This window comes from Staurois parvus, unplaced genomic scaffold, assembly GCF_062004578.1.
Source record: "Staurois parvus isolate SC_StPar_1 unplaced genomic scaffold, SC_StPar_1.0 ptg000154l, whole genome shotgun sequence".
NCBI classification, from domain to species: Eukaryota; Metazoa; Chordata; class Amphibia; order Anura; family Ranidae; genus Staurois; species Staurois parvus.
In genome coordinates, this window is record NW_028317950.1 from 5001972 (window position 1) to 5074060 (window position 72089).

Consider the following 72089-nt stretch of genomic DNA (forward strand, 5'->3'; position numbering starts at 1 on the left):
GACCTGAGCAGCATTCACCTCTTACAGTGTAGGGGGAACCTACTACAAAAAGGTAGTTTTTTTTTTTTTGGTGCCCAGAGTTGGGTTCTCCATTCTCCCCCCAAAAAATTAAAAGTCAGCAATATGGCTACTGTATCTACTGACTTTTAATATAAGGACACTTGCCTTTCCAGAGATCCAGCAAGGTCCACACCCAAGCTGATTCTTCATCCGACTTTGGGTCCTTAGCGCTGGCATCTAAAGTAAAATAAACTGGCCTTCACATCCGGTTTCCCAGTGCGCATGCACAAGTCACGCTGCTGTTTGTGAATGGTTTCACAGTCATCTCGGACCTGTGATGTGTCCTAGAAGGCTGCAAGAGAAGAGGGGGGGTTACATTTGCTCAGGTCGCCTCGGCAGCAGGCATCTATCAAAACCAAGTACCCGCTCCCCTCCACCCCCCAAAAAGTGACTATCATTTAAGGGGAGATGGGTGAAATTCAGCTTTAAAAATGCAATGTAAAAGACTGAGTTGGGTTGATTACTAAAACATGGGGAAAAGAAAAACAACTTGTCACCCAAAGTGACCAGTTGGGTTTGTTACAAAGAAATTAAATAGAACTCTGAGTGGTCACTATGGGCAGCTGCTCCAATGCTGTGCTGATTGACTTTTCTCGTGAATCAGTCCCGCTGTGTTGAAGGAAAGGAAGGCGTGTGAGCAGGAGGGGTTAGAATAGAATTAGGTTCCCAGACGTTGCTCAGTTTGTTCTCAGAGCAGTTGAGTCCAGGGAAGAAGAAAGAATCACACAGGTAATCATGTGGATACCAAGGCTCCTAGCGTTCTGGACAGCGTCCTTTGTTTGTAGCGCCGATGATACCTGTCCAGGTAAGTCCTCTATATGATGCCGCTTCTTATTACTAATTACATACTGTCTATAGGGTATTGCTGAAACTGGTGAGAGTGGTACATAGACCTCCATTGGGGACCTGCATAGGAAGCACACAGGCATATATCCCCTACTGAGTGCCCTATGTCTCCTTTGAGATATGGAGATGATAATTTCAATGCATTATACAGTTTTGAAATGTATCATTTAAGTACTTTTCTGATCCATCTATTATTTTTTCATCATAATATAACATTACAGTTTTTAGCTCAATTGTGGTCATCATGGTATCCTACCAGGCCCTTGACATTTTACTCTATGTGCTCCTGAACTATTAAAATGACCTAGAAATGCTCCTGCTTGGGGACTCTTTAGATAAGATCTTTGAGTCCCCGGGTTTGCAAACTATCGGTTACTCATTATTAAGGGTTCTCTTATTACATGCTAGATTTTTTTTAAACAAAAAATAATTTTTAATAAGTATTCAAATGGTAACACCAACAATTCTGACAAAGACATGCACCTATATTCTATGTATTGGAATTCATTTACTTAAGGCAAATAGAGTGCATTTTGTAAGTGCAGTGGCTCTATAGCAGGGGCGGACTGACAACTCATGGGGCCCCGGGCAATAGGGGATCATGGGGCCCCTGTGTCCTTGCCCAAACTCAAAAAAGCCTATGAAAAGGGTACCAGGGGCATCTCATGGGGCCCCCTACTGACTCCGAGCCCTTGGGCAGTGCCCGAGTTTCCAAATGGTCAGTCCGCCCCTGCTCTATAGCTTAGTAAATGAGCAAAGCTCTGCTGATTTCCATCATCCAGTCATGTGTTTCAGGGATCTTGTTGCCGTGCAGCGGTGCGATGGCGACGGATCCCCTCGAGTCAAAGCGGTGCGAGTGCGCAGGGGTGGGAGCGTGCGGCCGTGCATGCGCAGTAGCGTGGGAAAACTCGCGCATGCGCAGTAGCGCACACGTCACGTCAGATGGGCTATTTAAACCTGCTTAGTAGTAAAATCATTGCCTTCTGGTCTACAACGTTCCTGCATATATTCCTGATCCTGATACCGGTATTCTGCATTACCTGACTAAGATAGAAATCCGCCTGCACTGGCCCTGGCTATCCCTGACCATCTGCTTGCCTGCTCCTTCTGTACTTTATCTGCCCGCTTGATACTGACCCGGCTTGTCTGACTCTGCTACATTATTCTGCCTGCACCTGCACCTGGCTTGCATCTTGTCGTCTACCATACTCACCTGCCGCTGCACCCACGGTTCTGCATCTGGCCTACATCCGGGTCACCGCCATATCTGTCTGCTACTGCATCCACACACCGGTGCCCGGTCCTAATCCGCATCCTGACTGCCGCCACACCTGCTTGCTGCTGCACCTACGCTCCTGCACCCGCACCTGGCTTGCGTCCGGATCTCCTGGGTCCCCAGCTACCTGCCATCAGCTTCAGATCTACAGGGCACTCCTGCCACTCCTGGCTCTGCGCCCTCTGTTCCCACTATCAGGGGCTCCGAGCGGGAGTTGTAAGAGGATGCTCTCTCTCCACGTCAGACTCCCCAACCAGGTACGTGACAATGTGCAAGCAAAAATGGTGTTTTTTTTTTAAATTCTCCTTGCATGTGATTGAGTATTCTTCGTAAAGTGAAGCCTTCACCTCATCTACTAAGCCCCGAAGCAAGGGCACTTGCAAAGTGCTCAGCCTATTTACCTTTAAAAATCAACCCCATTAAGTCAGAGGAATACATAAGACAAAGTACGTAGAGACTTGGCAAGTTCTGAAATGGCTAAAGACAAAAGAAATGAGAAATCTCACACTGCCTATCTCTGACACCAACACCAAGGGGTATAGGTAAAAAAACATTCACTGTACAGGTGTCTTAACCAGTAGCACGGGCACCACAAATATTTGCTGTATTGTTTGTAATGTAATTATCTCCTTTGATCATTAGCTCCATCTAGTAGCCATAATGCAGTATTTTCTTTTTTTTTTGGTTGAGATATTTCAGTGAAATTTCATACATAGACCCAACATTTGGTGTAGGCAGCTTAAAAAAAACATTACTGAGCGTCTGACCCTTCCCACTCTATCCAAATTAAAAAAAAAGAAAACATTTTTTTTTCCTGAACTTGGCTTTAAAGGAAACCTGTATCTAGAGAAAATGTTTGCTATTGCTGTCCTATTTCTGAAAATGCTGGTAACCTGGATTTTTTTGGCTACCCTTAAGCCCGACCTCAACCCAGTGATGAGATGTCCCCTCCTACCTAACCTCTGCCCCTGCCTACTCACAGGGCCTCCTTACCACCTTATGCTCCTCTCTGCCCAGTCACAGTTCCTAACTGCCCAGGTCATAGCACCTTCTTCCCACCTACTGAGCCTCCTCCCACCTCAACTCCCAGGTCATGGCACTTCCTTCCCACCCATTTCATCTCCTTTCCAGTGCCTAGGTCATAGCACCTTCCTCCTACAAAATCTACTTCCCACCTCACCACCTAGGCCATAGCACCTCCCACCATCTCATTCACCTTCTCCAGCCCAGGTCATAGCACCTTCCACCAACTCTCTGAACCTCCCTCTAACCTCAGCATCCAGATCATAACACCTCCCTCCTATTCATTTTATTCCACCTTTCCCCCACCCAAGTCATGTTAAATCACAACACCTTTCATTGACCTTTCTTTGAGGCCAATGTTCACATGCATGAGTTCAGCTGGCAAGATTTCAGGCAAAGGATGAGCAGCGGCCAGGTAAAGATCTTGGGACAGCAGTTACATAGCTGGCCAAGTATAGCAAGTCCATCTAGTTCAACCAGCAGGCTAGAAAAGCTCCATATACAGAACCCTCTTTCCACAGTTGATCCAGAAGAAGTCAAAAGACCAATGTAGGCAAGTATAATATATGCTGGATGTGTTGGGGAGGTGGAGGGAAGTTAGAAAGGAACAGCGGCATCAATCTATAAAAGTAAAGTCAATCATAACCCTTTTCAGACATCAGCCTTAGCTAAAGAGACCTGCACCACTTACCGTCATATGTATTTTTATTTTCTTGCATGCACACCTATCCTTTTAAACTGCATTTCTATCTTTTACAATATGGGTACATGCAAAGATACAGAAACAGGAGACCAAAAGAACTTCACTAGACACAGGCTAAGGGTTTTGATGGTGTCAAATGTAAAGTGGCTGAACAATACATACACTCAAGGCCTTGGGCTGGGCCTGCATTTAGAAATATAAAATTGACTGCAATGACTTGGCACCAACCCTTATTAGCCAGGCTTCTTGTCGCCCCCAGGCCCTTCATTTGACTATATCTCCTCTTCACACCTGGAATACAAAGATAAAACCTTTCTCTCACTGTCCCCCAGGAGCACACAACACAGGCCTACTTAACAGGATTCTTCTCCCTTTCCACCCAGAGTGGCTCACATGCCTGCTCCTGGTTGGCGAATTTACCCTTCTCTGCCCTTTCCCTCCCAATACCCCCAATGACCTGTCCACAGCTCCTGCCCTGGAGCTTTTTGCCAGCAATCACAGTAGGGATAGACTGCAGAAGCCCCCTCATCCCCGTCCATGACATGTCCACAAATAAAGACCTCTTGTCATTCTTTGTGCAAATTTTGGCACACCATAGAATGGTATCAGAATACCAAAAATATTTAAACCATGGAAAAAAAACTTAAAACATAGGCAAAGTAACTTGTTATATGCAGTGCAGAGGGGTGAGGAATGCAAAGGCCTGTACATTGGAGAAATAAAACAACCTCCCAACAAACCAATGGCCTAATGTAGAAGGACAAATTCTACCGGTCAAAAATGTCAATAGCAGAATCTGCTTCTCCTAGACACTTAACAATCAGCTATTCCATTACACCCACTCCAAAGCTGCCAGGGCACTCTTAGCTACTCTGGGGAAGAAAATATCTGTGCAGCCCAATTGTCCAGCAGCCTTTGGAAGGATCTAAGAATAACTGATTTGTAAGGGGCCAGGGACACTTGTCCTGCTTGCATTTCTTCTCCACTGAATGTTGAATTTTCACTTTACTGCCAAAAGAGGAATCCCTTTTAATATTCTGTCCTGTTCCTCCCACTTGCAGATGTAAAAGTCATAGGACTTGGAGATTCTGATAAACTGACCATTCTCAGAGGATGTCCTGGTATTCCAGGATCCCTCGGACAGAAAGGAGAAGCTGGAGGCGTTGGTATGAAAGGCAAGTAAAATTCATATAAAGAATAAGGTTTATCTAGGCAGTTCTCAACCTTGTTATCATGAAGGAACCTTTGAAATAATGTTCAGGTCTCAGGGATCACTGTGCATTAGCTAAACCATGTTGTTGGTCAAAGGGCACACTTACACTGGTGGTCATTAGAAAGAATGCCCATTACAGTCATGGTCAGAGTAGTGTCTCAGTGTAATGGTGGATAGTAGGAAGAATTCTTTCTTTACAGACAACATGATCACTGGTGTATAAGATGCAAGAAGAAAATCTCCACTAGTCCAATGCCAATGGTTCAGTCAAGATTTTATATACAGTGGGGCAAAAAATTATTTAGTCAGCCACCAACTGTGCAAGTTCTCCCACTTGTAATTGGCATCATAGGTAGACGTCAACTATGAGAGACAAAATTAGAAAACAAAACCAGACAATCACATTGGCTGATTTGGAAAGAATTTATTTGCAAATTATGGTGGAAAATAAGTATTTGGTCACCTACAAACAAGCAAGATTTCTGGCTCTCACAGATCTGTATCTTCTTCTTTAAGAGGCTCCTCTGTCCTGCACTCATTACCTGTATCAATGGCACCTGTTTGAACTTGTTATCAGTATAAAAGACACCTGTCCACAACCTCAAACAGTCACACTCCAAACTCCACTATGGTGAAGACCAAAGAGCTGTCGAAGGACACCAGAAACAAAATTGTAGACCTGCACCAGGCTGGGAAGACTGAATCTGCAATAGGCAAGCAGCTTGGTGTGAACAAATCAAGTGTGGGAGCAATACTTAGAAAATGGAAGACATACAAGACCACTGATAATCTCCCTCGATCTGGGGCTCCAAGCAAGATCTCACCCCGTGGGGTCAAAATGATCACAAGAACGGTGAGCAAAAATCCCAGGACCACACGGGGGGACCTAGTGAATGACCTGCAGAGAGCTGGGACCAACGTAACAAAGGCTACCATCAGTAACACACTACGCCACCGGGGGCTCAGATCCTGCAGTGCCAGATGTGTCCCCCTGCTTAAGCCAGTACATGTCCGGGCCTGTCTGAAGTTTGCTAGAGAGCATTTGGATGATCCAGAAGAGGACTGGGAGAATGTCATATGGTCAGATGAAACCAAAATAGAACTGTTTGGTAGAAACACAACTCGTCGTGTTTAGAGGAGAGAGAATGCTGAGTTGCATCCAAAGAACACCATACCTACTGTGAAGCATGGGGGTGGCAACATCATGCTTTGGGGCTGTTTCTCCGCAAAGGGACCAGGACGACTGATCCATGTACTGGACAGAATGAATGGGGCCATGTATCGTGAGATTTTGAGTGCAAACCTCCTTCCATCAGCAAGGGTATTGAAGATGAAACGTGGCTGGGTCTTCCAACATGACAATGATCCCAAACATACCGCCCAGGCAATGAAGGAGTGGCTTCGTAAGAAGCATTTCAAGGTCCCGGAGTGGCCTAGCCAGTCTCCAGATCTCAACCCCATAGAAAACCTTTGGAGGGAGTTGAAAGTCCGTGTTGCCCAGTGACAGCCCCAAAACATCACTGCTCTAGAGGAGATCTGCATGGAGGAATGGGCCAACATACCAGCAACAGTGTGTGCCAACCTTGTGAAGACTTACAGGAAACGTTTGACCTCTGTCATTGCCAACAAAGGATATATAACAAAGTATTGAGATGAACTTTTGATATTGACCAAATACTTATTTTCCACCATAATTTGCAAATAAATTCTTTCCAAATCAGCCAATGTGATTGTCTGGATTTTTTTTCTCATTGTGTCTCTCATAGTTGAGGTCTACCTATGATGCCAATTACAGGCCTCTCTCATCTTTTTAAGTGGGAGAACTTGCACAATTGGTGGCTGACTAAATACTTTTTTTCCCCACTGTGTGTGTGTGTGTGCGTGTGTGTGTGTATATACATACATACATACATACATACATACATACATACACACTCTATATAAACATAGTGTTGGCAAACCAATACTATTAAAGGATAAGTTCACCTTTTTGACAAAAAATAATAAATCACATTTTTTTGCAGGTAAAAAAAATGTGCATTTATTATTTTTGTCTGCAGGAGCCTGGAAAGCATTGCACCATGCAGATCTTCCGCAGACCTGTCAGAATATCAGCTTGTTGTACAGGATGTACAGTCAAGCAGACATTCTGACAGGAAGCTTCAATGAACTACCATGGTGCTCCACAGTGCCATGGTAGGTTATTGAAAACTACAAGCTGACAGCCGGTAAGGCTGTCGGGACTTGTAGGCGCTCATTCACAGGACTCTGTGAATGAGTGATGCAGCCATGTGGGGGGAGCTCTGCATGGCCATGCCGTTTTAAAATCTGACAGCACGGAAAAACTTCTCCCCATATTGTCCATCTGTCAGAGGAAGGAGGGGCAGACGGCGGCTGCAGGTATGAGAGCATGTTACATGTTGGACCCTAAAAACGGGTGAACTTATCCTTGAAGGCAGAACTAAACCCACCAATTTAACTCAAGTTAGAAATATTTAATAAAAAAAGGTTATTAAAACCTCTTCCAATAATTTTTATGGTTTTTCCAATGAGAAAAAGAAAGTATACAAAACATAGTGGGGTTGACACATGAGTACAATCGTCAGGGTTATTATATCCTTAATTAAACATACTGGAACACTTCCTCCACAGGGACGGCTAGATATCATAGCTTCTCTTACACATTTCCAGTGATGACCTGCCCTATACCTGGACAATACACCAATAACAATAAATGAGTTTTATTAAAATGACAATAAGCAACTGGTAAAGAGGATTGACAGTAGCAGAGTCAACACATTATTGATCACCAAAGTATATAGAAACTGAGATAAATAGAGATTGCATCCTTTCCCATTAGTCACCTGTGAATGGCCCTGCCAAAACACACTTGGTGAATGAGAGAGAAACGACTCTACCAGCAACAATAACAGAGGTAAATATAACTGAATTGTAAGAATATAAATAGCTAAGTGGCCTATCTACAATGCTTAGGTCCAGGGGCGGACTGACAACTCATGGTGCCCCCGGGCAATAGGGGATCATGGGGCCCCTGTGTCCTTGCCCAAACTCAAAAAAGCCTATGAAAAAGGTACCAGGGGCATCTCATGGGGCCCCCTACTGACCCCGGTCCCTCGGGCAGTGCCCAAGTTCCCAAATGGTCAGTCCGCCCCTGCTTAGGTCCTATCTAGCTACTGGACAGTGGAGTAGATATAAGCAAAGTCTGCTTGGTGTAGGGCACTTTAACCTGGAGTGAGAGCGTTCATCCTTCAGTTGAAATTATATACAATCCGCAGGTAAAGAAAACACTCCCTAAAGAATACTAAAGTAATTGAAGATGGATGGAAGTCCCCTTTGAATTGAGTTTCACTGGCAGCTAACAGGACCTAGCAGGAACCAACAGGATCAGTAAACACAAGGAAGGCCAAAGAGCTCTCACTGTACAGATGCCCTTTCGATGTGGTCAACTTACTTGATATAGGGAGCCTTAAGTGCGGACCCAGACATCCGAAAAGGGTCGCACATTATATTCCGTTAATGTAATGCTAGAGCAAACGTATCAGAGATGCAACTGTATATGGTCAGAGGCTACGGGCTTGCTACAAGAGATGATCAGAGACTGCTTACTTGCTGTAGTTGTTCAAGACTGTAAGCAAACTATAGGTGTTTTAGACTGGGGGCATGCTTTAGGAGGCAGTTATGGGCTAACAAAACATTACATGAGACTGCTAGAAATCGCTGCCTTTACAGGACAATAGAAAAACACATAATACTCTATTCAGGGGCCCAGAGGACTGCACAAAAAGTGCCAAAAAAGACCGCACGTTGAGTACTAGGAGTGCAAAGACTAGTGTCAGGTGGAATATATAGGAAAAAGCACTATACCAATATTAAAGTGTGTTGTGATGTGTTGGCACTCTGATGGTATTCACAGGTTTTATGGTTATCATTTTGATTATAAATTTATTTATTTAGGAGAAAAGGGAAGTCAGGGGACTGCAGGAAAAGCTGGTCCTCCGGGTGAAAAAGGTTTGTAAAACTCAAAACTCTATCTGTATCCTTTGCCTGTAGTCTGACTTCTGCTCCCTGTGCAATCAAACCTGGTGTAAGAAGGAAGGATTTGGGTTTATAGAGCACTGGGCTGACTTTTCATTGGGGTGCAACCTATATGCTAGAGATGGTTTGCACCTAAATAGAAGGGGGTCTGCTGTGCTAAAGGAGAGGTTTATGGGAAGGCTGGAGGAGTATTTAAACTAGGATCAAGGGGGGTTGGAGAATTAGATTATAACGGGGTAGACCGATCAGACAGGGGTCAGTACTTATTGGTGGGTGAAATGGGGAAAGATAGGAGGAAGGCTATGGCAGATGATAAGAAGGTTCCCATGTTACAAACAAACAGTGGAATTGGTACCATTTGTATTAAAATACAAAATATGAAAAATACATGTGAACAAGGTGTCAAAGGATTAAAGTGTTTGTTCACCAATGCCAGAAGTCTGCCAAGCATAATTTGTGAGTTGGAAGCTTTGGTGCACGAAGAAAACTATAATTTAATTGATATTGCTGAATCTTGGCTTCATTCTTCACATGACTGGGCCATTAATATTCCTGGCTATGTTCTCTTTCGGAGAGACAGGGTAAATAGGAAAAGTGGTGGTATCTGTCTCTATGTGAGAACTGATCTCAGTTTAAGTGTGAAAGAGGACCTAGTTGATGGAGAGTGTGATGAGGCTGAAGTATTATGGGTGGAACTGCACATATGGGTGTGTACTACAAAGGTAATCATTGAAGTTTGTTATAGGTCTCCCAGTATTAATGAGGAGGTGGAGACTCGGCTCCTTGCACAGATCAAAAGGGCTGCAAGGGCTGTGACAGTGATAATAATGGGGGATTTTAACTACCCGGAAATTGACTGGAGTAATGGTACTGCAGGAACAGTACAAGAGCAATAATTTTTAAACCTATTACAGTACAATTTTATGGTACAGTTCATAGTGATCCCAACTAGGAATGATGCTGTGCTGGACCAGGTAATCTCAAACCATGCAGAGCTTATTACGAATGTCCATATAAAAGAACATCTGGATAGCAGTGGCCATATTATGATTTCCTTTATTGTTAGCTGTAAACAGCGAGCACATACGGGAAAAATAAAAATGCTCAATTTTAAGAGAGCTAATTTTCCAAGGCTGAGAGCTGCTCTCCAAGACTTAGACCGGGAGGGAATATTGGCATCAATGAACAAAAACACAGAAATGGGAGTTCTTCAAAGACTGTATTTGAACACACTGCAAAATATATTCCCAATGGACAACAAGTTTAAAAGGCTAAAAATCAAACCTATGTGGCTTACGGCCAAAGTTAGAAAAGCTATAGATAATAAGAAAAGAGCTTTTATTACATATAAAAATGAAGGAACGCTATCATCGTTTAAACATTACAAAGAATGTAACAGAAAATGCAAAAAGGAAATAAAGGCCGAAAAATTGAAAACAAACGACAGATTGTAAAAGATAGCAGGTCCAACCCCAAAAAATTATTCACATATAATAATAGTAAAAAGGTTCGGTCTGAGCATGTAGGCCCTTTACAAAATAATCTAGAATGGGTAACTGGGGACAAAGAGAAGGCAAATTTATTAAATACCTTCTTCAGCTCTGTGTATGTAAAGGAGCATGAGGGAGCTCTTGTCCACAATGGACATGGTATTGACACAGCTCCAGATAATGCATATTGGCTCGCAATTGATATGATCTAAAAATATTTAGACAGAATAAAGGTGAATAAAGCACCTGGACCGGATGGCATATATCGGTCTTTAAAGAATTGAGCTCTATCATTTCAAAGCCATTTCTTCTAATTTTTAGGGACTCTTTAATGACTGGCATAGTATCATTGGATTGGCATAAGGCCAATGTGGTGCCAATATTTAAAAAGGGGTCAAAATCTTTACCAAGTAATTATCAGGTTCCTGCCCGGCCTATAGCCAGATAGCGGCCGGCAAAACACCTCGTCCCTCTGGGTGGACGTCATATGGCGTCCTTTCAGGCATGTGCAGTTTGCCTGTCCGCAGAGCCGTGCAGCATTGCAATCTGTCACCGGCCGTGTACCTCGGACACGGGTCTGTGTACCGGCCCTGTTGCTGGTACCATGTGACCTGCTGTGACCAATTACAGCAGGTCACTTAACAGTTGTATACAATGGAAAGCTTCCTTTCATGCCATCCATTGTATACAAGGATGGCTAGCTGTGAATGGTCACAGCGATCACATGCACAAGCTGGGCCAATCCCAGCCCAGCTGTGTCATGTGATTAGCTGTGGCCAAGTCACAGTTAAGAAAAAAAAAATTTCATTCAGGTAAATGCTTGCTTATAGCAAAGTAATTCTTTGCTACAAACAAATTGTGTAAAATAAAAAAAAAAATACTGATCACTTCCCCAAAGTAGTACAATGTTACAGTGGTAGCATTATACTACGTTGGTCATAGTGAAATATGGAAAAAAAAATCTTAAAATAAGAGAAAAAAATGTAATAAATTTAAAAAAATTATCAATTTTTTTTCATACTGTCACCAGTCAGTGTCCCTGATCACTGCCATGCCAGTTATATGATTATGCTGTACTGCACTGAAAAATTATAACTTCAAAAAACTCGCCATGCCTCTTATGAAATACGTCGGACTGTCTACTTTGCAAAAAGGGGTCAATTGGGGGATATCTGTACTGTTCTGACATTCTTGACCTCAAGAAATTAGATTGGCCGTCAGTACTTCAGGATTGATCAATATTCAGATCTATACCATAGTTTGTGAACTCTATAACTTACCTACCGACTAAATAATACATCCTAATTTGGGTTATTTGCACCAAAGACATGTAGTAAAATACATTTTGGCCTAAATTTCTGAAGAACAATTATTTATTTGCAAACTTTTATAACAGAAACAAAGAAAAACGTGTCTTTTTTTGTTAATTTAGCAAAAAATAAAAACCCTAGCGGTGATTAAATACCACCAAAAGAAAGCTCAAGTTGTGTGAAGAAAATGATAAAATTTTAGTTTGGGTACATTGTTGTATGACCGCTGTGACAGTATGAACGGTGAGGTGATCGATGGACGCTATGTGTCACCTCGCATTCGGTCATACTTGGGAGTATAAGGTGAAATCCACTCCGGGTTTTCTGGGCCACTAGGGCAGAGGTGGTTCCGGAGCGCATTTTGTGGTCCACTGATGACCACCATCAGGTGCTATAAATAAGGCAGGGCTGGAGCAAGAAGCTGCTCATGGCCTGGGACTCAGAGAGCCATTGACTGAAGACTGAGAGACTGAGAGAGCTGTGCATGAAAGTGTGTGTTATACAAACAAGAAAAAAGGTTTGCTTATTGTTTCATTTTGTTGGTGACAGGGAAAATCCCTTCACCAGTGAGATAGGAAAAGTTGTGTGTTTAGTTAGCGCCTGGATGGCAAGAGTTTATTTTGCTGTTTTGTTTGTTTCTATATTTTGCAAACCTTTGAATAAAACTGACGACCAGTCAGATTTTTAACCACTTCCTTTCCGGACACTTTTACACCCTTCCTGTCCAGGGCAATTTTCAGCTTTCAGCACTATCACACTTTGAATGACAATTGCGCGGTCATGCAACACTAGCAATATGAATTTTTTAGCATTTTTTTGAGACAAATAAAGCTTTATTTTGGTAGTATTTATTCACCACTGGGAATTTAATTTTTTTTTGCTATGTTAATTAAAAAGTCCAAACATTTTGTAAAAAAGTGTTTTTCTTATAAAATTTTGCAAATTAATATTATTTCATCATAAAATCTTGGCCAAAATTTGTTCCGTTTATATTTTTAGTAAAAGAAAAAATAATCCAAATTAGTTTATACCCAAAAATTATAATTTTTAAACTTGTTTTAATTTTTTTTTTTTATATTTATTATTTTGGGGTTTTTTTTTTACATACTGTCACCCTAGCAGTACAGTGTCACCATGGTGACACTGTACTACTTGTGGTTGGGTGATGAAGATTTTTTTTTTTTACACTGATTGCTTTTACACCCATAAAGGATGTAAAAGCAATCGTTCCTCCTTCTCTCTAGCTGCATTATTGCAGCCATTGAGAACTACTGAGTGAGCTGTGATTGGTCACAGCTTGTCACACGGTACAAGGCTGTTGTGAATAGCCTTGTACCATGTGACCTCTGTGACCATTCACAGATTTCTCACGTAGTAAGCAATGATGTCACAAGTGACATCTTGCTTACTACTCTGCATGTGATCGCTGATTGGCTAATCAGCGATCACATGATCGGGACCTCGCACAGAGGACGTCCGACGATCGGTGTTTCACTGTGTCCGGAGGACACAGCGGGCACTGGATCACGGTACTGCGCGCTCCCAGGGAGCGCGCACAAGCGGGGGGCTGGGAAAGCTATTTATAAACGGCCACCCGCCCCTGCACTGCCACGGGAGGTGGTTAAAGAAAGCGTGCGGTCTACATTTTTCCCAGGGAAGGTGATCCCCCACCTGAGCTAACCCCACAATATATATATATATATATATATATATATATATATATATATATATATATATATATCAGCACAGTATACCAAGTGGAGAAGTGTGGACTATATGATGTACAGCAGAGCCTTCAGAGTTGGGTGGTCTGAATTATACAACATTTAGCACAGGATACAGAGTGAGGCAGTTGCAGTCTGTATTTTACACATTTACAGTGCTACATACGAAACAGAGTAATCCCCAATACTGTATATGGTCATCAGCCCCAGGTTATCTGGATGATATCCGCCATTCATAAATTTAATAGTTGCCAAAATTTGATGGAGAACAGGCTGCACCCTAACTGGCATGTGTACACCATCAGTTGTCACCTTTCAGAAGACAGCCATTGGCTGTGCAATTTGGACCTTATATAATTTAAGTTGAATAATAAGTAATCTCTGACAGTAAAAATGAAGTCTATTTGATCACTGTAGGTTAGGACTTCTCTTTTTCAGTTTTTATTGTTGAAAAGGGTCATTAGAGACCACCAGAAGCCCTCGGGCTCAGGTAACATGTCCTCTCTCTACAAATTAAAGCCTATAATAATGTACACACTTATACTGCAATACTGAAGCTTCTCATATTTGTTTTAGGTGTGGGAGAAAAAGGAGAAAAAGGTAAGACTTACAAAGGTTTTCTCTTTTACAGAATAATATTTAATGGGTTAAAGACCTCAGACATGCAACGTACATAAAAAAACAAACAAAAACACCTCACCGAGGTACACAGGGCATACCGGAAATATAACGTGCAAGTAATTATAATCTCCCCAGAAATATACAGTACAAACCATTGGTTACTTTGATCTACCTTTAGTTTTCTGCTCCCCCCAATTTCTAGATATTCTGATATGCTTTTCCTGACATCCCCTAGCAATGTCTATTGCTGTCTTCCTCTTCCATATTATTTTGGATAATTGTACACTGCAATTAGACATTTCCCTGACTAGAACCGAACTCCCCTAGGAACTGCTATACTAAAAACTCAGCTGCACCTTTGCTCAAGCCCAACTTGTTAAATCAAAGAGACCATACCTGTGTGGAATTTTATGGCCTTAGCATTCCTTTATTAACTCCTTGGTACCGAGCGTACACAAATATGCAGCCTCTCGGCGGCTGAGCGTTGGGGCTGGCCACATATTTGTGTACCCAATGTAAACAAAAGATGTGCTGACAGCATGATCCCTACGTGCTCCTGGCACATTTACCAGCACCTCACGGAAAGGTCCTAATCTCTATTTGTGGTCGGGGGTTTTCCGTTCATGTGACCGCCGTGACCGCCAATCATGGCGGTCACATTACTCTATACCCCGTCCCACAAAACCTTCAAAGGACCAGGAGACACCGGCACCAAGGGGTTAAAATCTAAATGAATCAATTCTATAACAACTGAAAAAGTAAAGTAAAATTTTATTATAGACACAAAATTGTGAACCCAAACACTACCAGTGGCAACCAACTTTGATTTGATATGCCCCCAAATGCACCAAATTGCCTTGGGGACAATTACACAAAATAACTTCAGAAGCATCCCATTCCACCCATACTGGGTTATTCCAACAGACTGTTGCGAAAAGAGAAGCTGTACCTCAAAGGCGGTCCCTATGAGGATGAACACATTCAAGGACTGTGCAACTCGCACAATAGCAGCCATGACCTACATAATGAAATATACAATAAAATTAGTTAGGGAGGGAGGGCAGAAGGAAAGCGCATCCAAAGTCAGTTGGCCTTAGACTAAAGAAACTTTGCTACACCCCTTATACATGCTCCGAAGACATCTCATTACCAAGCTTGATCCCTCTGATCAGGTTAGATCCACTTTTCCATTGCTCTAAACCCATAATCCTACTTAACACATTATGAGCTTTGCCACCCCTTCTACCATGGCAGACTTGTAGGCCCCCTATGTCTTGCTTCTTGCTCCAGGCCTATCTTCAAGGAAACTTGCATAAGAGAAACACAAAGGCCTTTATTTTGGACCTGTTATTTTTAAATTAAAACTAGCTGCCTTTATTTTGTATTTATGACAGGAGAGAGAGGGGACTCTGGAGTAACGGAATCTTTGTATGGTAAGTTTAAACTTTCCATAGAGAACGTGTATTTCTTATGCATAGTGGTGGGCAGGCAGCTTAATTGTTCTTTTCCCGTTTCCCACTACTGTGAAGAGTTAACAATTACCCAAACACATAACTTTAGATAGCTTGGTTGTTAAAAGGTTGGAATGTTTACCTGGTAGCCCTGGGTTGTTGTATTTGATTTCTACCAAGGAGTTTTTATATGTGTATTTTGATAAGAGCAGAAACAATAGATTAAATGCTTTTAACATTTCAATGATCCTGCATTCTCTGTATGGCTTTGTAATATCTGCTGTGTTCTATAAAAGAGTATTGTTTCAGATTTCTCATTCCATTTCAAGGTTTAGTGAGTCACAATGGAAATCTCTTGGTTTTTTTTTAGCATATTGTGTTATGAGGATTAGTATATCCCCAAGTAAATATTTACCTTCTCAACCTCTCACAGGTTTGAAAAACTGTAAAGAACTTCTGCAGCAGGGTACAGTGCTAAGTGACTGGTACACCATATACCCAGATGGTCAGAAGCCCATGAAAGTGCTGTGTGATATGTATACTGATGGAGGAGGCTGGATTGTAAGTCATCAAATCAATGCAGCTAAGGAAAGAAAAAAAAAAGGATAAAATTACTAAAGTGAATGTATAATTCTATTCCGATGTTTCACAACCTTTTTGAGACCATGGCCCAGTGTGTTCTGTTAGTGGATCCTGCTCAGATGCTCACACACTGTAGTTAGTAGCTGACATTTTATTAGGTGCTCATAGCTGCCATTATACATGTGTCTGCTTCTTCAGAACTACAACCAAAGAGAGTCAATAACACAGTTGTACCAGTATCTAAGTAGTGAGACCCCTAGAGGCCATACACAGCATATTACATATTGCTACAACCTTTCTCTTTTAAATAAAAGAACAATGAAATATAACAAACACAAAATGGTGAAGTAGAACATAGCTATAAATTAGATATAATCCTTGAGGTGAGCCGGCTTTCTGATTGTTCTGCCAGCTCGCGTAACATATGAGGTTTCTTCACACAAATCTTGGTGTTCTTCTGATTCTGGCAGTCTATTTTCTGGGACTGTCTCTCTCTGCCTAGAGACCTCCCTATGCTCCTCAGCAGTTCCTGTTTCTTTGTTGCTGGTATTCATAGTCTCATCGCTTTGAGTGTCCATATACTGTTCCCAGGGCCCTGTATCATCTCCTTCTTGTGTTTTTCTCAGATGTCTCCGATTTCTCCTCCATCTTCTTCCTTCCTCTTTCTGTACAACCTTCACTTTTTTCCAGTGTTTGTCATATTTGCCTATTGGCTGAATCCGTACATTTTCATTGCTCTGGAGAACAGGCAGATCTTTTGCAGATTTATTATAATAGAAAGCTTGCCTATCTTGATTCTTCGTTAGTTTGGCTTTAAGGGCTCATTCACACTAGGCTGTTTTGCCAACGCTTGCCAAACGCCCCTATAGCATTTGGCAAGCGTTGGTCCGGCGTTTGCAGAGCGTTTTTTAACACTCGGCAAACGCTCCGCAAACGCCGCATGCGCGGTTTAGCGGCGGTTGCTAGGCGTTTGCCGAGCGTTAATAACGCCCCATAAACGCCTATAATGCAGTTTGAGTGGTGTTACCGCTCCGCAAACGCCCCGCAACCGCGTCACAACCGCACCGCAAACGCCGGCCGGGCGTTTGCGGAGCGGCACCATAGATGAGAATAGGAGCCTTCAAAAGCCTCCTGACTCGTCCAGAGGCGTCCGTTTTGCCGCGACGCGACGCAAACGCTCCCGTTAGAACAGCACCATGTGCTGTAATGTGCAGAATTGGCAGAGGCGTTTGGAAAGCGGTAAAAACGCTTCCCAAACGCCTCTCTGCCGCCTGCACACAAGGCTAGTGTGAACGTAGCCTAACATTGCCCACAAGCTTTGGCTTTAGTAGTTGACCTGCAGTTGGTAGGAGAGTCCTTGTACATCTACTCATAAGCCGCTGTGCTGGACTGGTGTCTAGGCTTTGTGTGGGTGTGTTTCTGTGGTCCAGTATAGACAGGTATATCTCTGTACCTGCCTGTTTTGCCTTTTGCATGAGTCTTTTGGCTGTTTTTACTGCTGACTCCGCTTCACCATTACTCTGTGGATATCCAGGAGATGATGTCTGGTGCTCAAATTCCCACCTCTCCCTGAATTTTTTGAATTCTTCTGATGCAAATTGAGCAGCATTGTCAGAGAACACAATATCCGGAATGCCATATCTGGCAAAATGGGCCTTGAGTTTTTTAATTACTGTTTTGGCCCTTGTGTCCTGTAAGTAGTCTATCTCCCAGAAGTTGGAAAAATAGTCCACAGTTACCAGATATTCCTTGTCGTTCCACATGAACAGATCTGTTCCTACTTTTGACCATGGTCTGTTTGGAATTGGATGTGGTTGCAATGTCTTTCGGTTGCTTATCATTGCACGATGCACATATTTCACACTGTGCTATAAAGTTTATGTGGTTATTCATTCCAAGCCAATAAACATATTCTCGTGCATGACGTAGACATCCTTCTACACCTAAGTGAGTCGAGTGCAATCTTTCTATAATGTCTCTTCTAAGGGATTTTGGTATGACAGCCCTTTCTCCTTTAACCATTTCAATACCGTGCAATTTTACACCTTCCTGCCCAGGCCATTTTTCACGTTTCAGCGCTCTCACAATTTGAATGACAATTGCGCAGTCATACAACACTGTACCCAAACTAAAATTTTATCATTTTCTTCACACAACTAGAGCTTTCTTTTGGTGGTATTTAATCACCACTGGGGTTTTTATTTTTTGCTAAATTAACAAAAAAAGGCCAAAAATGTTGAAAAAAATACACGTTTTTCTTTGTTTCTGTTATAAAAATTTACAAATAAATAATTGTTCTTCATAAATTTAGGCCGAGATGTATTCTGCTACATGTCTTTGGTGAAAATAACCCAAATTAGGATGTATTATTTAGTTTGTAGGAAAGTTATAGAGTTCACAAACTATGGTATAGATCTGATTATTGATCAATCCTGAAGTACTGACGGCCAATCTAATTTCTTGAGGTCTAAGAATGTCAGAATAGTACAGATATCCCCCAAATGACCCCTTTTTGCAGAGTAGACAGTCCGACGTACTTCATAAGAGGCATGGCGAGTTTTTTGAAGTTGTATTTTTTTTGTCATAATTTTTCGGAAAATGAAAAAATTAAAAAAATTATTTTCACAGCGTTATCATATAACTGGCATGGCGGTGAACAGGGACACTGACTGGTGACAGTATGAAAAAAAAAAATATATATATATATTTTTAATTTTTTTTAATTTTTTTTATTATTTTTAATTTTTTATTACTTTTTTTTAATTTTTTTTTAACATTTTTTTTTCATATTTTACTATGACCAAAGTAGTACAATGTTACCATAGTAACATTGTACTACTTTGGGGAAGTGATCAGTATTTTTTTTTTTTTTTTACACAATTTGCTTATAGCAAAGAAATACTTTGCTATAAGCAAGCATTTACCTGAATGAAATGGATTCATTCAGCTTTTTTTTTTTTTGTGCTTAGCTGTGATTTGGTCACAGCTAATCACATGACATGTGCATGTGATTAGCTGTGACCATTCACAGCTAGGCACTAGTATACAATGGATGGCATCATGAATGAAGCCATCCATTGTATACAACTGTCATGTAACCTGCTGTGATTGGTCACAGCAGGTCACATGGTACCTGCAACGGAGCCGGTACTCGGATCTGTCATCGGCCGTGTCCGAGGTACACGCCCGGTGACAGATCGAGCCGCTGCGCGGCTCTGCATTAGCGCAAACTGCGCATGTGCGGGAGCACGCCAAATGGCGTGCACCCGGAGTGGAGAAGCAACTTTCAAGCCGCCAAACGGCCATTGGCTGGGCGGCAAATGGTTAAAGATGATTCCATGCTGCACAGAGAGTTCATCTCTTATGTGAAAAAATGGAGAAACCTCCATTGGAGCATGCTGCTTGTGTTTTGGCCATCCCTTCAAGATGACAGTCTTTAGGATCTGTAGAGTTATATCTTCCGCTGTGCAGGTCTGTATTTGTTTCAGTCTGTCTTTTGAGACAGACAGATATTCACACATATTGATGCTTTCAATGTCTTTTTCTTCTTCATTTGTGATGGGTAAGTAAGCTCTGCTTAGGGCATCTGCAATCAGTAAATCCTTCCCTGGACAGTAACAAATGTTAAAATCATATTTCTGAAGCCTTAACAGCATACGCTGCAGTCTTTTTGGGGCATTCAGTAGTGGCTTCTTTGTAATACTTTCTAAAGGCTTGTGATCTGAATGCACCACCACTTGTCGACCGTAGGTGTACTGGTGAAATTTCTCTAACCCAAATACTACCGCTAGTAGTTCCTTCTCGATTTGAGCATATCCTTGCTCTGTTAGAGTTAACGCTCTGCTTGCATATGTGATTGGCTGTTTATCCTGCATTAGTGTGGCTCCAAGGCCGGTTTCTGAGGCATCACATTGTACTATAACTTAAATAAAGGAATGCGCTAAAACCACAAACTATTCCTAATTTAGTGTAGAAACATTAGTGCAAAATATATATATATCTATTCTCAATTAATATCAAAAAATATCAAAGCCCAGGGGCTTCCTGGATGCTGACGTCTGTGGAGAAAATTGAGTCACAAGCGCTGTAGTGAGTGTGTGGGGAACAGGAGACTGTTATACCATTTGCTGTTTTATGCTGTTATACTGGTGTCGGTGAAGACACCCTTTTTGTGAGTGTAAATCTTTATTAAATTGTTGGATACTTTTATAAAAAAAACTGGCTGCACCATGATTTTCTCTTTCATTCCCAAACATGACCTCGATGGAGAGATATAAAAAGAGAGAGTGATATAATGCTCCTGGAACCATTATATTGAGTGGTGGATACCTACCTTATGGATGATTGTGCAGCTATTGATCATCACACCTGAGAAGTTGATTCATTGCATCTGCTCCCAGAGCAAAAAGCGTTTTTTGCTGATCTAGAGATTGATCAGCATGGAGCTCTGGTGAGTCACCCAACTTTACTTTGGTGGTGGATTTTGGCACAATTTCTTTGAGAGCACCTGAATTTGAAAAGGATTTGTTTGGACATTTGAAGAAATTCAGAATTGGACATTTTTTTATATTCAAAAATTGAATTATTTAAATTAATTATGCACTAAAAAATAGTTTTGCACATAATTTTGATATTTTTTGATATTAATTGAGAATAGATATATATATATATATATATATATATATTGCACTAATGTTTCTACACTAAATTAGGAATAGTTTGTGGTTTTAGCGCATTCCTTTATTTAAGTTATAGCACTAAGAAATTTATTTGGTTTCTTTGAGGTGGAATTGCTGCTTTAAAGTATTAAGGGTGTGGCGCTTTTATTACACTTGTGATATCACATTGTACTACCACTGCTTGATCTGGATCAAAATATTTTAGCGTTGCTGCGTCTGCAATAGCATTTTTCACTGACTGAATAGCAGTTTCATGGCTTTCTGTCCATTCCCAGAGTACGTCTTTGTGAGTTAGCTGTCTCAGTACCTCACACATGTCTGATAAATGCTTGCAAAATTTGGAAAGATAATTCACCATGCCCAGGAATCGTTGTACTCCACGTATATCTGTAGGTGTCGGCATGTCCTGTATTGCCCTCACCTTCTCTGGATCGACTTTAACACCATTTGAGGTAAGAAGATGTCCAATATATGGTACTTCTGTCATTTTTAGTTTGAATTTTGCCAGGTTCAGTTTGATTTGTTTTTTTCTGCATTTGTTAAAGAATTGTATCATCTTTTTATCGTGATCCTTTGTTGCGGATTCTAGATCATCACCTTCCCCAACTATTAGTATATTGTCTGCTATTATTTTTACTCCAGACAGTCCTTCCAAAGCTTGCATCAATTTTTGTTGGAACACTTCTGGAGCCGGGCTTAATCCCATTGGCATTCTCAGCCACTTATAGCGTCCAAATGGGGAAGAAAATGCTGTTAATAAACTTGATTCTTTATCCAGTTCCACGTGCCAGAACCCATTTTTCACATCACATACCGAAAATATTTTAGCCTTTGATAGATCTGGTAGAATATCTTCTATTATTGGCATTGGATAGTGATTTCTTTTCAGGGCCTTGTTCAGTGGCTTAGGATCAATGCATATTCTTAACTTGCCTGATGGTTTTTTCACTATCACCAAACTGCTTATCCAGTCTGTGCTTTCCTGTACTGGTGCTATCATACCTCTGCTGTGTAAATCCTGCAGTTCCTCTTTAAGCGGTTGCATTAAGGCTACAGGTACTCATCTTGTAGGCAGTCTGGTAGGCTGTATTGTATGATCAATTTCTAGTTTGTATTTACCTTCCAGGCACTCATCACCTTCAAATAAATCAGCATACTCTGTTTTTATGTGGTGAAAATCCAAAATGTATTCTGCCTTTTGTGTAGGATTTTGAGTATTGTCAGAAACTTCCAGAGCCATGATGTTATGGGACTGCACCTTTATTAAGTCCATAGCCTGAACTGCTTTAACTCCCAGCAAAGGAATGTGATCGTCCTCCTGCAACACAGTAAACTCCACTCTGTAGCTCTTTCTGTTACGTGGATTTCTTAATTTTAGCTTGCATGTTCCCATGGGTTTCAGAACACTTTTGTTGTACATGACCAGTACCTTATCAGTGGGCTCTATGGGAACCTGTTTGTTAAGCAGAGTAAATGGAATGACATTGCAACTTGCTCCACAATCCAGCTGAAATCTTATGGGCTGTTCATCCACCATAAATATGGCAAAGAGCTGCTTTGCATCATTGGCTACTGGCTGTTTGACTACATTGATGTTCTCTGTTGCAGACTGCAGCTGCAGCCATGTGATGCCCTCTGTGCTGTCCTCGTCTGTGTCCTGGGTCACTGTGTGGACTTGTCTGTACTGTTTGCTGGTTTTGAATCTGCACACAGCTGAAAAGTGGTTCATCTTGCCACAAGTCCTGCAGGACTCCCCATACGCTGGACATTTCTCTTTGTCTCTTTCATGTCTTTTGCCACAGTATTTACACTGGACTGAGCTCACAGGGAGCCTGGACCCTGCTCTGCCTTTCACAGATACTGCATGTACTGAGGCATCACTGGTGCCCTCCATCATCTTCAGCCTGTCTTTAGTCAGCTCAGCAGCCCTGCAGATTTGTATACATTTCTCCAAAGCCAGCTCTTCCTCCCTCAGTAATCTTTCTCTGAGGTGAGAGTCTCTGATGCCACACACTATCCTGTCTCGGATAAGGGAGTCCCTGATGTCCCCAAATCCACAGGTTGCAGCCAGTCTCCTCAGCTCTGTCACATATCTGTCCACACTGTCCCCAATCTCCTGATTCCTTGAGAAGAACTTGTATCTCTCCACTGTCTCATTCTTTTTGGGGTCACAGTGTTTATGCTTGCAGTATGTCTGTCAGTGCCATGCTGTCTGTGAGCAGGGTCTCGGCTAGTTCTCTGCCTTTTTCCCCAATCAAGTAATAAAACAGCTTTACTTCCCTCTGCTCATCTCTGGGTGCCACTGTCAGGTCCACATACAGAGCAAACTCTTCCTTCCAGTGTCTCCATGTCTGTGAGAGATTGGAAGAAGTGACATCCAGTCTCTGAGGGGGTTTCAGGCCACTCTCCATAGTGCAGTCTGATAGGGACTCTGTACTTACAGTTGCTGATTCTCTGTACAGTTCTAGTGTCACACAATCTGTATTTGTACACAGAAGACTTGCTATTCAGAGGTCCAGTGCCCAGCTGCCACCATGTTCTGTTAGTCGATCCTGCTCAGGTGCTCACACACTGTAGTTAGTAGCAGACATTTTTATTAGGTGCTCATAGCTGCCATTAAACATGTGTCTGCCCTAGAACTACAACCAAAGAGACGCAATACCACAGTTGTACCAGTATCTAAGTAGTGAGACCCCTAGAGGCCATATACAGCATATAACATATTGCTACACAGTGAATTCCCTAAAACCTTCCATGTCCGCTACAGTAAAGAAGAAGTTTATACTCACACAAGTATGGGAATGCAAAATGTTTAATGAATTTCTGGAAGACTCTGGATGGGGCTAGGTGTCATTGTGGGGGGGATGGGGACTGTGGAGTGGGTTGGGGGACTTTCCAGCTGACTAGGTGGCCCTGTAGGGAATGAAGCTTCTAGTGGGGTCTGTGGAGCACGGGAGGTACTGTGGGACACTGTTGGAAGTTTTGGGCACTATAGAGGTCTGCAGACACTGCAGCAGGCTGGGGAGCACTGTGGGAATCTGGGCAGTACTGTGGGTTGGTAAAGGTCTGAAGGCTCTGCAGCTGGCTGGGGAGCACTGTGGGAATCTGGGCAGCACTGTGGGTTGGTAAAGGTCTGAAGGATCTGCAGCTGGCTGGGGAGCACTGTGGGAATCTGGGCAGCACTGTGGGGTGGTGAAGGTCTAAAGGCTCTGCAGTAGGCTAGGAGGACACTGTGGGAGGCTGGGTGGCTTAGTGGAAGCTCGAGGGCTCTGTGGGAGGCTGGGGAGGCAATATAGTAGCTGGAAAGCACTATGAGAGCTAAAAAGTATCTGCAGCTGGCAGGAAGCCCACAACAGGGGAGTTTGCAGCCCAGCAGTGGACCTTGGCTGGGTGGTTGAGATTCATTGCGCTATTCAAAACTCATGAAGTAGGTGTAATAGAAAAGACACTGAGATACATATGACTAAGGACCAGCAGACTGCTTTGGATTAACTAGTCACTGAGCTAAAATGCATCAGGTTTTTTTAGGGCTACCTATCTAGGCTTGACCATTAAGCAGTACGTTTGTCATAAGTGGCACTCAGGTATTTTTCTTTTACAATGGATTTTGTTATAGAAAATACAACATTAGAGAAACAGTCATAAACAAGATCACTGACCAACAAAAATGAGACATACAAGTGTTCAGATGATTAGTACCATGAATGCACTGAAGTATTAATAAGGAAACAAGCTGAGTACACAAGCGCAGTATATGAGGAAGTAAAATAAAACATGTTAATTTGCAAAGATGGCAGGAAATTTGAAACCAATGAATTAGTAAACATAGAGCCAAGATTATCACAAAGTCCACAAACAGAGGGCTGGAGAAAAAACACGAAGCCTCACTGAGTGTACATTGGTACTGCACACCCAGGACTCCCAAGGAAGTCCAACAGGTACATACAATATTGCTGGTACGGTGTTTAGTGAAAGAAGTCACAATCAGCGCAATTATCATGAAAACTGGCAGAACAGAGAAGAGAAAAGGAGGAACGAAGAAAGAAAAGACAAAGAAAGGGCTCCAGGGGATTGCGACAGAAAAAAAATCTTATATTGGCACCCAGGTATTCTTTCTCAATAAGACCCTGTCATCATTTACTTCTACATGTATTACTGATAGTCAAGTGGACTTTCACTTTTTTGTATATTCAGTTTGTTGCACATCTAACATTGGTGTTATTTCATCAATGTCCGTCCTGCAATTAGATTGATCTCCCACCAGGAGAAGAAGGGAATGCAATATGCAGGGGTGACTGAAACTTACATGCAATGCTCTGGCAACCATGGGACCATACCAGGGGCGGAATGACCACTTGGAAACTCGGGCACTGCCCGAGGGCCTGGGGTCAGTAGGGGGCCCCATGAGATGCCCCTGGTACCTTTTTCATAGGCTTTTTGGAGTTTGGGCAAGGACACAGGGGCCCCATGATCCCCTATTGCTTGGGGGCCCCATGAGTTGTCAGTCCGCCCCTGGACCATACCCTGACTCCAATATGCAAATTAAGGGGCCTATGAATAAAAAAAGTTTGCTTTTCTACTGTGTCATTCATTTGCACAGGCACAATGAATCTTTGCTGTAATTCTCATGTTTATTTCCTAGGATCTTTATTGTCCTCTAGTGGCAGTAATGTGTCATTTCTTTCTGACTGAGGTATTTAAAAAAAAAATGCAGGATAATTGCCATGATGGTCCTAGGAAATAGATTAAGAAACTTAAGGTGAAGATTTGTTGTACCTGTGTGAATAATTGACACATGCGCACAGCAAAGTTTTTATACATACCTATGAAGTCTGTGTCACAATTAGACCCATCATTTTGGGTCTAACCACCTGCTGAGTGCTCCTCCAAAAAACCACAGTGTAAATGAAGCCTTTATAGTGGGTAATGAAATTCCATAAACTGAATTGTCTTTATTCAGTCGCCATGCCAGGAACAATGATGACCTCCAAAGTCTAACAATCCACACCAATAAATCAGATTTCATTTTACTGTAGTCATATAACCAAAATATTCATCTGGCCAGCTGATGTGGAGCATTGTATTCTTCAGTTCGCCTTAAAAAACAAACCAGTATAAGGGACATATGTTCAGCCATCTTGTTGGGTTGTAATAAAACTTTCCATGCTTGTAGGTCTTCCAGAGACGTTATGATGGGTCTGTTGATTTTTTCCGTGACTGGAACTCCTACAAGAGAGGTTTCGGGAGCCGCCTGACTGAGTTCTGGCTGGGCAATGACAACCTTCATGTGCTGACATCATCAGGTAATAAGACACTTGAGCACTGTCATCTCCTCCCCATTCTATCACTAGAGATTTTAAGTGATAGTGTCACCTCTACGGAACAATGACTGATATGGAAGATACTTGGAAACTTGCAAATAAATGTGTCTGGAAAAAGTTTTCATATCAAGCCAACTTTTCCTACCCTTTCCAGTCTGCACCTAAAGAGTGAAAACTGAATTCTGACTGTAAACATTTTTTTTTTAACTAAAAAATTTTCCTTCAGTATAAATAACCTTATTTTTATAATTAACATCATTATAAATAGTATGAGCACAAGGCATCTCCAGAGTGGAGTGGTGAAAACAAAGTTGACATTTGAACTCCCGAAGTGACTGGTCTGGTGAAATGTGATAAAAACCTGTGGAGTTTTGTCCAATTTGAAGACTGGACTGTAAAGCTGGCCTTAAACAGTTCTTTCATTCACCGTGTGGGCTAAAAAAAAAAAAATATTGAACAGATTTCCGAATCCTTGCACTGGGATTTATCCCCCTGCTGACAGCTGCCACCAATTGGATGCAGCCACTGTTAGGCAGAAAATTTTCCAACAGGCTCCTTTTGACAAAGTTGATCGAAAAGTTGACTTCTGTTGAAGAGTGGGGTTGGCAGGGCCAGGGGCGGACTGACCATTCGAGCACTCGGGCACTGCCCGAGGGCCCAGGGTCAGTGGGGGGCCCCATGAAATGCCCCTGGTATCTTTTTATAGGCTTTTTTGGGTGTGCTTTGAGTGTGGGCAAGGACACAGGGGCCCCATGATGCCCTATGAATTGTCAGTCCACCCCTGGGCAGGGCCACCCACTGATGAAATTTCAGCCAGTTCTTCAGAAAGTGAGCAACCTTCGTTCAGTGTATGGCCAGCTTAGGTCTCATGATTAGAGGACTGGGGAACTTTGATCTGAGGGGCAGGCACAACCAACTGCTTATTTCATGGTGGAAACAAATTTCTTTGAGCTAGAGAAAGTTTGCCATAGTGCCACAGTGATTACTGGACATGGTAAAAGGCAGGTGATCCTAAAGGGTATAGCTTACAAGCCTTTTAACTTCTTCCATGACCAGTGGTCAATTGCAGCCAGGGGTGGACTGACAACTCATGGGGCGGGCCCCTGGGCAATAGGGAATCATGGAGCCCCTGTGTCCTTGCCCAAACTCAAAAAAGCCTATGAAAAAGGTACCAGGGGCATCCCATGGGGCCCCCTACTGACCCCGGGCCCTCGGGCAGTGCCCGAGTTTCCAAATGGTCAGTCCGCCCCTGATTGCAGCTTTGCATTTGATCAACTGACCTCTTTAGGCCTAAAATTATGTTAGTGCTGGAAGACTTCCCTCTGCCATTCACTATGATTAATGGGGAGTGGGTAGCTAAAAAAAAAAAAAACCAAGCACGTGCCACTGAATGCAGGTCCTATGTTTATTAGTATTTGAAATGGGAAGTTTTTCAACTCAGGGCCAACAGCCCAGCCTATGCTATTAGCAGTGTCCTGGGGGAAAATTCTCCTTAGCTCAGTCCTCTTCTGCTCATGGTTTTACTTCTTCTTGAGAGTCTGAGTTTGTCAAAATACTGGATATTATAAAAGAGAAATCTCTTTACAGGCACATGGGAAATTCATATTGATCTACTTGCCTTTGACAAAATAAAGCATTTTGCCAAGTATGCATCATTCCAAGTTCTGGGAGAAGCTGAGAGGTATAAATTGGTACTTGGAGCTTTCACTGAGGGCAATGCAGGTAAGAGATTGCTAACCCACTTTACCCAGCCTAACTGATGTCTGAATTTGTCCCCTATCCTCTAAAACATCAGCCTGGTGATTGAGAGCAGCTCTTTTAAAGTATAGCAAATACACACTAATTTACAGCTTAGCAAATTGATTACAGAGTGTGGAGGGGGTTAGGTACTCTGCAGAAGACTTGGTGGCCCTGTAGGGGTTGAAGTTTTTGGAGGGGCTGTGGTCTCCCCCGGAGGAACTTTGTGGGGCACTGAAGGTTAAAGGAGGCCCTGTGGCACACTGTTGGAGGTTGGGGCCATTGTGGGGGGCTGAAGGCTCTGCAGCAGACTAGGGGACATTGTGGAGGGCTGGGTGGGACTGTGAGAAGTTGAGGGAGAGCACCATGGAGGCTGAAGGCTCTCAAGGGGGCCTGGGGGCACAGTGATTGTTTGAGGGGCACTGCAGGCAGTTAAGGGAGGTTGTGGCCACCATGAGAGCTGAAGCACAGTGGTTAGGGGATCAGCAGCTGGCTCAAGGCCCAGGTGGAGAGACATTGGGGTCCAGCAGCTGGCCATGGCCTGGTGGCTGAGAACCACGGTTCTGGAGTTTAAAAGATGCAGACTAATAAAGCTTATTGAACTGAATGTGTCTGTATCAGCAGTTCTGACTGTCTCCTAGGTGAGGGGCTTAGGCAGCATTCAGACTTTTCCCAACAAATGGACCCCAAAAACGCAGGATCAGAAAATATGGGTACAGTGTTTATGGTATAGCAGATGTAGAGGAATGGGTTTTTGTTCCCAAAGCAAAGCTGCATAGAAAATGGTATGTAGTCCCCATTATAAATATTTAAATAAAACTTTCTTTTTTTAACATCTTTAATGATATCAGCAAATGTGTTTTCAGGTGACTCTTTGAGTGGCCATGGCGATATGCAATTCTCCACCAAGGACAATGATATCACTGAATCCAAATGTTGCAGCGTCTATAAAGGAGGATGGTGGTACAATAACTGCCACTCTTCAAACCTGAATGGGCTCTACCTGATGGGACAACATGACTCCTATGCGGACGGTGTCAACTGGCATACTGGAAAAGGCTTGCATTATTCCTACAAGATATCTGAAATGAAAATTAGACCAGTCAATTAACACACACAAGCTTATCTAGTAAAGTTCTGTAGAGAATTATAAGCAGATATATTTCACCTGCCTTCAGTTAAAACAAAGAGGTGGCCATTACTGACCCTTTGAAAATTCTAGGTGTTCCTAAATTCAGTATTTCTCAGGCTATGACCAGGAACAAGCATGCAGACCAAGAAAGTCACAAAATCTAATCTACATACTCATTTTCAGTCAATGACATGCAGACCACTGAAGACATAGAATCCTGACAACCACAGAATGCTTATTGTATAAAATGTTAATGGTGAGGAATGCTGGACCACCTGGTGTCCTGGGTGGTACATGGAAGTTGGTAGGCTACCTGTGGAATCATAGAAAGGAATTGGAGAATAAAAAGGACCACTTGTAGAAGTTAAAAAAAAAATATATATATATATAAATTTTTTTTACATTCCACAAGGTTTTGGGAGCTACAAATGTACTGCTTCATCACGCTTGGGGCAGCCCTTGCTGCCCCTTGGAAAATCAAACAAGGGTGGATTGCTTTTTAATGGGAAGTTGACAAAGGGTAAGTCCTTAAGGTCTGGACTGGCCTGAGAAATCAGTGAAACCAACAGCTGTTACATACAGTTCTTTTGCCTGTTTCAGCTCACCTTCAATATGGTCAGAAAAAGAAGCCAGCAATGGCAGCCTTCATGTTTTCTCACTATGGGTTCTTTTAACTGTCGCTTTCTGTGTCATACTGGATTTTGATCATTGCTTTTTTACTTTATTAGTTGTAGGCCAAAGTAACAAGTCTCTCCTCATGTTATGTTTTCTGGAGGAGCAAACCTATCAGTGCAGGACACATTAACCCTTCTTCTATGGATGTCAATGTTTATGAAAATTAAAGGAATGTTACCAAAGCGAAGACCATTGTATTATTGACTGATGTTTACATTTTGTGGCACTGAAATAATTTAATTTGCACTTAAATGTGACACAGGAATATAATTGTAATAGAAAGCTTTACAGGGCACTATTGTATCTATACCCACTTCCTACAATAGCCTCTCTAAACCTTTCTAAGTTGGAGGAACCCCTAAAATAACTTTCTGGGATAAGGGAACCCCTGTTAATAATTACTATATCTACAGCTCACGGTACATTAGTGTGATAGTCATTGGGAAGAATCCCCTTTCCAGGTAGCTACAAAAATCATTGCTGGCAGTAGTTACTCCTCTGCAAGGGAGACATTGCTCCTTGCTCAAGGAACCTTTAGCAACTTCTAGAGGAACTGTAGAGTTCCATGGAACCCTGACTAAGAGGGGCTTTCCTACACCAACATATTCACATTATACTGTAACTGCGAAGGCTCTCATCTGTGGTCACTTCTTCTCACTTATATTTTTGGGGCTTCTCTTGTATTGCTCCCATTTCCAGGCATTCAGTTCCACAATCCTTTAGAAATTCAACAGTCTTTCAATATTGCAAACATGACCTCCAGATCCATTTTCTGATATCCCCAACATCTCTATGCCAGAATTTGAGCCATCTCACACACTATTCCGTCCACAACACAAGTGTTACTACCAAATCTCCAGTTATATCTCTGTTTCCCTTTTAGATTGTAAGCTCATTGGGATAGAGCTTTCAGTCCTATTATTCCAGGTATTTCATGTGATTGTTAGGGCCCATGTTTTTCAACATTTTGCTCTCTCTGTTGTACATGTTGACACTTTAATGTGACTATATTTGCATGCAGGGGCGGACTGACCATTTGGAAACTCGGGCACTGCCCGAGGGCCCGGGGTCAGTAGGGGGCCCCATGAGATGCCCCTGGTACCTTTTTCATAGGCTTTTTTGAGTTTGGGCAAGGACACAGGGGCCCCATGACCTCCTATTGCCCGGGGGCCCCATGAGTTGTCAGTTCGCCCCTGCTTGCATGATATCCCATTTGTCATCTATCTGTATGCGGAGTCTGAGATTACGAGAAGGCCTCTTGCACAATTCACATCCGAGAAACCCTGGAATTTGAGACAGGGTCGAATAAATGGCACAAGTGCTAAGGTGCTGACACTGTGAGCTGGAAAGAGTTCTGGTATCAGACAAGCAGGAAAACAGCTGGCAGTGCACTGCGGATGTGCCAAGTTCAGTCAAAGATAGAGCCAGTTCCCAAAGCCGGGTATAGTGACAGCCAAGACGCAAACTCATAGACAGGATCCGAATCAGGAACAGGCAGTTTGGCAATGAGTGTGCAACAAGACACAATTCGCTGGTAAGAAGTGTGGTCTATAGTCCAACCCGAGGTCCATAATGAAGATAAACAGCAGACAAGGGTGATCTGAAAGCAGGTCATTTTTAAGTTGGGTCAGGATCAGAATCACAGGAGCAAGACTGAAGACCATTCACCAAGGATTTTGAGCAGAATTCAGGTTTAAATAGCCCACTTGGTGGCAGTAGACATTTGCATAAATCTGCACACACTCATGCTTGCACACCTGACAATGTGTATATTTATATGCATGTACATTAACTTGAGGGTTGGCTACTTCCTGACACCATTCAAGATTTGTTTCTTCACATTGGATGGAGCAGGGGCAGGTTTCACCCCCTGCCAAGCTCTACATAAACATAACCATGGCGGAGAGGTCACCCTCCGTACCCAAAGTTCCAGACATCCAGGCCTGGCTTGTCTTACATAGTTAGAACCCCTGTCAGCATTTTATTGTTGTATGCATCTCTGTTGGAGATTTACCTTCACGTCCTATCTGGGGATACGTCATCATGGCAGTGAGAAGAAAGCAATAAAACCCTGACAGGGATAATCAATCTTCCCATCCTCTGCTTTGACATATTCACAGTAAACTTTGGTATGTGTAAAAAATAGGAATCAAAACTTGAATGATGAATTATTGGGATTGGTTGCATTGTTTCCCATACTTTAAATGACTGGAGTTGGTAAATGGATGACTGGCCAATGTAGAATTCACCAGGAAGCTTACCATTCAAAAGACCTTTCATGGCTGTGAATCCAACATTTTTAGAGTACTGCCTGGACCTTGAAGAAGGGGACATACCCCGAAAGCTTGTCCTCAAAATTGTATGTTAGTGCAAATAAAAAAAGTATCCCGTCAGTACTCAATTGTTTCTTTACACAATAACAAATTCATCTTTTGCACCATTGATACAATTCCATTGTTTTGTGAATGGATGCCTTTTATTCTTGATAGTGCCTTGCTCCAAAGGCACATGTCCCACATATCCAGCCCAGGGGCAACAACTAGCCTACATTTATTTCCGGCTTTATCTGCGGTGCTACCCTTCCCCTCCCTACCACCTGTCATATGGTTTACCTTTACAGTACCGTCCTCAGTCATGTTTTCCCCGTAGGCAGGAACAAAAGTTCCATAAAAAGATACTTCTCTGCTCCAAACCTGACCACAAGGTCGCCAATAGGGGGATACTGGCAGCTATCCCATGCTGTGCCATGGTCCCATAAGGTCAGCTGGGGGGCTGTATGTAAGGGTTGCCACCCTGCCACTTTATTACTGGGGGACTCCAGGGCCTGGGGATCAATTCCGGGATCACCCCACAACATCCATTTCAGCAGGGTCTGGTCAAAAAAGGGCCCAGAAGCAAAGGCTGAGGACATTTGCCATGGATACGCGAGAAGGTGGGCAGACCACCTACAGCTATAAGATGAAGATTCTTGATAAAAGAGGAAAAGTTGCTATAAGAAGTTGCATGTTCAAACTTGAATCAGCCGAGCTTAAAAAAATATGTCCAACCTCCTTGGGCACTAGCAAAAAAACGAGGCATGTTGGTAGTAGGAGGAGTTATACTGACAACTGACCTACAGTTTTTTTGTTTGCCAATGTTCAGTCCTCCTGTATGTGAAAGTGTAACCAAAAGGTTTCAGGATTCCTGTGTCCCTCTATGAGAGAAAAAAATGAGGAGGAAGATTGCAAAAGTGTTGGCGGTCACTAGGAGTCAGGTTGCTTTATTGGTGGTCAATAAGAATAAAAATGCCCCACAATACAGATCATTTGGAGGAAAAATGCCAGTCAGTGGTTGGCAGGGGGAAAAATGCTACAGCATCAGTGGGAAGCCCTATAAATGCCACCAATAAGATTCCATGGCAGCTTTCTGGACTAGCAGAACCACTGGGTTCCGCTCAGACACATGGGCAATCCAGTGGGATCTGGGACATTTAGGGGTCTTGAGAAAGTACTGAAATGACTGGATCAGCATGATAGACAGGCAGCATTCATATTTTAAAGTAGTATTAAGGCTACGTTCACACCTATGCAGTTTGCGTTTGATCCGTTTCTGCAGTGCTTTTTGCATTTTTTGTACATGTATTTTTGATGTGTTTTGCTTTTTTTCCCCCCAACTTTCTGCTGGGCAGATTAAACCGCAAAACGCGTCAAAAACGTACTACATGCATTTCTGCAGCATCTCCATTGATGTCTATGGAACCAAAATGCAACGTTTTACGTTTAAAAAAAGTCCCTGATGCTTTCCAAAAAATGCATCCGGGGAAAACGCGGAGATGCGAATGTTTCCCATAGGAAATCATGTTAAATGGACCATAGTGTGTTTCTGCAAAATGCAACGCAAAACACTTAGGTGTGAACCTAGACTAAATGAACATGCTGTCAGGCAGGGATTTTACGACCAAAAAGATCCTATTGGTCTCTGTTATATTGCTCCCCCCTGCCCATAAACTGTAATGTACACTGAGCTGCACATGCATGGCTCAGCATACATTTATGGCACCTTCCGTGTTCTGTAGCAATGTGACTCTCGTGGGCGGGAATGACATCATTGCAACCAAGCCATTCATCAGGTTAAACAGCCGGAACCGGGAAGGACGATGGGGCAAAGCTGGAAGTGCCTGGGACCTGCAGGGTCAGTGACAGCGAGAGGGCACATCATGACAGGTAAAGCTGGCCATACATTATATAACTTATTTTTTGCTCCATAAGACGCACCAGACCATAGAAAAAAGGAGAAAAACAAGAAAAAAAAATATTCTGAATCAATGGGCTACAGACATAGTACAGGAGATGCCCAGAGACTGCGGACATAGTACAGGAGATGACCAGAGACTGCGGACATAGTACAGGAGATGACCAGAGACTGCGGACACAGTACAGGAGATGACCAGAGACTGCGGACACAGTACAGGAGATGACCAGAGACTGCGGACACAGTACAGGGGATAACCAGAGACTGCGGATACAGTACAGGAGATGACCAGAGACTGCGGACATAGTACAGGAGATGACCAGAGACTGCCGACACAGTACAGGGGGTGACCAGAGACTGCGGACACAGTACAGGAGATGACCAGAGACTGCGGACACAGTACAGGAGGTGACCAGAGACTGCGGACACAGTACAGGAGATGACCAGAGACTGCAGACACAGTACAGGGGATGACCAGAGACTGCGGACACAGTACAGGAGATGACCAGAGACTGCGGACACAGTACAGGAGATGACCAGAGACTGCGGACACAGTACAGGAGATGACCAGAGACTGCGGACACAGTACAGGAGATGACCAGAGACTGCGGACATAGTACAGGAGATGACCAGAGACTGCGGACACAGTACAGGGGGTGACCAGAGACTGCAGACAGTACAGGGGGTGACCAAGAGACTGCAGACAGTACAGGGGATGACCAGACTGTGGACCTTTTGGGAGGGAGGGGGAGCGGGTACCTGAATTTGACAGGTACCCGCTCCCACTTCCACAGAGTTGTCCTCCCTTTAGTGTGGGCACCCGGCTGTGACAGCTGGGTGGCCACTGCGCATGTGCGAAAAGCACTGCGCTTTGTGAATGGCCCGGCATCTTGTGGCACACATGACAGGTCCCAGAAGACGCCAGGCCATTCACAAAATGCAGCGCTTCTCGCGCATGCACAGTGGGCACCCGGCTGTCACCAGTTGCACCACCCGCACAGAGAAATGCAGACTCACGGGTGGGTACCATTAATTCTAATGGCCTGTCGCACGCACAGGAAAACGCAAACGTGCAGGCTGCATTTTCGAAAGAAGTGCAGGGACTTCTTCTGTACGGGGCACGGGAGTCCATTCAAATGAATGAGCTCTCATGCCCACACAAAACGTGGCCAGCGCGGCCGCATATATGTGAACCGGGGCTTAAGGAGACTTGCAGGGTCTGTATCCCCTTAGAAGTAATTAACCCTTGGGGAGTATCTCACCAAAACTAAAATTCCTATCGCAAGGACTACCTAAAATGTTACTATCTTAGTGCAGACTTCTGGGAAAACCAGCCAATCATACAAGTAGGAAACGACATTCTGTACACTGTCTTCAAGTTGCCATATTGCATTGAATTTTAGCACATTGACACTGTGCGTTTTGACCGCATGCTTGGTGCGCTTTCTGAAAGTGCACCAAAGCACAATAGAAATCTATGAGAAACAGCACAAGTAAGCTGTGCTGCTCCCACCGTGTGGTCATACCACACCACATCAATGTGTGCCTAGGTTCATACTACAGCGGTGCAATAAATCCCATGAGATTCGCACAGGAACCGCAGCACATTCCTGTAAAAATCACATGCGATTTTTATGCGGTGCGATTAGAGCCATACATTTTGTATGGCTCTATTGGCACCGCACCCACACCAAAAACGTGCAGGACCCTTTTTAGGTCTGCACTAGAATCAGCTCGCATAGGTATTCACACCTATGTGATCCAATTCTGCACATCACACCGTGTTTTGCGGACCGATGTCAGGGTGTTGTTAACATACACACTTGCATCGGTTCGTATGAACGGGGTGCGATTGTGATGCGGAATTCGCACTGAAAATGCTGCATATTCTGCACAGCATTAATGTGAACCAGGGCTGAAAGCGGACTCAGTCTAGGTACACATTTAAGTGTTTTCCGCAGCATTTTGCAAAAACGCACTACAGTCCATTTAACATGATTTCCTATGGGACACGTTCACATCTGCTCGTTTTCACCCGGTGCATTTTTTGGAAAGGGTCAGTGGCTTTTTTGATGCAAAAAGTTGCGTTTTTCATTCTATAGACTTCAATGGAAAAGTTGCAGAAAAGCATGTAGTGCATTTTTGTTGTGTTTTTGATGTGTTTTAAATCTGCTAGCAACAAAGAAAAAAAACAAACAAAATGCATCAAAAACGCGTAAAAAACGCATGTGCAAAAAAAACGCAATGCAAAACGCAACGCAGAAACGGCTCTAATGCAACCTGCATAGGTGTGAACCTAATGCAGGCCATAGATGGGGAGAAAACCGGCCGATTTTTCTTTAAAAAAACAAAAAATCGGTCGTTCAATCGGCCGACGTTACCAGGAACGGTAAAAAAAAATCGGCCAATTTTCATCCCGTCTACAGCCGGCAAAAAGTGTCTCTGCAGAGAGCTCCGCTATTTCTTTGACATTTATAGCGGCTGCAACATTGTATCTATTTGTATCCATTTTGGATACAGATGTTTTTATTCGGAAACAACTAGATACATTGTTGCAACCGCTATAAATGTCAAGGAACTGTCAAAGCAATAGCGGAGCTCTCTGCAGGGACACTTTTGCCGGACTGGAATTATTCTTCTTCTTCATCCTCTTCTTCTTCGTCATCCTCTTCGTCTTCCTCTTCATCCTCTTCTTCATCCTCTTCTTCTTCTTCATCCTCTTCTTCTTCTTCCTCTTCTTCTTCTTCATCCTCTTCTTCATCCTCTTCTTCTTCATCTTCTTCTTCATCCTCTTCTTCTTCATCTTCTTCTTCTTCTTCATCTTTTTGTCTTCCTCTTGCAGGTCACTGCTTATGCGCAGATTTTTTTATCGGCAAAATCGGCCGATTTTTTTCAAGCTTTACCGATAAAAAAAATCTGCCGAAAACGGCTGACCTATTAACCCACTAACGATCCAAAAATCGGCCGATTTTATTTTTGGCTGAAAAATCGGCCGATTTTCGACCCATCTATGGCCTGCATTAGAGTTAGTCAATGAGAGCTGTCTTAATTAGCACTACTGAAGTCGCTCCGACTTTAGAAAAGATTTCTGTATTACTTCAAGGTGACTTCTATCCGACTTGTGCCCGTAGACTTTAATGGAAGTCGCCTCCAAGTTGGGTCCTCATCTATATGGATGTGATTTGGATCTGACATTACAGGAAGATTGCCCAGGAATTCCCTGAAAGTTGCTTCAAAGTAGTACTCAAGTTGCATGTCTAAGTCACACGACTTTCAGGTCATATGCAGGCCATAGACGGGTCGGAAACCGGCTGTTTTTTTATTAAAAAAAATGAAAAATCGGTCGTTCAATCGACCGACGTTACCACCAACGGTAAAAAAATCGGCCGATTTTTGTCCCGTCTACGGCTGGCATTTAATTACTTCTGTCCCTGCAGAAAGCTCCGCTATTATATTTAACATGAAAAAGTATTGCTGTTGCAACAATGTATCCATTTGTATCCATTTCGGATACAGATGTTTTTATTCAGATACAAATGGATACAATGTTGCAACCGCAATACTTTTCATATAAAATATAATAGCGGACTGGAATTCTTTTTTTTCTTCTTTTTCTGCTTCTTCTTTTTCTCTTCTTCTTTTTCCTCTTCTTCTTTTCTTTTCTTCTTTTTGCAGGTCACGGCTTATGTGCAGATTTTTTATCGGTAAAACGATCGGCCGATTTGCCCATCATTGCCAGGAAAATCGTCTGATTTTTAAAATCGGCAGCAAATTTTCCAACTTGACCAATAAAAAAATGTGCCAAAACCCTGAAAAAATGGCCGACCAATTAACCCACTAACGATGTGAAAATTGGCCGATTTTTTTTTTCGGACAATTTTTGACCTGTTTATGGCCTGCATAAGTAGTGTGAAACCGAGACTCACTGTCACATTCTCTCTTGTGTTCCACGTGCCCCAATCCAGCATGGTGTCTACAGATTTCCGGGTCGGGTTTTGTTTTGATCAGTGAGAGCAGAGGACACACCTAGATGTTATAAGGGTTTATTCCTCCACCTGTGATCTATCTTCTGAAGAGGAAAAGACATCAGGGGATATGAAGGTATGCGGTGCAGCTTGGAAGAGTAAAGCTGGTTTTACCGTATACAAGTTTCTTATTCAATTTCCTTTAGAGTTATCTTCAAATATAAAGTGCAAGGGCCTGTCTGCATACAAATTGAAAGTATTTAGGTTTGACCTCAAATTATATGGTTTTGGTAAATCTAAAAGAAAACTGTATAATGTATGACCAGCCTAAGGCTACGTTCACACTAGCTTTGTCAGTAGGTGTCAGGCATTTGGGAAGTGTTTTTAATGCGTCTCAAACACCTATGAAAATTCTGCACCTGGCAGCGTCGTGGCAAAACTGACGCCTCATGTCCAGTCAGGAGTTGAAGCCTCCCATTTAAGTCTATGGTGCTGCTCCTCAAGTGCTTGGCACGTGGTTGTGAGGCATTAATACCATTTAACTTTATTATAGGTGTTTGTGGTGCAGTTTTAACGCTTGGCAAACCTCCTCAAAACTGCGCATAGGGTTTTTGAGGAGTGTTAAAAATGCTTCCCAAACACCTAACTCCTGTCAAATGCTATAAGGGCATCTGGCAAGAGTTAGAAGTAAAGTCAAGTGTAGGGGCGGACTGACAACTCATGGGGCCCCTGGGCAATAGGGGATCATGGGGCCCCTGTGTCCTTGCCCAAACTCAAAAAAGCCCATGAAAAAGGTACCAGGGGCATCTCATGGGGCCCCCTACTGAACCCAGGCCCTCGGGCAGTGCCAGAGTTTCCAAATGGTCAGTCTGCCCCGGTCAAGTATGAACGAGCCCTAAGGCTTGGTTCACATCTATGCAGGTAGTATTTGAGCTGTTTCTACATTGCGTTTTGCTCTTGTGTTTTTTTTTGTTTTTTTTTTTAATGTGTTTTTTTGGTTTTTTTTTTCTTGTTGCTAGGCAGATTCAAAATGCATATGCAAAATGCAATAATGCTTTTCTACGGTGTTTCCATTGAAGTCTATAGAAACAAATGCAACTTTTTGTGTTCAAAAAAGTCCTTGACCCCTTCCAAAAAAACTCACTGTGAATACGCACAGATGTAAACATGTCCCTTAGGAAATCATGTTAAATAGACTGTACTGCATTTCTGCAAAACACTGCAGAAACCGCTTAGATGTGAACCTAGGGTAAGGGTCCATTTAAACTGCAGTGTGTGTATTGGGAACATGTGAGCGCACCTGTGTTGGCATGTACTTGCATTCTGTGTTGTGCAATGTTTAGGCCTCACGCACACAGGATGTGTGTAATAAAAAAAAAAAAAAAAAAAACGCATCCTGGCAGCAGCATTTTTGCAGAAAAAAAATGCCCGAGGTTTGTAAAAGTGTCACTTTTTTTTTTTTTTTATATATAAGCCTTGAGGTGTGTTTGCAAGTCTCAATTTGAATCTGACCATTGAAATGAATTAATGCTCAAGCGCTAAACACGCTTGGCATTTAGCTGTGTCAATCGTTATATTTTTCTGCCAAAACTCTGCTGCTCCTGGAATCACTGGCCCTGTTTCTAAAAGTCATTGTGTGCATGGACACATAGGATAACATGGAAGGCTGTCTTGAAGTAGTAGGAGAGAGAACCAAACGCCCGTCGCCCCAAAGTGGCTGAAAGTACAAAAATGTGTGCATGAGGCCTAAAAATGTGCTGCAATACCTTACATTTTTTTTCTAACTGCCTAAAGCTTTATTTGTAAGGAAAAGTTCAAGTGACTATATTGACTCTTGCGCTTTATGTGCGTTGCATCCAAAGGAGAGAAGGAAAAAAAAAAATCAAGGCATGTTTAAATTTTTTTTTTTTTTTTCTTCAGAGCAGTGTAGCGCACAACACACTGCTGGTATGAATTGCTCTTATTGAAATGCATTGCTTTTACATTGTACTGTATGGGCATTGACATGCCTCAGTCAGCGCACACCAGAGCATCTGGTGTAAATGGGTCTTTGCACATGGGCAGCAAAAGAACTGCTTTTAGTCCAGGTTCACACCTTTTGCGTTTTGCAGAAATGCTCAGAAGTCCATTTTACATGATTTCCTATGGGACAGGTTCACATCTTTGCGTTTTCACCAGGTGCACTTTTTGGAAAGATCCAGGGACATTTTTTAACCATTGTCCGCCATATAAGGAAAAGATGGGAGGGTGGCGGTTCTCCCATTCTAGGAGGATGTCATATGACCTACTCTAGCTGCGCTTGCGCACACCTATCTGTGATGCGCTGTCCCTGGGACACAGTGGATCACCAATTGCAGTAAAGAGTCTATGACGTCGGCTCTATCATGTCCATTCACAGCTGATCGCATGTAACAAGGAAATGCCGGCTTTCGGCAGTCCTCTCCTCATGCCGACAGCGCAAGAGCAGAGGAGAGACGGTAATTGGCATTCCTCAGAGTGGACATGTATACTGATCATTGGGTTACTGATGATCAGTGCCACCTCTGTGCCCATCAATGCCACCTACCAGTGCCTATCGGTGCCATGTGAGTGCTGCCTTTCAGTGGCCACCAGTGCCTCTTTATTGGTGTCACTGATCAGATCACTGCAGCCTCATTACCGCATCACTGAAGGAGAAAAATTACTTATTTACAAAATTTTATAAACTAAACCCTTTTTTTTTTTCCAAATTTTTTTCTTTCTCAGTTTGTTTAGCAAATAATAAAAATCCCAGTGGTGATTAAATACCACCAAAAAGCTGTGTCTCAAAAAAAGAAAAATTTGTCTGGGTACAGTGTTGCATGACCGCGCAATTGTCATTCAAAGTGCGACAGCGCTGAAAGCTGAGAATTGGCCTGAGCAGGAAGGGGGTAAAAGTGCCCTGTAGGCAAGTGGTAAAATGCAAAATATGGCGTTTTTGGTTCAATAGACTTCAATGGAGATGCTGTAGAAGAGCATGTAGTGCGTTTTTGATGCATTTTGTTTTTTAATTTGCCCAGCAACAAGTTGGGTCGAAAAAGCGTCAAAAATGCAGCGTAAAAAAGCTCTGCAGAAATGGATCAGAAGCAAACTGCATAGGTGTGAACCTAGCCTTAAGGCATCTGGCATTTATTTTTAATATGCCTCTGAAAGCAGCTTTAGGTTATTTAATCTGCAAAACTGGTGCAGCTGTGCATGGAAGTCAATTGGCTTCTAACGTCAGCTTGTTCAATTAACCTTTGATAATAAGTCCTGGAAGTTGATTGATTTCTGTGTAGCGCTGCACCACATTTTGCACTCTCCGGTTTTAGTAAATCTCAGCCCCTGACCCATTGTCATTTACAGGTGCATTTTATAGCAGCATTCAGGTGTGTAAAAGGGGGGAAGCCCCAAACCTGCGTTCAGAAGGGAATTTTGTAAGCATAATTTACACTTGTACATGCTATAATTCCAAGAAATGAATATTCTAGCAAATGGAATGAGTATCTTCATGCTTTCAGGTGCCATATGCATATAAATGTGCATAAATATGCGACATTAGAAGCATTTTTTAAAATTTCTGTCAATGTCTGGCAGCATATTTAGAGCATGAATTCATACACACCTGTCCATGCAGCCCAAGACATTATAGGGAAGGTGACATGTTGAAAAGAAGGGGGGGGTGGAAAGCCTTAACAAACCTCCACTTCGATGTTTAACGTAACTTTTGATGTTTTTTGACTTCAGGTTGAGGTATATGTACTTAGAAGTACAGTAGCTGGGATTTATAGTGTCAGTTGATATTTAAAAGGGAAGGCATTAAAAAGCAATGTAAAATGTCGGCATGTCTGCTTAAAATTGTACATAAGACTTTGGCCCCATTCACACAGGCAGCCGGGGGCAGATCGTTGGCTGCATTTAGAGATGGTTACATGCAGGGGCGGACTGACCATTTGGAAACCCAGGCACTGCCCGGGGTCAGTAGGGGGCCCCATGAGATGCCCCTGGTACCTTTTTCATAGGCTTTTTTGAGTCCTTGAGAGCAAGGACACGGGCCCCATGATCCCCTATTGCCCGGGGGCCCCATGAGTTGTCAGTCCGCCCCTTGTTACATCCTCTGGATGCAGCAACAGTCTGGACTATAGTCACATACACCTGACCACTTTAGTTGTAGCCAGTTTATGTGGCCAGAAACACCATCCCAGTGCGTCCAGGGTTGGTCAGAGGCTCTATTAGCATGCAACCGCCTGGATGAGTACAAATCTAACAGCCTCTGCTCATAGCACATATTGTGTGCATGCAGAATGTACATCCACTGGCAAGAAGCTGCTGATTCTTGCCAGTGGCTGCCCCTTGCTTTTTGTCTGAATGCAGCTTTAGGAGTCTATTTAACCCCTTCTCCAGCATCCCTTTTAAATAGTTCGGAACGCATGGGGGCAGGAAGGATTGGTGATCATGTGACCACTGACAGTGATCACATGATTGGAAAGTGGTCCCGTCAACCTTCGATCTTCAGCCCAAATTGAGAGCTGTTTTAACAGGTAAGTCTTTGTTCTGTGAGCATTCTCGCAGCACATAAATGTTGACAACCCAGCATAGCATGTGGGCATAAAGGCCCACCCATATGTTTTGGGTGTTCAAAATGGGGTTAAAAAGCAGTGCCATGGTTCTATTGCAGCTATACTGCTGTCTTTTTTTCAGGGGTAAAAAAGTAGTGGTGCACCGACATAAATTCTTGAACCGAAACCAAAAATTCAGGATGCATTTGGTGAAAACTGAAATGGACTTTTTTTTTTTTTTTGTAATATAGAATTGTATATTTGACTTTTTAATTAATATCCTGAAGTTAAATTAATGAGTTTATTTTCAGCACTTTTCGGCCAATAGACTTTTCACACTGAGCAGTTTTGCAGCGCTTTTGAGTGTAAAAAAAAAAAGCTCCAAAAACTTATCCCCATTGAGGCCTGGTTCACAAAAAATGTTTGTTTTTTGTTTTTTTAGAGCTTTTTGCACAAATGCACTAGTCTATTTAGCATAGTTTCCTATGGGACACGTTCACATCTCTGATCTGCTGCATTTTTGGAAAGGGTCAGACTTTTTTGCATTAAAAAAAAAAAAATTGCAATTGATTTCAATGGAGATGCTGCAGAAAATGCATGTCGTGCCTGTTTGCTGCATTTTTATGTTTTTATGGGCAAGATGCATAAAATGTGCATGCAAAAATGAACAAAATGCAAACTGCATTGGTGTGAACCAGTCCTAAAATTGAAAACACAGGAAAAAGTTTTACACTTTTGATGCGTTTTTAATCTGCCCAGTAACAAGCTGGCCAAAAAATATATAAAAAAGCAAAATGCATGCAAGAGCACAAAACTGACAAAACACAAACTGCATTGGTGTAAAGCAGGCCTGAAATGCATTGAAAACCCATCAAAAATGCACACTTGATGCGTTTTTTTTTTTTTTTTTTTTTTTTTTTTGTCACTTGACCTAAGAGCACCCTAAATGTAGTAAAATCATACATTTTCGTGGTCCATTATCGGCACCTTTTTTCCCCATCGGCAACATGCCGGTAACAGTATTTTTGGCCAATACATTTCAGTGCATCCCTGGAGAAAAAAAGCTTTGCATATGTATAAAGCATGCCCTGTTCGTGGGCATCAAGAATCCAAGCCCAGTGGAGACAAATTTTATTTTTTAACTTATATTTATTTTTATTTTATTTAAATCAGGCTGTCCTCCAATCATGGAACTCCATGCTGTGAACTCATGCAGGCTATGAATGAACCGTAAAACGGAAGGAGGATACTTTGCCTCTGGGAAGTATAACAGAGAGCAGATTGCAATATGCATTCTCTACTATGAGCCAACACAATTTTAGGCATTCAGGAGGTTTTTTTTTTGTTTTTTTTTCTCACTGATCTGAATGTAGCCCACTGCTTTCAACATCGCCTGTCAAATGCCCTCTTAGGAGCGCTCCACCACAGTCTGTTCTTCAGAGGGTACCACAAGTGTAAACTAAACCTTTTTCTGTGAGGAAGATCTGGCATTCGTACATTTGTACCATGTGCTAGGACCCAAAGAATGACCAAACCATTGTTAAATCTTTCTTGAGTTTTATATTCTGTACATTCGTACGTACATTATATATCCAAAAGTATTGGTCGGCCTGCCTTTACACGCACATGAATTTTAATGCCCCCCAGTCTTAGTCTGTAGGGTTCAATATTGAGTTGGCCCCGCCCTTTGCAGCTATAACAGCTTTAACTCTTCTGGGAAGGCTGTCCACAAGGTTTAGGTGTGTCTATGGGAAGGTTTGACCATTCTTCCAGAAGCGCATTTGAGAGGTCAGGCACTGATGTCAGACTTGAAGGCCTGGCTTGCAGTCTCCGCTCTAATTCATTCCAAAAAGGTTCTATCGGGTTGAGGTCAGGACTCTGTGCAGGCCAGTCAAGTTCCTCCGCCCCAAACTGGCTCCTCCATGTCTTTATGGACCTTTCTTTGTGCACTGGTATGCAGTCCTGTTGGAACAGGAAGGGGCCATCCTCAAACGGTTTCCACAAAGTTTGGAGCATGAAATTATCCAAAATGTCTTGGTATGCTGATGCCTTAAGAGTTCCCTTCACTGGAACTAGGGGGCCAAGCCCAACCCCTGAAAAACAACCCCAAACCATAATCCCCCCCCCCCCCCCCATCTTTACACTTGGCACAATGCAGTCAGGCAAGTACCGTCCTCTTGGTAACCTCCAAACCCAGACATGTCCATTGGATTGCCAGACAGAGAAGCGTGATTCACCACTCCAGAGAACACATCTCCACTGTGTTCTAGAGTCCAGTGGCAGCATGCTTTACACTACGGCATCCTACGCTTTGCATTGCACTTGGTGATGTAAGGCTTGGATGCAGCTGCTTGGCCATGGAAACCCATTCCATGAATCTCTCTACGCACTGTTGTGATAAGCTGAAGGCCACACAAAGTTTTGAGGTCTATAGCTATTGACTCTGCAAACAGTTGGTAACTTCTGTGAGCTTCACATTCGCTGACCCCGCTCTGTCATGTGACGTGGCCTACCACTCATTGCTGTTCCCAGTTGCTGCCACTTTGTTATAATCCCACTAACCGTTGACCGTGGAATATTTAGTAGCCAGGAAATGTCACGGATGGACTTATTGCACAGGTGGCAACCTATCACGGGACCACGCTTGGAGTCACTGAGCTCCTGAGAGCGACCCATTCTTTCACAAATTTTTGTAGAAGCAGTCTGCATGCCTAGGTGCTTGATTTTATACACTTGTGGCCATGGAGGTGATTGGAACACTGGATTCAATGATTTGGAGGGCTGGCCCAATACTTTTTGCAATATAGTATAGTTGCGTGCTATTTATAATTACATTTGTTGTATTTATAGTTGAGATTTAAAATTTCTGTATACAAACATTTTATTGGAATTTTTAGCCTGGCTATACGCAGTTTCAGTTCTTTTAGTAACCTCTCTTCTTGGGGAAGGGGTTACCTACACAGTTGCAGTTTCTCTTTGGTTACATCGAACTACACCTAACTTAGGTGTTTGCATTAAGAGGAAAAAATGCTCCTGATTGTGGCATTTTATTTTTTTGAACACACTAGTTCTGTTGGTAGGGTTGGGAAGAGTTAGGACCACTTCTTCTTCTTCCCTTTTTTTTTTTTTTTTTTTTTTTCTTCTCTCCCTTAAAGCAAAAAGTGCTGGGTGATTGCCCCAATTGGGATACAGATGGCAATAAAAACCTGATGAGAAATTGTAATAAGCTCTTTGATAGGATGAAATGATGGACCGCGGTTAGTAGGACCTAGACCTCCCCTTCACCAGCTGTCACTATAAAATATAATGGACATCTGACCTTTACACCTATCATATGGCCAACTGATGTAGGCACGCCACCAGATTGGTGTTGGGTGAAACCCAGTGAAGGGTACGGTTAATACTCCAGCATACAAAGATGTTTTAGATGATTGTGCCCAGGGGCGGACTGACCATTTGGAAACTCGGGCACTGCCCAAGGGCCCGGGGTCAGTAGGGGGCCCCATGAGATGCCCCTGGTACCTTTTTCATAGGCTTTTTTTAGTTTGGGCAAAGACACAGGGGACCCGTGATCCCCTATTCCCCGGGGGCCCCATGAATTGTCAGTCTGCCCCTGATTGTACCCTTTTAACCTTTTGATAACACATGGAGAAGGCTTGCTTATGTTCCAGCTCAGGGCCCCAGCTCCATAAAAACAAGACTTGATGTGCTTGGTGTGTAGGAAATGGGGTGGCCTGCACAGTGCTTTGGCCTTAACCCTACTGAACCTTTTAGGATAAATTGGGGTGTCAGCTGTAAGCCAGATCTTCATATCCAATATCTGTACCTGTCCTCTTTTGGCTGAAAAGGCACACATTTTCAGAAAAGGAGGGGGTGCATCTATATTAATGCCCACTGTTTGTGTTGGAAAGATAGGGGAGTACCAGCCACATCAATTATCAGAGTGTCTGACTAGGTCCATTGATGTGCACTGGGACTGCACAGTAATATTTAGACACCCTGCAAAACTACTGTAAGGTACATGGCGGTAGTCTGAACATAGAGGTTATGTTGGTACAATATCTTTTTGACTGGATATTTCTGCGACCTCAGCAGTGCTTTAACTGCTTGCTGTTGGAGTCAGTTGAGTGGCTTGTGGCAGACCTTCTTCAAGGGTGTTGCTAGGATTGTGAAAGATCTGCACCACCTTAGAGCACACTAAAGAGAGGACTTCAACTTCCCCCAACCCCCCCCCCTCTAGTTTGGACTTGATCAAATGATGTTAATCGACCAATTCAGGAAATTGCAACACTGCAAAAAGTTTTTGAACAGATTTTAGTGGTACCAGATGGAGACGAATTTTAAAATGTGTGTAGCAGGCTCCTTGTACAAGAGGATTCAGAAGGAATCACATGTTCAGCAGTCAGTCCTTCCTCTCTCTCCCCTATTTGTAAAACCTGGGCATTCTGCTAAGTTCATGACTCATCCACTACACAGGAAAGAACGCTGGGGAGGGGAGGAAGCAGGAAGTGAAGGGGAGAACAGAGAGACAGAAGGCTGGAGAAAAGACAGGGACATGTGGAGCCCGTCCAAGCAGAGGAGGAGGCACTACAGCACCCAGCACGGATAGAGGGACCCTGCTGTGTGTTCAGAGTCTGGTGAGCTGTCCCCCTGGAGAGAGTAAGACACACCATTTACACTTTGCATATAGACTGGGACATCCGCACCCCACTGCTGGGATCTCGCCCATCCGGGGCCCTGTGCAAGCCACAGAGCCCTCTGCCTGCTTTGCCCCTCACCACCAGTGTAACTGAGACTGTCTGCCCCGGGACTGACACATACTGGGAGATTGCATCCTGCGACTGCTCCTGGTCTTGGGGTGCTTTGTGTTGCTTTTAGACACTGAGGTTGGACCCTCTCAGCCTAGAAACCTAGTGAAATCTGATGTAACCCACACCAGCTGAAACTCCAAAGAAGCCTTCAGCTGCTATTTACTTCATTGTAAGGACTAAACGTGCACCAACTAGAGCTCCACCGTTACAAGGACTGAAGTGGGGGAATCTGGCTTGGTAGCCTTATTAGAGGTACCTCTTTATTGCATTCTGTTCTGACTCTGAGGTGATTTTTGGCTAACGCCCCTCAGAAGCAGGATCATACATCGGTGTGGGTAATACATTTCATTGATAGAGAGTAAGTAAGTTTATTTGTTTGATATCAGTTGTATTCTGCTTAAAGTGCGACTCTGCCATCAGGAGACTCTTGGCTGTGAAGCCCTCTAGTGGCAGACCAAATTTACTGCATTGCATAAAAGAAGAAAAGTAAGTTTTGAAGTTGAAAGGGGAACCCCACCCCTCTACACTGCATTTCATTCTCCATAAAATTGTTCTTGTTTCATTTAACCCTGTGTCAGCAAATTTCTTGGCGGGGTATTTGCTATTCATTACCAGTTGTGCCAGAGGGATTGGGTTTGCTTAGGGTTGGATCTATTGAGCGCAGGACCCATAATATATTCCAGCTTGTCCCAAGGGGCAGTGCTACATGTATAATGATTGATAATTTAGTAATTAATCGTTCTTAAAAAAAAAAAGAAAAAAAATCACAAATTAGTGCAACATATGTATACGTATTGTATTGTAATCTCTGTTCCTCATGGAAAGCTTTGTCTTTCGCAGGCTAAACACTACAAATTTCAGCCAAATGTTACATCAAAATGTAGGTTCCTCAATGATATAAGTGCTGGGATGGGTTTCTATAGCTTGGGCATGGTTTTCAGATTGAATTTGCTGCCTCCAGAGAGAACGGTATTGCGGTAATTACAAGTCCTATAATGTGTGCATAAGAGCCAGTGCAGGCATAAGCTACTCATGGGTTTACATATGGGCAAAACAGAAAGCCAGGAACGAAAAGATCCCATCCGCAAATCCCCTTCTGTGTGTCGTCAATCTAATAGGCTCTCGACCCATCACTTGTTCTTATTGGGAACGATCGATCGACAAAGAAATTGACCATTTAATGATGTGTGTATGGCCACCATTACATCAATATTAAGCAATATATGGGAAGGAATGGTAAGGAGCTATATTCATAAATTTGCTTGCAAAAATGGTATCGGAGGTAACAACAAAGCATAAATTTATGATGAGCCATTGTCAGACCAACCTACTAACATTTTTTTAGGAAGTGAACAGTTTTTAGATAGAGCAAGGCCATGTGGATGCAGTGTATCTGCACTTTTGCAAAAGCATTCAATACAGTTTCCTGACAAAAGTTGAGGTCTTGGCGTTGAAGAAATGGTATGTACACAGATGGAACACTGGCTACAGGAACACATCCAGAGGGGTAGTGATAAATGGCTCATTTTCTAAATGGTCTAAGGTGGCATGCATCATAGTTCTGTCCTGCAGCCAGCTCTGTTTACACCTGCCTTGATATCATTTATAAATGGAATAAATAGCTTGATCTCAGTGTTTGCTGATGCCTAGCTACATAGGGCAATATCCTGAAATTCTCACCCAGCAGATTGGGACCCTTCCTTCCCTCAGCTCCTTACACTGCGGATTGGGCCTGTCCCTTCCTTTGTGCCTTACACAGCAAATTGCGGCTCTTCCCTCATTCAGCTCGTTTCTCTGTGGGTTCTCGTGGTGTTTTTTGCTCCTCTCTGCTGTGTCAGTCCTGTGACAGGACAGAAGTGATAGTTGGTAATATAATGGTGGGTGATTTGTTATGGTGACCCTGGTGCAGGTTCTGGGGTGTGTAGGTTCCCATGGGCCTCCCATACACCTTGGTTGCAGTAGTTTTTTCTTTAGATGTGTAATATAGTTGGGGTGTCCAACCTGTGGCCCAAGATGGCTATGAAGTGGCCGAACACAATTGTAAACTTAAAAAATGTGTTAATATTTTTTGTAATTTACACTTGGCCGAAGAAAAATTTGACTCTTTACTGGACTTCCAGTGGTTTTCACAACTCTGATCTTCTGCTCCTCACAAAGAGCTCTGTAGATGCCCCCTCTTTCCAGGGATCAGAGTGACCCAGTGATTCTCTTCCTAACAGAACAGCCTAATTGGTACATAGTTCCAGCAAGGCATGGTTTTAATTTTGAGATTAACCTCTAGAAATGGACCCGTCAATGTCAAAAACGTTCTAATATACATCACTCTCATTGTTCTCTGTACAGAGATGCAGCAGGTGACCAGCACACCTAAGAGCACGCTCTCCATTCCGCGGAGGAGGAGCAGCAGCAGACAGGTGGAACTGGCTGTCTACAACATTGAAGTTCCCCAGCAAGCAGTAAGTGAGGATTTGGACCTGAAATAAGGGCCTCTTCCTTCTACATTCTATGTACAAGTCCAGAAGAGGGGGGCACAAGAGTCTACAGAGTTGCTTTAGACTCATACTCCCGCTTTCCTCGGGATGATGGACCAAGCAAATTGTCATTGGGTTTCCCTATCAGTAGCATTGCCCTTTGAAAAGATCTTTTTCTTGGTCTGCTATTTCTAAAGAAATCTATGCTGACTAAACTGTGCCTAATGACCTCCTTTTGAATATGCTAGTTGCCTGGCTGTCATTGTCATCTAGTTGCTAATCTGCATAAAGTATGCAGATCAGGCATTCTGGCTTCACTTGCATCTTGCTTGTTTCACATGGTGTACATTCAGTTTTTGTGTGAGTCAGGTAGTGACAAATGCATCTGAATGGTTAAGGGCTCATTCACACTTGACTGTTTTACCAACGCTTGCCAAACTCCCCTATAGCGTTTGGCAAGCGTTGGTCCCGGCGTTTGCGGAGAGTTTTTTAACGCTCGGCAAACGCTCCACAAACTGCGCATGCGCAGTTTAGCGGAAGTTGGTAGGCATTTGCCGAGCGTTAAACATCCTACAAACGCCTATAAAGAAGTTTGAATGGTGTTACCGCACCGCAAACGCTGGGTGTTTGTGGAGCGGCACCATAGACTAGAATAGGAGGCTTCAACGCCTCCTGACTCGACCAGAGGCGTCCGTTTTGCTGCGACGCTCCTGTTAGAACAGCACCATGTGCTGCAATGTGCAGAATTGTCCGAGGCATTTGGGAAGTGGTAAACGCCTCTCTGCCGCCTGCACACAACGCTAGTGTGAACGTAGCCTAACTCTGCAACTCACTTCAGTATCACAGATATTGCTGTTTCTCTTAAGTTTTGAAGAAGCCGTCGATACGATTGGAATGCCATTGTTATGGCTTCTGCAGGTGTCTGGATTTGGGAACACTAGAAAGGGATTTGTGCACAAGAATACACCTCCAAGGAAACCTGTCGTAAATATTGGGGCTGCCATTGTTTTGAATGAACTGAAAATTCTGGTTGCCAGGCTGTTATACTGGAGGAGATTGATCTTTTACCTGGAACAAATTGAAGATTGGGAGTTTTGTGACTTTCCTGAACTATGTTTTGTTAGATTAGTGACTTGGATAGAATTGAAGCCAAAGAATCGCCAAGACATAATGTTGGAGTTCAGCAATGGTAACCTCTATATACTCAGGACAGGTTTTTAAAGGTCCATTTTACCAAAAGGAAGAGGGCTATGGCTGCTCCTCCTGAATACTAGTTGCCTGGCTCCCATGACCGTTTAAAGCTGAATTTCAGGTATGGGTTTTATTGCATAGTTTCATTGGTCCACTGTAAGATATCATACATGAGATCTGTGGTAGGTATCACTAATACAGTGGTCAGTGCTGTCTTTGGGGACCTATGCCAAGCCTTTCCACCTTGTTAATATGCAAGGGGGTGTTAAAAGCCCCTCCAGCAATGGTAATGCACCTTATCCACTTGGTTATGAACACACATGCCTCATCTCCACAGCCCTTAGTGGTTGTGGGGTTATCAATCTATAAGCCTGCTTTAATAGCCCAACAACCCCCCCATCAGAATTGAGTAAGATATCACAAAAATATTGACACCTAGACACCCAAATGTTTCAAGAGTCCTTTTATTTGCAGGGGATCCCCCCAAAATGTCCAATCAAGATGTGTGCTGCTGCAGACTGAAAGACTGCACGCAACCAATCCAAATTCTTCACAAAGCCCCACAATGACCGCTCCCCGAGCTGTCATCAGCTAAATAAAGCAAGCGGTGGATATATTGGTGACATCATTGCTATGATATGGTCATCTTTAGGCAGTGATATATGTAAATGGTATGGGCTATGTCAGTGGCTGGGAAAGGATCATAATTATCCTCTCCGTTCCTCAATTCTGATTAAAGACGATTTGTTTATTTAAATAAGGACTTCCTCTGTATTGCCAGCAGTCAATATGTTTTTTTAAATCCACTTTGGACTTTTCAATGTAGTGATATCTTTTCAACACAAGAGGGCGACATGGAGATTTTTCTGTATGCAATTGGTGTACTATATAAGGCAATGGAATGAAGTCCCCTCCCAGTTCTGACGAAGTCCGCGGTGATTGGCGGATGAAATGCGTCAACGTAATGACGTCACTACGCTCGGCGTCTTCATAGGGTGCGGTGCCCACGAGGAGGAAAGGAGCGGTGTTGTTACAGCTCCATGTTAGGAAGGCACGAGGCTTTGAAAAACTACCATAAAGCTACTATTACAGCAGTCCGCATATGGCAATCTTAAATAGGAGCATACCTTCCACCGGTGGCAAGTTATTTTTGTTTATTTGGCTCAGCTAGCGGCAGTTGCTGTTTAGACTCATAGAGCTTATATGGAGTTGAGAGGGAACGCTATATGTGCCTAGTACTCCTGTTTTTTTAGGGAATTTTTTTGAAATCCTCTTTGGGGGAATATATATACTCTGTCACGCATATGCTGTACGCTGTGATATAGCTATATCCTTTAGGAACCGCTTTACTATCTCAGTTTGAGCAATTTTTGGAAACCCTTTACTGGGTATATAGATTCAGGTATATAGTGCCTGCTAAAAACCTACATACACACTATATTTACAGGCATAAACAAATGACCAATTTCAGTTGATCTCATCCCTTTCTTCAATGGTTTTCCATTCCTATATTCCACATTAACTTGTGTGATGTATCTGCTAATACTCTGCTAAAATTTGTAATAACAAATTTCTTGTTTTTTCATAAATCATGATTTCTGGACATGGACTGTTATGTTTTATATCCAGGCAATGAGCTACATAATAATAAAATGGGAATTTGGTTACTGTGTAGAGTGATAACCTATATGTTGTGTTCTGTCCCTAGGTATTATCTCCTCCATAAATAGACAAGTACTTACTCTTGATGAGGTCTTGTATTTCAGGATCACTATGCTCTATGTAAACTGGTGTTTCTGTACATACTCTTCTGCACACCAACTTGTAGTTCACTGTTACGGAATGCTTGTGGGCCCACTGCCATCATGTTGATTGTGCATCCATGTGAGAAATATTTTGTTGGAGGGTCTCTATTGCTGAACTTCTGGTGCCATGTATGGTGGGGTCCTGAGTCAGTCGTTGACCATCTTTGATTAAAATATGTCTGTTTCTGCTAGGCCAGAGTTGGGTATTTTAGCATGGATGGTTCTATCCTGCAGTACGTTCTCTGGTTTGATGCTTCTGGGCATGATGCCTCTGGAATGCAGATGTTGAAGTCCATATAACTTTTCCGCTGCAAGGAATTAGAGGTGGAGAAAAATAAGACTTAACATATGGTAACAATTATAGAAGCTAATGAAAAAAAAACATTGTTCCTATGCTCCAATGGTGACGGGATATCCTTCATGATGGAGGTTAATGTTTAGCCACCATTGAAGCAAAATGTTGATCATGTGTTTAGAAATTACCAATATGGAAGGATATTTACATGTATGTCCTGATCAATCTTTCGCTCACAATCATCCTCTCACCCTAAACATACTTCTAATACATGATTGGGGTCACTGCTTTAAATGGAGCTTTGACTGCAATCCGTGACCTGAGCTTTCCTCCACTCCGATACTCTATGACCAAGACAGTCCTGTATAAGAGACAGAAAAAGTTGGTTTAAATTCATACAGACATCATTTTATACACTAAATCCTCACTCATGATTGTTTTTGCTTCCTTTGCTAAGATGAAATGGTTTTCATGTCATTATTCCTAGTGGGCAAGATGTGTGAGGGTCTAGGTGCATATTAAGACTTGACATATGGTGACAGGTGATAATACTTACTTCAGTCTTGAATGTGGCAAAGGCATGAGTGCGAAAGTGGCTATCCCTGCACATCTCTAGCCCGTGATGCTCAATTTGGATGCTGCTGGGATCTTCCTCAAGTAGGAGCTGTTCACCATCTTGCCTGCCAGTTTTGGACGAATGGAAGGGTGGGATGCCAACATTACCTATAGAAGTTTGTTAAATAATTCATGAACTTAGTCTTCCTGATGCTGTCATACCTCAGACATTATCTCCTGATCTGACTTTTTAAGATTGTAATTTACAAAAGTTGGGAAATGGCTGTATTAATCTCTCTAATGCTGCCAGGAAATAGCTAATATGGATTCTCAGGATTACAAAATGAAATTGGAAAACTAGTAGTTTCTGCAGCCAATATATTCATTTTTCCCCATTGTCATAAATTCGTGTGAATATTTATAGGTTCAAATTATAAAGTTAAAACCGGATTAGGGGCCTTCTTTACAGAAGTGGCAGCTACGTCCAATGACATTTGAAAAACACTGTCATTTTGTACAAAGCTTTATCGATTAGGCCTGGTTACCAGAATTCACAAAGCTTTAATACAAGTTTATTCTATTTTCAGCCTTGAGACTATAATTTTCAAATCTCCTTGGGCTGAGCTTTTTTTAAGAAATGAGGATTTTTATTGTAAATTGAGCCTTATCTATTGAGCAATGCTTCCAATTTAAAACCTTTTCAGATCCTTATGATTAACATTAAAAATGCAAAAAGGTTCCTTCAAAAATCAGCTGAAAAGTGAAGCTGTCTAGACTCAAAGCACATGGTGGTGTCCATAGGTATGGCACAGTCTCAATGTCTCTTAGGCCTGGAGAGAGAAATCTGATTGCCTCTATGTACAGGTCATATATTGGCAGTAATGTTTATCAAAGAGTACAGAACTGAGCAAATCCAACTGGAGTGTGAAAAGGATTAAAGGATCAGTCCACCCAAAGGGCATATTTGTTGGTGGTGAATACTAGTGAGCTTACATGCTGTGATGTTTTGTAGAAATTGCAAATTTATCCCCCTCCCCATCTATATTCTTCCCCACTATCCCCCTCTCAATCACTGATCCACTCTAGTCCTCCCATTCCTGTTGCTTTTGTTCTCATGCTATAGGAAGTTGTTCCTCAACACTCTACGTGCAATAAATGTGTGAGATGGAGAAACAGCTCTCATTGTTTGAACACTGTGTGGAAGTAAATTAATGTTTTGACTGGCATTCTGCGGTTTAGCCACAAGATGTCACTGGTTTTCTAACACAGCCTTGGACTGCATAGATATTTGTATATTCATGAAGAGGAGTTTTGGAGAGAATAGGAAGGAGAGAGAGAAGCCATGTTTTGGAGCATGGTGAATAAGGGGCCCTGTGAGTTGAGAATCTGACATCCAGGTGTGAAAGCGTCCCTCAGTAACCCGAGCTGCAGCTAAGTGAAGCTGATTGTGTCCAAGACCCTGATCCTGTTCAGAGAAAGGAAGATTGCTGCCAGAAATGCTGATGAAAGCAGAGGAACTAAGCAGCATATACTGCATGCTTGTTTGAGAGACATTTGTTCTGTTCAGAGTCACCAGCGGATGCAAAGCAGACCTGGGTTGGTAAGATTGTGCACGCACCTCATTCCAGTGTTGGCGCCTAGAGACCGAGGCCAGGCCTATAGTTAGTGTCTCTGTGTCAGGCCACAAGTCTTGTTACTGATTATTGGGAGGGCTCCACAACTTAAAGTGACATTTCACATTGGAGAGCTGATAAAATCCCACAGACTCAAGCCAGACTGCCATTTTGCTCAGGAGTACTCAGGCACGTGCTACAGGACCAGTTATGGGAGGGGGAATACTGTAGATTTGTGTAAGATTGTAAGCTGTTGTGCTGCACTGCAGGCTAACCCATACTATACACTGATTCTTGTTCTTTTAGGGTAAGGTGTGGCAGCTTATTTGTGCCCGCCAGTAGGTAAATTACTACATCTTCTACCTTCATCCATCAGAAGGTGCCATGCTGTGCAGCACAAGGGTCTCAGCCTTTGGGCTGGGTGTATGTAAATTTATTGTATGTTCCCAGCATTTGTGATTGTGTTTATTTGCCACATCTAAGTAAAATTCTGTTTTGCCAAAAGCTGGTGTTGGGGTTGCTTTCCTCGTTCGTGACTTAATTTTATCCTGGCAAGCTCACCCCGGTACACTGCTTACAAATGTAGTATATAATCCTTACCTGCTGCATTTGATGGTGTGAGATGACAACCAAAATTTGAGGAATTTTTTAAATGCTTTAAATTCACAGGACTGGCTGTCCCTTGCTTCAGTGTTCCAACTCTCTGCAGGGATGAAGTCTGTCTCATCTTTGCTTAGTTGGCTCCTCTTGGGTGGTATTCAGAGGCGCTTGAAACTCTTCTTGGCGTTTATCTTCCTAGTTCTCGGTGTCGAGGTCCCAGTTGGATGGTAGTCACAGGAGCCTGAGACTTATCTGGGAGCTCCTACTTTTGGTGTCAAGGCCCTAATTTTCTCCAATTGGCTCCACTTGGCTGGTAGTCAGAGGAGTGTGAATTTTTTACATTTATTCTCCCCTTTTTCCTCATTATTGAGGTCCTGATGTTCCTTTGCAGGCTCCTTGTTGATGGTGGTCCGAGAAGCTATAGCTTTGCTATGTAAACAGCCAATTTCCTAAAGAAAATTTGCTGCAGACAAACAGTGCTTCCTCTAAGGCAGCGGTTCTCAACCTGGGGGTCGCGACCCCTTTGGGGGTCGAACGACGCTTCCACAGGGGTCGCCTAAGACCATCGGAAAACACATATTTCCGATGGTCTTAGGAACCGAGACACCGCTCCTCGCCGCCACCGCCGTCTCCAGGTGTGGGTGGGATGACATGCCGCCCCTTTCATCTGGACACACCTCGAGATCAATCCTCGCCTGTGATTGGCCGCCGGCACTGTAGCTCAGGAGAGGCACACAGGCGGCCAATCACCGGCAAGGAGGTGGAGCTTGGAGAGGAGGAGCCGAGCGGCACCGCGAAGATCGAGCGAGCAAAGAGGAGGAGAGCGGCCGGAGAAGGAAGACATCTGACAGGTAAGTGTCGGTACCATGGGAGAGGGAGGGAGCGAGCGAGCCCAGGCTGGAGCAGGGGTCTGCAAGGTAAGTATCATTGGTGTCAGTAGGAATAGTGCCCCATCATTGGTGTCACTAATACCAATGATGGGGCACTATTCCTCCCACTGACACCAATGATGGGGCACTATTCCTCCCCCCACTGACACCAACGATGAGGCACGATTCCTCCCCCCACTGACACCGAGGATGGGGGCACGATTCCTCCCCCCACTGACACCGAGGATGGGGGCACGATTCCTCCCCCCACTGACACCGAGGATGGGGGCACGATTCCTCCCCCCACTGACACCGAGGATGGGGGCACGATTCCTCCCCCCACTGACACCGAGGATGGGGGCACGATTCCTCCCCCCACTGACACCGAGGATGGGGGCACGATTCCTCCCCCCACTGACACCGAGGATGGGGGCACGATTCCTCCCCCCACTGACACCGAGGATGGGGGCACGATTCCTCCCCCTGCAAAATTACAGTTATGAAGTAGCAACGAAAATAATTTTATGGTTGGGGGTCACCACAACATGAGGAACTGTATTAAGGGGTCGCGGCGCTAGAAAGGTTGAGAACCACTGCTCTAAGGTCTGTGGTAAAAACATAAAGAACAGAAGGTGCCCCAGCCTAGTGCATTACCGCAGTGATACCTTTTTATTTAGGTAAAAAAAAACAGGTGTGTACTTACAAAGGACATGGAATAAAGGGCATGTCGCTCAGACAAGAGTAGAATGACCCAGGGGTAGACTGGAAACTCATGGGGCCCCTGGACAATAGGGGATCATAGGGCCCCTGTGTCCTTGCCCAAACTCAAAAAAGCCTATGAAGAAGATACCAGGGGCATCTCATGGTGGCCCCCTACTGACCCTGGCCCCTTGGGCAGTGCCTGAGTTTCCAAATGGTCAGTCCGCCCCTGGAATGATCTCATCTCCTGGCCAAGTACTTTTTTGGGAATAGATGAGCTGAAAGGTTGATGTGTTTTGAGGGGTGATTCACTCTGAGGAAGAGGGAATTTTTCCTCAAAATACGTCAGCCTTTCTGATCACCTATTCCCAAAAAGGTTGTTTTAATTTCTTTCTCTTTTATTAAAATTCTATTACGTGTAATCATGGTTATCATTACCCTTTGCAACTGCCTGTCCCCCAGCTGTCTATTGTCCAGCTGAGGTGTTTACACAAGTAGAGAAGCAGACTATGACAACAAGGTTTTTACCTTTGTCAGCGATGTCCGGTATTAGGCCCATATTCTCTTCCCATGTGTCATAGACTAGTACTGGTCACCAATATAAACCAACTAGAAATTCTGTTTACCAAAGTGCTCCATGATAGAAATGAATGGTGTATGATTGTTATGGGGGAGGGTGTGTTGCCTGAGTACATTGATGTCGTCTTTCTCAGTTAGACTCAGGACATGTATGGACATTTGGGGTTCTGACTTCACTAGTAGGAAATCCTGGTATAAATAAATTTTGAGACCTTGTTTACACTGCAGGGGTGGTATAAATAAAATGTTATGTGTTTTACTGCCCCCTTTAACATAGCATGGGGGCCAGAGTGGGTGGAGCACAGGGAAAAAATTGCAGATGCTGCAAAAGTACAACCACTGCACTCCACTTGTAATGGGTCAATAGAGGTGTCCCTGAGGAAACATATTTCCTTCTAGACGCTTATCAAATGCCACTGTGGATCACTTTTTAGAGGTGCAGCAATAACAGCTGCAAATATAAACAACCCCTAAAGGACTAAAGGAAACCTGTCATTGAAAATACTGGGGGATTCCATTGTTTACATTCATCCCTATCATAGCATGTCTGGTCAGTCCCCACCCTGTCTGCCTTTAGGTGATCTTTGAAAACATTTCTTCAGGGAAGCCTACCTCACCTTCATCTAAGAACTGTACTTGAATCACCTCCATCAGATCATTCCCTGCAGCTATCACCTTTTGTATCACCTCCCCCTTCCTTTAGATTGTAAGCTCCACGAGGCGGGCCCTCCTATTCCTTCTGCATTGAAATGTATTGTAATTGTACTGTCCAGGGGCGGACTGACACCTCATGGGGCCCCTGGGCATTAGGGGATTATGGGGCCCCTGTGTCCTTGCCCAAACTCAAAAAGCCTATGAAAAAGGTACCAGGGGCATCTCATGGGGCTCCCTACTGACCCCAGGCCCTCCAGCAATGCCCGAGTTTCCAAATGGTCAGTCTGCCCCTGGTACTGTCTCCCGTTATATTGTAAAGTGCTGAGCAAACTGTTGGCACTATATAAATCCTGTAGAATAATAATCTGAAAAAATTCTGTAAAAGGAAAACACATACATAGCACCATCTGCTGCCGGACCTAGGCTATCTCTCTCTGGTACAGTCACCCCAAACATCTGGCATTACACGTTTTACCTCTTCACCACTTGAGCCTGCTTTAATTTCTAAAATGTGAGTTACTAATCTATTTATTAAATACTGCTACAGTACACACTTAGAGGTGCTATGTTCCTTTGGCTTCAGTATGACAATCAGTCTTTTTTTTGATACAAACAGGATCACTGACTGGAAGCAAGTTAAAGTAGAACTATAGTTACAACTTTTTTTTTTTTCTTCATTTTGGATAGAGCAAGGTAGGATTATAACCCCTGTCAGATTTTTTTTTTTTCTGTCATCTGTGTCCCATTTCAGAGATTTATCTTCACTTCCTGCCCCATCACCAAACAGGAACTGAGTGGAATTCCCTGCAAATAAAGGGGATTCATTAGGGATCACCAGAACTAATTCCCTATTGGAAGATTTTCCTTCTGTTACTTTTCTGGGAACACACAATTTGGGAATTTATTTTACTTTCAATTACAATGAAGGGCAAAGATGGCAATAAGAACTGACAGGGGTTCTAATCCACCTCTACACCATCCAAAACTAAAGAAAAAGTTTATCTTTAGTACTTTAAAGATCAGAAGTTCCTTTCATCATTCCCCAATTTGTGTACTTATGTCAGAGCAGTGACTCAGATGTCCACGCCAATGGATCAGCAAAACCTCTATATTGTTCAGCTTTTAATTCAAGGACACTTATACCAATAGAAACCAGAAGGCTGTTATTGGAGCTGTCTGAAAATACTAATTGCCTGGCTCCTGTGTTGTTCCAGAGCCATCAATATATCCTGGGACAGGTATGTAGATGAGTCCTGACCTTACTTAGTGCATGCTGGTTCCAGCCGTCGGCCACTCAAAGCCCTAAAACCAGACCATTAGCATTTTTGCAGTTTGGAAGTGCCGTTCAGTACAGGCTTTATATAAGAAGAAATAAATAAATAAAATGCTGGCTCATGATCAAGGACAGTTTTACATGTCATAGTCATGTGTGGGATAATAGAAACACTTGTGGAGCTGGTTTCTGAAAACACTCCTGTCTTTACATTTCCGACTTTGCCATACAACCTCCGCAGCATCATGTCCATGAACAAGTTCTCATCTGCTAAGGCTTAATCCACAGAGGGTGTATTAAAATACTCCTATCCACACTGGATCTTTTTGCCAGGAGTAATAATGGACTTTTTTTCAGCAAAATAAATAAACTAATTACAATAATAAATAAAAAATAACCAAGCATGAGTGTCCAAAAACTTAAATGTCCTTAACCAAAAAAAAAAAAAATGTCTTTATATGATCTGTGTCTTTTCACCTTCAAACAAATCATGTATTTCTTTACTTTCTCTCATGTGATGTTTCCAGATTCCTCGTGTACCTCAAAATATAAACTCAGGATAGCGTATTACCCTTTATATAAGTAATGTGCCAAAAAGAGTGATCATGTAAACTGCATAATGTGCAATACACGTGAGAAAAAAAAAATTGTAATATATAGAATAATTTTTTTATTTTATTTATTTACATATAACTTTTTTTTTTCATGTGTGTATTGCACATGTTATGCAGTTTGCATGATCACGATTTTTGGCACATTACTTATATAAAGGGTAATACACTATCCTGAGTTTATATTTTTTGAAGTACGTGAGGAATCTGGAAACATCACGTTGGAGAAAGCAAAGAAATACATGATTTGTTTGGAGGTGAAAAGACTGTATCATATAGAGAGAATTTTTTTTTTTTTGATTGAGGACAATTAAGTTTTTGGACATTTATGCTTGGTTATTTTTTATTTATTGTAATTTGTTCATTGATTTTGCTGCAGAAAAGTCTGTTATTATTCACGTTAACTTTCAAGGGTGAAAGTTGATGATTTTTCTTTTAGGGTGAGGTAGTTGTTGGGATAGGTGGTATTGTGCTGTCTGCTTGGTTTTTGGAGTGCTACCATTAAAAAAAAATATATAAGTTTTGGCTCATAATTATGCACATTTATGCCCAATGTGTGTATGGCATTTACAAGTTCTGATGGACCGCCTGTCACCCTGATTGGATCATTCCGTCAGAGAACTGCTTCCTCGTCGCTGGGACACAGGACCAAGGTATTCTAACTGAGCATCACACCCAAGACTAGGCAACACTAGCTTAGGAGGTATGCAGATGAGTTCTATCCACACTTGTTTTAGGCTGGTCCCAGACATCAGTCACTCAAAGGACTGAAGCCAGATAATTAGCATTTTCAGAAGTTGGCAGTACAAGCATCTGTCAAAATACTGGATCAGGATTACATCGTATATTAATGTGTGGGATTATAAAATCTGGTTCCTAAAAACACTCCTATGTGTCTTTGTCAGACTCTGCAACACAGATATGATGTGACTGACCATACTGGGTGTTCTGTTAGTGGATCCTGCTCAGATGCTCACACACTGTAGTTAACAGGAGACATTTTATTAGGTGCTTCTAGCTGCCATTATACATGTGTCTGCCCTAGAACTACAACCAAAGAGAGGCAATAACACAGTTGTACCAGTATCTAAGTAGTGAGACCCCTAGAGGCCATACACAGCATATAACATATTGCTACATCCTTTCTCTTTTAAATAAAAGAACAATGAAATATAACAAACACAAAATGGTGAAGTAGAACATAGCTATAAATTAGATATAATCCTTGAGGTGAGCCGGCTTTCTGATTGTTCTGCCAGCTCGCGTAACATATGAGGTTTCTTCTGATTCTGGCAGTCTATTTTCTGGGACTGTCTCTCTCTGCCTAGAGACCTCCCTATGCTCCTCAGCAGTTCCTGTTTCTTTGTTGCTGGTATTCATAGTCTCATCGCTTTGAGTGTCCATATACTGTTCCCAGGGCCCTGTATCATCTCCTTCTTGTGTTTTTCTCAGATGTCTCCGATTTCTCCTCCATCTTCTTCCTTCCTCTGTTATAATTTCATAGGACCGTGGTCCCAATTTCTGTACAACCTTCGCTTTTTTCCAGTGTTTGTCATATTTCCCTATTGGCTGAATCCGTACATTGTCATTGCTCTGGAGAACAGGCAGATCTTTTGCAGATTTATTATAATAGAAAGCTTGCCTATCTTGATTCTTCGTTAGTTTGGCTTTAAAATTGCCCACAAGCTTTGGCTTTAGTAGTTGACCTGCAGTTGGTAGGAGAGTCCTTGTACGTCTACTCATAAGCCGCTGTGCTGGACTGGTGTCTAGGCCTTGTGTGGGTGTGTTTCTGTGGTCCAGTATAGACAGGTATATCTCTGTACCTGCCTGTTTTGCCTTTTGCATGAGTCTTTTGGCTGTTTTTACTGCTGACTCGGCTTTACCATTACTCTGCGGATATCCAGGAGATGTCTGGTGCTCAAATTCCCACCTCTCCCTGAATTTTTTGAATTCTTCCGATGTAAATTGAGCGGCGTTGTCAGAGAACACAATATCCGGAATGCCATATCTGGCAAAATGGGCCTTGAGTTTTTTAATTACTGTTTTGGCCCTTGTGTCTTGTAAGTAGTCTATCTCCCAGAAGTTGGAAAAATAGTCCACAGTTACCAGATATTCCTTGTCGTTCCACGTGAATAGATCTGTTCCTACTTTTGACCATGGTCTGTTTGGAATTGTATGTGGTTGCAATGTCTCTTTCGGTTGCTTATCATTGCACGATGCACATATTTCACACTGTGCTATAAAGTTTTTTTATGTGGTCATTCATTCCAGGCCAATAAACATATTCTCGTGCACGACGTAGACATCCTTCTACACCTAAGTGAGTCGAGTGCAATCTTTCTATAATGTCTCTTCTAAGTGATTGTGGTATGACAGCTCTTTCTCCTTTAACGATGATTCCATGCTGCACAGAGAGTTCATCTCTTATGTGAAAAAATGGAGAAACCTCCATTGGAGCATGCTGCTTGTGTTTTGGCCATCCCTTCAAGATGACAGTCGATAGGATCTGTAGAGTTATATCTTCCGCTGTGCAGGTCTGTATTTGTTTCGGTCTGTCTTTTGAGACAGATATTCACACATATTGATGCTTTCAATGTCTTTTTCTTCTTCATTTGTGATGGGTAAGTAAGCTTTGCTTAGGGCATCTGCAATCAGTAAATCCTTCCCTGGACAGTAACAAATGTTAAAATCATATTTCTGAAGCCTTAACAGCATACGCTGCAGTCTTTTTGGGGCATTCAGTAGTGGCTTCTTTGTAATACTTTCTAAAGGCTTGTGATCTGAATGCACCACCACTTGTCGACCGTAGGTGTACTGGTGAAATTTCTCTAACCCAAATACTACCGCTAGTAGTTCCTTCTCGATTTGAGCATATCCTTGCTCTGTTAGAGTTAACGCTCTGCTTGCATATGTGATTGGCTGTTTATCCTGCATTAGTGTGGCTCCAAGGCCGGTTTCTGAGGCATCACATTGTACTACCACTGCTTGATCTGGATCAAAATATTTTAGCGTTGCTGCGTCTGCAATAGCATTTTTCACTGACTGAAAAGCAGTTTCATGGCTTTCTGTCCATTCCCAGAGTACGTCTTTTGTGAGTTAGCTGTCTCAGTGGCTCACACATGTCTGATAAATGCTTGCAAAATTTGGAAAGATAATTCACCATGCCCAGGAATCGTTGTACTCCACGTATATCTGTAGGTGTCGGCATGTCCTGTATCGCCCTCACCTTCTCTGGATCGACTTTAACACCATTTGAGGTAAGAAGATGTCCAATATATGGTACTTCTGTCATTTTTACTTTGAATTTTTCCAGGTTCAGTTTGATTTGTTTTTTTCTACATCTGTCTAAGAATTGTATCATCTTTTTATCGTGATCCTTTGTTGCGGATTCTAGATCATCACCTTCCCCAACTATTAGTATATTGTCTGCTATTATTTTTACTCCAGACAGTCCTTCCAAAGCTTGCATCAATTTTTGTTGGAACACTTCTGGAGCCGGGCTTACTCCCATTGGCATTCTCAGCCACTTATAGCGTCCAAATGGGGAAGAAAATGCTGTTAATAAACTTGATTCTTTATCCAGTTCCACGTGCCAGAACCCATTTTTCACATCACATACCGAAAATATTTTAGCCTTTGATAGATCTGGTAGAATATCTTCTATTGTTGGCATTGGATAGTGATTTCTTTTAAGGGCCTTGTTCAGTGGCTTAGGATCAATGCATATTCTTAACTTGCCTGATGGTTTTTTCACTATCACCAAACTGCTTATCCAGTCTGTGCTTTCCTGTACTGGTGCTATCATACCTCTGCTGTGCAAATCCTGCAGTTCCTCTTTAAGCGGTTGCATTAAGGCTACAGGTACTCTTCTTGTAGGCAGTCTGGTAGGCTGTATTGTGTGATCAATTTCTAGTTTGTATTTACCTTCCAGGCACCCATCACCTTCAAATAAATCAGCATACTCTGTTTTTATGTGGTGAAAATCCAAAATGTATTCTGCCTTTTGTGTAGGATTTTGAGTATTGTCAGAAACTTCCAGAGCCATGATGTTATGGGACTGCACCTTTATTAAGTCCATAGCCTGAACTGCTTTAACTCCCAGCAAAGGAATGTGATCGTCCTCCTGCAACACAGTAAACTCCACTCTGTAGCTCTTTCTGTTACGTGGATTTCTTAATTTTAGCTTGCATGTTCCCATGGGTTTCAGAACACTTTTGTTGTACATGACCAGTACCTTATCAGTGGGCTCAATGGGAACCTGTTTGTTAAGCAGAGTAAATGGAATGACATTGCAACTTGCTCCACAATCCAGCTGAAATCTTATGGGCTGTTCATCCACCATAAATATGGCAAAGAGCTGCTTTGCATCATTGGCTACTGGCTGTTTGACTACATTGACGTTCTCTGTTGCAGACTGCAGCTGCAGCCATGTGATGCCCTCTGTGCTGTCCTCGTCTGTGTCCTGGGTCACTGTGTGGACTTGTCTGTACTGTTTGCTGGTTTTGAATCTGCACACAGCTGAAAAGTGGTTCATCTTGCCACAAGTCCTGCAGGACTCCCCATACGCTGGACATTTCTCTTTGTCTCTTTCATGTCTTTTGCCACAGTATTTACACTGGACTGAGCTCACAGGGAGCCTGGACCTTGCTCTGCCTTTCACAGATACTGCATGTACTGAGGCATCACTGGTGCCCTCCATCATCTTCAGCCTGTCTTTAGTCAGCTCTGCAGCCCTGCAGATTTGTATACATTTCTCCAGCGCCAGCTCTTCCTCCCTCAGTAATCTTTCTCTGAGGTGAGAGTCTCTGATGCCACACACTATCCTGTCTCGGATAAGGGAGTCCCTGATGTCCCCAAATCCACAGGTTGCAGCCAGTCTCCTCAGCTCTGTCACATATCTGTCCACACTGTCCCCAATCTCCTGATTCCTTGAGAAGAACTTGTATCTCTCCACCGTCTCATTCTTTTTGGGGTCACAGTGCTTATCAAATGCTTGCAGTATGTCTGTCAGTGCCATGCTGTCTGTGAGCAGGGTCTCGGCTAGTTCTCTGCCTTTTTCCCCAATCAAGTAATAAAACAGCTTTACTTCCCTCTGCTCATCTCTGGGTGCCACTGTCAGGTCCACATACAGAGTAAACTCTTCCTTCCAGTGTCTCCATGTCTGTGAGAGATTGGAAGAAGTGACATCCAGTCTCTGAGGGGGTTTCAGGCCACTCTCCATAGTGCAGTCTGATAGGGACTCTGTACTTACAGTTGCTGATTCTCTGTACAGTTCCAGTGTCACACAATCTGTATTTGTAGACAGAAGACTTGCTATTCAGAGGTTCAGTGCCCAGCTGCCACCATGTTCTGTTAGTGGATCCTGCTCAGATGCTCACACACTGTAGTTAACAGGAGACCTTTTATTAGGTGCTTCTAGCTGCCATTATACATGTGTCTGCCCTAGAACTACAACCAAAGAGAGGCCATCACACAGTTGTACCAGTATCTAAGTAGTGAGACCCCTAGAGGCCATACACAGCATATAACATATTGCTACACTGGGGTTGATTTACCAAAGGCAAATAGGCTGTACACTGCAAGTGCAGTTGCTCTAGATCTGACAGGAACATGCAAGGAAAATTAAAAAAAATCAGCAGAGCTTCTCCTCAGATCTAAAGCAACTGTATTTGAAGTGCACATGCAGGTGCACAGTATATTTACCTTTAGTAAATCAACCCCATTGCTGTCTGCTTTAAAAGTCTCCTTTCATATGGGTGGCAAGGGGGCAGTAAAAATAGGCAGATGATCTGTGTTCCCCACCACCTCCCCCTGCCGAACTGGAACTTTACACATGCACCAACTTGACTACTACATGCAAAGTTTGACAGGTGTAATAAGATTTCAAGCTCTGCCACGTAGGTGATTGGGGCCACACCCCCCCACTGTAAAATATTTGTTTGGCAAAGTAAAAAAAAAAAAAAAACCTACTGCTACCTGGTAACCTACTTTTACCACAGCATCCTCTAAAAAGCGATGCAATGTAGGATGCTTTTCAGGGGTGTGCTAAATGATACTGCTAGTGTGAACGGAGACTAAATGTACTAGAAAAATAGCCAGGCATGTTGTTGCTGACTAGCACACTGGCTACACATTTCTATAATCAATGAAAAAAAAAAAAATAAAAAATAAAAAAATATATATATACCGTGTGTTAATTACATTGGCAGCTGAGCCCAATTTAAGGAAAAACTACTAAAGGAGGGTGTTCCACATTATTAAGGAGAGCACCATTCAGAAAGCCCTTGGTGGAACTGGCTTTTTTGTGCTATCCACGATCCAACATCTGAATTTGGCTGGGTATTCATTGACAGAGCGTTTACCCTGCCGCAGACTATGCAACTTTGCTTCGGCAGTAGCACAACGGTTGGGATCATCAAAAACCTGATTCATAGCAGTCAAAAAGATATCAAAATTATTCAGAGTGCCACTGTCTTGTTCTATATAAGGGGATGGCCAAGCTAGAGCTTCTCCAGTCAGAAGTCCAATAATAAACATTACCTTCTTTTTCTCTGAAGGAAATGCAGCAGGGTGCATTTGGAAATATATACAACATTGATTAAAGAAACCCCTGTAGTGGCGGCCCTCTCCATTAAACTTAGATGGTTGGGGCTGAGGCATATGTGAGCTAGTATCATCTTGGTCCAGCAGTTGTCCCTGCAGAGTATGAATCTCTCCCTTTTGCCTATCCACTATGCTTTCTAGTTTGGCAACTTTTTCTTGATGGGTAACCCTGAATTCCTGTAGCTCAGCAATTTGCTGCCTAAGAGGAGCCACAACATTTGCTATAGTGGCCTCCATGTTTGGGCCAGATTATTCTGTCACGATCAGGGGTCAGGCTCAAAGACCAGTTGCTATAGCAGTGGAAAAGCTCACCTGAAACCAGCAGGATAGGTACACAGACAGGTCACTGTGGCAGAGGTGTGGAGTCTATGTACCAACTGGTGTTCACCAGAGCTCCTGATGGTGGAGATGGATTTTGCTGCATGTTAGCACCAGGTCACAGTCCTCAGGATCACCCCACCAAGAGGTGAGCAAGTGGAGGTCCAGTAACGTATAAGCAGGTAAGGATCAAACGGAAGCGTAGTCAGTAAACAAGCCAAGGTCGGTAAGGAGCAGTCGCAGGTTGGGATCAGGCTGAAGTGTAGTCGAGAACAAGCCAAGAGTGGTAGCAAAATATGGATAATAACAGGGATGATAAGGAGCACAATATTGGCTGGAGAGCACAATAATCTGGCAAACCGAAGTGCAGAGACATGGCTTATATCAGGAAGTTCATGGGAGGAGCAAGGAGTTCAGAGTTCGTGATAAACAAGGTCAAGGTAGGATCATCTAAATAATTATCAAGGGAGCTGTCCAGCATTCCAGCTGGCTCAGCACCATATTGGAAGGCTGTAACAAAATGTGGCAAAATTTAAGCGCTGTGAATACTTTCTGGATGGAGATATATATATATATATATATATATATATATATATATATATATATATATATATATAATATTTTTGGATGAATGTTAATGACCATTTCTCACCAAAATCTTTATGGTTATATAGCCAGCAGATTCTTAGGTTTTGCAGTATCACTGTGCTTTCCTTAGGTAACCAGAGCACTCCAGCTTCTAGTAACATCCAGCTAAAACTCACCTGGTTTGATCTCAGTGACCACAGCCAAGTGTATGTTTCCACAGGGTACATGTAGCTATGCAGATTGAGCCCTGCTAAACAAAAGAAAAACTATTTCATAACTGACAATGTAAGTGACTAGGATTTCACAGTCATAGTCATGTGTGGTCAAGGACAGACTCACAACATGCTGGTTGGAATAAACTGTATACCCTACCCCACCTGGGATAACCTTCGCACCCTCCAGGAAACATCAGATGTCTGTAGCCAGCCAGAGAGATTTTGTCTGGCATGCCTAAGACTACATTAACATGACCTCAGAGCTGTGGCCAGGGGTGGCCGCTGGTAAGAATCTATCGATCTGAATTCCACCTGCACAAAATGTGTGCAAACAGCAGCAGCTGTCAGATTTGTAATCTGAACAAATCAATAGATAACACTAACGCTATTCACATGTAACTGCTCTTCTGAGCGGCTACATGCAAATATAGCCTCTAACTCAGTGGTTCTCAACCTTTCTAATGCCGCGACCCCTTAATACAGTTCCTCATGTTGTGGTGACCCCCAACCATTAAATTATTTTCGTTGCTACGTCATAACTCTAATTTTGCTAGCGAACCTGTGAAAAGTGCTTGCAATCGCTGGGGATTTTCTTCTGACACCACACCCACCTGTCTGACGAACAGCAATGAAAGCAGTCAATCACAACAGTCTAATCCCCCCCCCAAAAAAAAAAAATTATTGGTGGCTCAGTCCCCCCCAAAAAAATAAATCATTGGTGGCTCAGTGTATCACTCCCCATACAAAATATATTGATCAGTGGTGGCTCAGTGGGGGATCCCTCCAAAACCCATTTTATAACATTGGTGGCAGTGGCTTTGCAGCACCGCGGGCAGGAAGATATGACATCACTTTCTGTGCACCAGCATAAGCGTCCGCCCGTCCTCTAAGGTCCGATCTACACACACACACACAGCACACACACGACACACAGACAGAGCGGCACCGTGCTGGCTGCTGTCATGAGTCTGACCCCCGAGTCTGGCGACCCCCGGGAAAGGGCCGATCGACCCCCAAAGGGGTCGCGACCCACAGGTTGAGAACCGCTGCTCTAACTGAACCTGGATGCAGCGCATTGTCCGCACCCATGCAGCCATATGAATGTAATCTAAAGCTGGCCATACAGGGCTAGATTTTCGTTCGTAGAGAAATTCTGAAAAATCATTAATCAGAACATTCTTTCTTGCTATGATTGAGTCAACGTATTTCACTCAAAAGCCCTTAAATTTCACCTAGACCCACTATTCTAATGGTATCCCAGACATAGTAAACAGGATTCATTACAATATATACCAAAACTTCAGCAACTCCTAAGGGGGTAGTGCTACATTGATAAAGTGAATGCAGTTTTCAAGTGTGCAGCCCCTTGGATCCTTTTCCATTTGTTCCATACAGCAGTACAGCCTCCATGATCTCAATGGGTGAGTCTGACAGGTGGTGTCGCCTGTCAAACCCTGCAGCCCAATTAAAAACAGTGATGACAACTCTATATCACATAGCCAAACAGTACAAAATAGCCCAAAACAAAATAACCTATTGTTTTTGCTTACTGAATGAATATAAAATCTTAGCATGAGAGTGTTTAAACTGTACAAAATAGGTAATTCATAATATACATAACTATAGCAAAAGTAAAATATCCTAATTTAATGACAATTAGGGAATGAAGACATTAAAGATAAATTAATCCATGGACCCCAGATGTTGTCAAACCTCTGTAGAGGACCTCTATTAGCATGGGTGAGTTGATAGAGTAAATTAATCATTTTTATTCCATCTGATTGATGAGGTAGAGGAGGACCACTCCTTGTGAGTAGAATGGATTTTTGTAGTATACAAATATGGCCACTCACTAACCCTAGAAGACACATTTTAGAGCAGCTAACATTGGGTAAATACAGATTAGAGGAAATGATTAATTCATGTCCAACATTGGTTTACATAAAGACAAACCTGTAGCATATGGAAGTACATCCCTGGAAATGGAGTGGACAGTGATGGGATTTAAATTTATGAAGCCTTATAAGAGTGTAATAGATTTGGTTATATAATTTGAGTTGTGTTTATTTATCTGTAGACAAAAATAACTGAGTACATTTAGTTCTCCTTTTAAAATCCTAATCCTCTGATGTCAGCTAGTACTGTTTATTTCTAAATAAGGAAGTTTGATCCGCCCTTGAGGAAAATGTTGCTGTATAGTATTGTGAAATTTTATGATTGTTATCGGAGGTTAAAAGAAGCTGTTCTGGAAGGAGACGATACCTGGGCACCTCGATGGCCCAAAACTGGGTGGTCACTGCATGTCTAAGGTGGTAGTACGATAAAAATGTCTCAGGGGTTCACACTCCAATTGGAAGGTTTGCAGTCTTTTAAACCGATTGCCAGCAAAAAACTTGTATATAAATGTAATGCCCAAAATGTAGTGCTAGGGACTGACAGAAATGGATTGGCCCAAATAGGATTACTTTCAAATGTTCCTATTACCATACCTTACTATTTTCAATGTTGCTTTAAACAGGGCTTTGCTCTGAATATTGCCAACTGTTTGTCGATTAGTATTATGTAGAGATTTGAACAAGGTGATAGTGGTCGCTTCAGTAGTCATACATTATCTCGAAGTATGTAGGCAGGAGCAGTTAGCTTGCTTGCTACTATATAGTACAGGAAGGGAAATTGGTTTTTGGGTGTTAGGCCCCTTTTAGAGAAAACCTTCCTCTAGTGATGTAATGGGGGGAGTTAGTGCCCATATAAAGGCCAGTGTGGGGGGGCCTAGTGGTAGAAAGGTCATGGGAACTGAACACCCTGGAGATGCTAGGATGTAGTTTCCTACAGAGCTGATCTAAAGAGCCCTTTGCAGGGTCAAAGTCTAAGGCGAGGTGGAACAGGACACAGAAGGAACTGCTGCCCAGTCTCCCCTGATCTTCTTCTGCATGTCCAATGGGGTGCATAAGGCCTTTTAGTCTTCTGATGTGAGTATTAATGAAGCCTGGGAATGACTCTGCCCAGATGGGAGTGCACCCAGCTGGCCAGAGCTATGGAAGGGATCATTGTGAGAGACTGGTATACTAATGAGGGCACCTTGATCCTACTTGGAGCTAAATGAAGCTGAATGCTGTGGACTTAGTATACATGGAGGAAATTGCCACTACTCTGTGGTGATCCCAAAGAGAGAAAGTGGTAAGGGAAGATGGCTTACAAATTATGTGGTGACATTCAGTGCCTAAGTGACAACTACAGAATATCTACTCCTGTGTATGGTGTTCTGCACAGAAGAATTCTGCTAGTACGTCAAATGTGATGTCAGACGTCACAAAAGTCTTGTAAACCCACAGTGAACTGTTGAAAATGCATTTTATAGCTAAACTAATCACTTATCTTTTGCATAACCCCTAAATAAATATTGCCCACTCCTGGAAATCTCCTGTACTTTTACAAGAAGTCAAGGCCCACCTAAATGATTTTATGGTCAACGAGAAATTGATGGCTATACTGGAGGACAAATATGACAAATTTCTGAAAGTTTGGTCAGATGGCACTACAACTGTGATCCCCTCCTCCCTTTCTTCTACTGTAGGATTAAGATGTTGGACCGGTGCGGCGTTCCAAGGTGTTCTCCCCTCGTTCCCTCCTCTCACCTCTTCCTTATCCCTCCCTCCCCTCCTCCCCCCTTCAGTCTTGACTTTCCCCTT

General features: G+C 42.8%; 1 protein-coding gene across 1 annotated transcript; it reads left to right on the forward strand.

Moving 5' to 3' along the window:
* The first annotated feature begins 733 nt into the window (after positions 1–733).
* On the forward strand, positions 734–30086 carry LOC149463436 (ficolin-2-like). The gene is made up of 9 exons (XM_089674949.1): positions 734–865; positions 4970–5083; positions 9097–9150; positions 14278–14301; positions 15717–15755; positions 16207–16334; positions 26208–26337; positions 27943–28077; positions 28959–30086. Exons 1-9 carry the CDS (start codon positions 796–798, stop codon positions 29201–29203), a joined length of 939 nt encoding a protein of 312 aa, XP_089531075.1. The 5' UTR covers positions 734–795; the 3' UTR covers positions 29204–30086.
* Positions 30087–72089: the final 42003 nt, after the last annotated feature.

What these genes read in the sequence shown, in the direction of transcription:
- LOC149463436 (XM_089674949.1), top strand. Translation starts at nt 796, where the DNA reads ATGTGGATACCAAGGCTCCTAGCGTTCTGGACAGCGTCCTTTGTTTGT. An exon ending in TGGTCCTCCGGGTGAAAAAG is followed by an intron (nt 9,151 to 14,277) that starts GTTTGTAAAACT and finishes TATTTGTTTTAG; the next exon opens with GTGTGGGAGAAAAAGGAGAA. An exon ending in CTGATGGAGGAGGCTGGATT is followed by an intron (nt 16,335 to 26,207) that starts GTAAGTCATCAA and finishes CCATGCTTGTAG; the next exon opens with GTCTTCCAGAGACGTTATGA.